Here is a 72089-nt window from a genome sequence, read left to right as displayed (position 1 = left end):
TAAGAAAAATCCGGGCCAGGGGGCTTTAGGAAAGAAAAGAAAGCAGATAGCTAAGGAGTAAGCTAGGGACGGTCCGTCCTCCAACAGGGAAGGTTCCAGAACAATCAGGAACCTTCTGGAGACAATTAAGACAGGCTGAGTAGAACACCTGCAGCCAATCAAGACCCTGCTAGAATCAATTAAGGAAGGCTAATCAGGGCACCTGGATTTTAAAAAGGAGCTCACTTCAGTTTGTGGTGTGCATGTGAGGAACTGGGGGCAAGAGGCACTAGGAGCTGAGAGTGAGAACGCAGACTGTTGGAGGAATGAGGTGTACAAGCATTATCAGACACCAGGAGGAAGGTTCTACGGTGAGGATAAAGAAGGTGTTGGGAGGAGTAGCCCAGGGAGTAGTAGCTGTCGCACAGCTGTTCCAGGAGGCTCTCGAGACAGCTGCATTCCACAGGGCCCTGGGCTGGAACCCGGAGTAGAGGTGGGCCCGGGTTCCCCCCAAATCCTCCCAGCTCCTGGTCAGACACAGGAGGAGTCGACCTGGACTGTGAATTCAGAAAAACGGTCAAGCTGAGGGCTGCCGTAAGCTCCAAGGTGAGCAAATCCGCCAATAAGCACAAGACCCACCAAGGCAGAGCAGAAACTTTGTCACAGTGGATAAATGTAAAGTAATGCACATTGGAAAAAATAACCCCAACTATACATACAATATGATGGGGGTTAATCTAGCTACAACTAATCAGGAGAAAGATCTTGGAGTCATCATGGATAGTTCTCTGAAGACGTTCATGCAGTGTGCAGTGGCAGTCAAAAAAGCAAACGGGATGTTAGGAATAATTTAAAAAGGGATAGAGAATAAGACAGAGAATATCTTATTGCCCTTATATAAATCTATGGTACACTTATATTTTGAATACTGCATACAGATGTGGTCCCCTCATCTCAAAAAAGATATACTGGCATTAGAAAAGGTTCAGAAAAGGGCAACTAAAATGATTAGGGGTTTGGAAAGGGTCCCATATGAGGAGAGATGAAAGAGGCTAGGACCTTTCAACTTGGAAAAGAGGAGACTAAGGGGGGATATGATAGAGGTATATAAAATCATGAGTGGTGTGGATAAAGTGAATAAGAAAAAGTTATTTACTTGTTCCCATAATATAAGAACTAGAGGCCACCAAATGAAATGAATGGGTAGCAGGTTTAAAACAAATAAAAGGAAGTTCTTCTTCACTCAGCGCACAGTCAACCTGTGGAACTCCATTCCTGAGGAGGTTGTGAAGGCTAGAACTATAACAGGGTTTAAAAGAGAACTGGGTAAATTCATGGAGGTTAAGTTCATTATTGGCTATTAGTCAGGATGGGTAAGGAATGGTGTCCCTAGCCTCTATATGTCAGAGGATGGAGATTGATGGCAGGAGAGAGATCACTTGATCATTACCTGTTAGGTTCACTCCCTCTGGGGCACCTGGCATTGGCCACTGTTGGTAGACAGGATACCGGGCTGGGTGGACCTTTGGTCTGACCCAGTATGGCCTTTCTTATGTTCAAGAGTATTGGTTTTTTGTTTGTTTGTTTGTCCATACATTTGTTTATATTGCGGTAGTGCTTATAGGCCCCAGTCAAAAATCAGGGCCCCATTGTGTTAGGCACTATACACATAAAAAACAGAGGGTCCCTGCCCCAAGGAGCTTACAATCCAAGTGTGAGACAAGAAGTGGATATAGACAGATAGGGGAAGGGTACAGGGTAACAGTATGTGCTTCACTTGTAAATAATATTAAAAATAGACATACACTCCTGCAGTATAAACTCTCCACTTTTTGTGCAGAAAGGGAAAATTTTTATTTTTAAACAGAAACTCAGTGCTACTGAATGGCATTCACAGACTAATAAATCTGATGCAGGGCATGGATCTATATAAAAGCTCCATTACTGTGTGTGTGCGCACACACATGTACCTCTCTTATTAAATATGACTTCATATCTAGTTTTCTCACTGATTTCATTCCTCCACTTTTGCCCTTTCCCCTTCATTTGTGTTTCCTGATCAATCTGGAATTTAATGAGTCTCTTCCACTTTTTAAATAGCTGTTTCTCCTTTTGCTGTAAAGTGTAAGACAGATGCTGTAGCAAAATGAATGATATTGTCCTGTGATATCACTATGCAATATGAATATAAGTGTGTGACTCTTCATTGCTAACATAAGCCAGCTTCTCGCAAATTCCTAACAAAAGTTTTAAATAGTTTTCAAATATCTAGTTATAGCATATTACTTCTAATTAAAAATTTTCCTGTGAATTTAGTATTCAGTGTAAAAATAAAAATGTCTTGCTTAGGCTTGTCTGCATTGCATCGTAATTTACTCTATGAAGATGTGATTTCTAAAGCCCACTAACATGTTACACATTGATTGGTCCATGTAGATCCTATTGGTGTGCTTTAATGTACTGCTCTTTGAAACACTACTACATTACAGCATACTAGGGAACCTTTAGTGAGCATCAGCAGTGTCTATGTGGACCAATTAATGTGCAACATGTTAATGTGCTTTAGGAATTATATCCCCATAGAGTGCATTACCACACCATGTACACAAGTGCTTAGTGCTTTATAGGCAACAGATCAGTGTGATTAGCAGGGGCCATATAGGTGAATTAGGTGGTCGCCTAGGTTGCCAAGTTAAATGGGGCGCCAAATTCGAGGGAAAAAAATCAAATTTAAAAAAAAATGAAAAAGATGAAAAAAAATTACAACTAAAATAACAAAGATGTCATCATTTCAATTCCCATGTGCTTACGGAGGGAATATGAATTATCATTCATTTCTCTACATTTCTGAGAATTTATTAATGTGTCAAATCTTTTATTTACTGCAAAAAAATAATACTTTAGTGATTTTTTTTTCAATTTGCGACGTAGAGTCAAGATGACCCACTCCGCAATTTTTATAAGCAATAACTCAGCCACAATGAAACACATCCGCTGCAATGCTAGTGACACCTAACTTGAATATACATCAAGGTCACATAGCCGTAAATTCATGTAGAGCAGAGATATCGCGAGTTGATACATGTCAAACAGTCTTTTTAACACAAGTCGCAGGTAGATGGTTAAGAATCAAGCAAATACTGTAGGAAATTGTGTTTCTTGCTGCTAAAGAATAAAGAATAATGTCTTTCAGCATTATAAATCCAAAATGTAAGTATCTTTAAGCGTTATTAAACCTTGGCGTTATTATCGGGCTGTATAATTATGAACTTTTCTTTGTTATAACTGGTTCAAATGTAATAAATAAGGTCAATAAAAGAAAAGTAACAGTGTTAATGGTTAATAGACTACTAAAATGATGATGTCACCCTCCAAGCGGGTAACTGTGAGGAAGGGGATTACTTTCCAAACAACTGGTGTCGGGTTATCATTTTGTTTCCATGTAAACACTGTAACTAACTGTTTTAATAGGTAAGTGAGTGTATGTTACTAATCATTGAACTTTTAAGCAGTGAAAAGATGTATTGGGATGGCTGCAATGTAGTTTAAATCACTAAGCACATGGTGGGTGTGTCAGCCATCCTTAACGCTATAATGCTTGCAGTCGGGAGCACAGTACATAACAATATTCAAATGCCCCATGGTAGAAAGAGGAAAAAGAAAACCCTCAGGAGCTGAGTATTGTAAATGAAAGGCTGAGAAGGAAAAGGACCAAGCAAAACAGCAGGGATCCTTCCTGAAATATCTTCTCTTTAATCCAAATAAAGATGGAAGCAGTTCACAGCATCCAGATGAAGGCATTTTACTTGGAGAGGAGGTGAGCTCACATCTGTATGGAAGCAGTTTGGAACATCAAGATGAAGGTATATTACTTCGAGATGAGGGTAGCTCACATCCACAAAAAAGCAGTTTGGAAACTCAGGATGATGGCAACTTACTTCTAGATGAAGGCAGCTCACAGCATCAGACTGATATGGAAGTGGAGAACATTTATTCACCTTCAGCGACACATGCATAAATTGAAGTAAATGAAGTAGAAAGAAGAAAGGATAAGGATGTTACAAACAAGTTACCGTATGGGGACCCAGCTTCATGGCCCAGATGTGATGACAGTGTGTGGCAAATTCTCATGGAACATGGACCCGAACAAGTTCATGAATTTCCCTTCCCTAAGGATGGAAATAATAGAAAATTATCTGCTCAGCATTCAAGAGGAAACTCATTAATGGGGAAGAAATTCATTGAAATTGGTTACAATATTCAGTGTCGAAGGACTCTGTGTTTTGCTTTTGCTGCAAGTTGTTTAGAAATCAAGCAATTGGTACATCACTTATTGAAAATGGTTCGAAGGACTGGAAAAACATTTTCTTCAATTCTCTCTTCACATGAAAGAAGTACAGAACATTTGGAATGTTTTCAAAATTCAAAAGAACTTGAATTATGATTGAAAAAAAGAAAAAGTATAGAAGAAAATTTACATGTGATCAAGGAAAAAGAAGACTATTGTCAACAAATATTAGCACATCTGACAGTTTTAGTGAGAGTTCTTGGTGGGCAAATATTAGTATTCCGTGGCTGCGGTAGAAATGAAAAATTATACACTCCAGGTAATGGAAACTTTTAATATTTGTTGAATACCTAGCTTTGTTTGATCCAGTCATGAAGGAGCATCCACGTAAAAGAACTGATACTGAAACACAGGTTCATTACTTAGGAGAAATATGCAGAATGAACTGATTCAAATCCTAGTAAACGCCATTAAAAAGAAAACTGTAGAAGCTGCCCATTCTACAAAATACTTTTCAATAATAGTGGACTGTACACCAGGTGTGAGTCATGTTGAACAAATGACGATAATCATTCGTTTTGTGGATATGGAAATGTCTGCAGATGAAGATAATGTTGAAGTGCTCATAAAGGAACATTTTTTGGGTTTTGTACCACTGAAGGAGATGACTGGAGCATTTATGACTGAAACTATTCTACAAGAGCTTGAAACAATGTCATTATCTGTTGAAAACTTATGTGGCCAAGGCTATGATAATGGGAGTAATATGAAGGGTAAAGACAATGGTGTGCAAAGGAAAATGGTGGAAATCAATCCTAGGTTCTTTCTTTGTTCCTTGCAGTGCGCAGTCTCTGAATTTGGTTGTCAATGATGCTGCTAGACATTGGCTGTCAATGTTTGTAGGCAAGCAGTTTCTTTGACCTGGTGCAACGTGTTTATGTGTTTTTCTCAGGCTCAACATGCCGTTGGGAGATTCTGACTCACCATATGAATTCCCTAACTGTGAAACCACTTAGACAAGATGGGAGAGTCGCATTGATGTTTTGAAGCCTCTATGAACTTGGAAACATTTACAATGCCCTAAGTGAAATTTCTGATGATACTACCTTTACTGGATCATCTGGCAATATGGCATGTTCAGATGCAAAAGCTCTTGCAAATGGCCTTTCCAAGTTCAAATTTGTGACTTCACTCATTTTGTGGTATAATATCCTTTTTGAGATTAACCTCACTAGTAAGCAGCTTCAGGAAAATAACTTGAACATACATTCTGCTATTCAAAAACTGCAGCAAACTAAAAATATTCTGGAGGAATTCAGAAGTGATGAAGGGTTCAAAAGAACACTGGTAGATTCTCTCGAGTTTGCTGAAGAAATAGACTTTCCGACAGAATTTGAACCAGATCCAGTTCGCATTCAGTGAAAGAAACAGCAGTTTTCGTACAAAGGAAGAGACACACCCACTGAGAACCCAAAGCAAAGGTTCAAAGTGAATTTCTACTTTGCAGTCATTGATACTGCTATTCACTTGATTGACAAAAGATTTCAACAGATGCAGCAGCTAGATTTCAACAGATGCAGCAGCTAGAATCAGTATTTGGCAAAAAACCCCAGCAAAACAGATAAGAGAATTTTGTATAAAACTGGAGTAGGCATTGACTCTGAAAATTCAAAAGATCTTCAGATTTTTTTCAAGATGACTTAAGAAGTTTGTGAAAATAAACTCACAGACATTTTCCAAACATTTTTATAGCTCTACACATTCTTTTAACTTTGCCAGGTTCCATAGGTAGTGGGGAACGTAGCTTCTCAAAATTAAAATCGCTAAAAACATATCTGTGTTCAACAATGGTGCTAGAGAAACTGGTTGGACTTGCCACAATGTCAACAGAGCATGAAATAGCTGGAAAACTGGATCTAAAAGAATTAGTGACTGAATTTTCAAAACTAAAGCCAGAAAAGTCATGTTTAAGAGCACAGAATGATTTTTATTTGGAGTGTTTTGTAAATACAGGTTAAAGTTCATTGAAGAGTTTTCTCATTTCTTTCTATATTGGATGTGGTGGTAATGACAGTTAAAGCAGAACTTCCCAGTGGTTTATTCATAATGCCATCAGATTGCACTGTACTTATCTTCAAGCTGAGTGCCAGGTTTCTGTGCCTGTTCATTCAAATTGGTGTTGGCTAGGATCAGATCAAAATATTACACCAAGACTGTCCACTGTTACTAAGGGAACAAGAGCATGAAAATGGTACCATAGAGCCTGACAAATCCATGTCTTTGAATTCCCAAGGCTGCCTGTGTAAACTTGGGTAGGGCAAATAACCAATGACTATCCTGATTCTGCCATTATGGTATAAAACAACATACTGAAACAGTAAGAAAAAATAGGACAGAGATTAAGTTCTTTGAGTAATTTAAGGCATTATTTTTCTTTAGAAGACATTCATTTGTCATTCTTTCATTCCTCTCTACAGTGGTTCTCAACCTTTTCTGCACTGTAAGGTCATGTTGCAACATAACAAACATTCAACTTATCTTTCCCAACTGGCCATAAGGAAAGCCCTCCTGAAGCTACATCTACACTATGAGCTAGGGATGTGCTTCCCTTGCTTGCATATAACTCTCATCTAGGTAGCATGAATATAAAAAGTAGTATGGTAGCATGGGTAGCAGTGGTGGAGGTACGTCTCAACTGTACCAAGTATGAACCCATGTTTTCAGGTGCATTTGTACTTAACATGGCTGAGCCGTGCCTCCGTTGCCGATGCCATGGCTATTTATACTCATGCTAGCTCAATCAGGGCTAGTGCGAGTATGTGTACATAAGCAGGGGAATCACACCCTAGCTTATAGTGTAGATATAGCCTAAAGGTCTGTTTGAGAATCCCTAATCTCTGAGACCCTTGTAGCAATTAGACACAAACGCACCACATGGGTGTTTAGAACTAACGGCAGTAAAGGGGGTTTTCTTTCAAGGATTTCTTAGGAGAAGGATTACTAAGGCTAGCTTTGCAGAATGTTTTTTTTTTCAAGTTTGTGAATTGGGAATGTGCTGAGGATTCCACTGGATGGAATAGGAAGGCGAGGATAAGCCAGCAGTGTTGCTGTGGTTGTGCGTCGCTTTTCTGGATGACTCCCAGAATTCCATGTATTATTAGGAGGGTGAGTTCAGATAAAAAAAAAACCAACCTGAGTTTCTGTCCATACCTCAAACACAACTGTATTTGAGATTTTAAAATGTTAGATTGTTTCCCCTGCATGCAACATCATCACACTGCCTGATAACTCTGATCAGGACCAGAAAAGGAAGTGCAATGGAAAAGATAATTGTATTAGGGCAGTTATGATCCGCTAGTCATAACACAGGCCATAGAATTTCCCCCTGTAAAATCTGCATCAAGCCCAAACACTTGTGGTTGAACTAGAGCATATCTAAAAAGTATGTCCTCATCACTACCCTAACCCTAACCAGAAAGTACCAGAAATGTACAGCCCAGCTATATAGGCTAATTAAAGTGATGCAGATAATTTGGATAACCATTCATACTTTTAGCTGCTTCTTTTAGCTTTCTGAGATGTGCCCAGTGCCCATTACTGGTCTACATAGTGCTCTCTGTTGTACAGGATCATTTAATTTCAATACATGAGATCCCAAACTAATTATGTGAATTTCTCAGAGCTCAATCTATTGATTAGGTTCGATTTTTCAGTTCTCTGGTTTGTTTCTTTTTATGTACATGAGTAAATGGGATCTGGGAGGTAGAAATAAGTGTTTGTGTATATAGACTTGCACATTTTCCAGGGCCCTTCTGGTTTACCCATAAACTCCACTGCCTTCTTCTCTATCACTTCAGCTCCACGTACTCTACCCATTCTAAGAGCCATGATGATTGACTGTCTTTACCAGTACACTGAAGCTAGTTCAGTGTTTATTTGCCAGTGATGCATTCTTTATTTAGGGAAGGTGATAACAGTTTGCATGGAAATGCAGCAAACTGTTCACACTGCCAGTGAGCACCAGGAAATAGGTCCTCCCAATTTTGCAAGTTTCTACTCTTTATCTGGTAGGCTTGCTCTTCCTGAAAAGCCTACATTGTCTATTCAGGCCACCAGCATGAGGCACAAACATGGAAATTTGAATATCGGAAGGATATTTACATTTCTGGAAGGAGAAGCTGAAGGCTGCATTCCTAATGAGATGACTATGTTTTAGAGTGAGTTACTCCAGAAACTATCAGGTTAATTCTTAGTATGTTCATAGGGAAAAGCCAGAATCCATAGGTAAATTTCTGGCAAAACCCTTACTGATGTCAGTGGAGCCATGATGTCAGCCCATGTGTCCCTCTTACTATTGGCTTGAGGGTCCTGAGAGAATTAGCTAGATGCACCTATTGTAGCTAATATTCTAGTTTGTACATGAGTTTAATCAATAAGTTTGGAGACAAATGTACAGAAGAACATCTTGGGAGCTGCTACTGCCAGAAAAATGCGTAGACTGATTCTCACACGTTGGAAGCATTTTCTTTGTTTAAGAGAAGATAGGCATTTTGTTAAGGAAATCCAAATGGATGGTCTGTGTTTCTTCAAAGCATGGCTGGGCTTCATTCATGATTTTGTTATTCCAGTTCTATAACACTGGAGCAAAAGCTAGAATAACATGGAGGTGAATCAGGCCCAACGTCTTTTAATATTTTCAAAAGGGAAAATTATTCTAATTTTTACTTCATTTTGAGACCCAAATATGAAAGTCAAAGGGGAAGTAAGCTGAAGAGGGGAAAACAGGAAAGTTGCATTGGGAACTAAAACAATGAACTCATCATTTTTAAGCATGTTTCTTACTAAGACTTGGAGAGGTACTAAGGTTAGAAGAATGGAGTGAGTGCAGAATGCAATGATAACTGAGCACATAAGACCACTGTTCAATAAATTAATCCCTGATCTAACTTCACTGACTTCAGCCCTTCTGACACTTTTCTTGCTTTCTCTACTTGAGAGGGTATTACTGGCAAATAAGACATACTGAAGTATCTTTAGCATGCCAGTGAAGGAGACCCAGCCATCAGACAGCCCTGGATTGCAAGGTGTGGACTGAGACCTGTGCACTAAACCTCTGTGGTGGCATCACAATGCCTTCTGATCAATGGTAGCCTTCCCTTGCTTGGAGGAGGGGACATGCCCATAAAAGGAAGCACAAGGTGGAAGTAGTCCTCGTCCTGGTCCTCACTCCCATCCCCTTTCGGTTGCTGCAAAATTTATTTCAATAGAGTGGGTTAAACTAGGGACATGTTGGGATGTTTTGAATTTGATCATCAAAACACTTGCTCTTCCTCTTTCACTGCTGCTAAGACAGATTGATGGAATGTTGCTGATTAACACCAGCTGAGAATCTGGTCCTTGATTTTGAGTTAAAGATCTAATAAGGTTGCAACCACTTAAAAAGTCCAATTTCATTCTCTGTCTTCACTGACCCCCTGTTACTTGCAGTATTTTTTTAAGGTAGTGTGGTATAAAGGTCCTTGTTAGCAATATTTGACAGGTCCTGTATAGCAGAAACAGTTAATGCTGCAGCACTCTCTATAATATTAACATAGTTTAGGGGCTGTGCACATAACCCCATGAATGGACACATTCAAAACGTATCCCAGTAAGTTGAACAATAAGGAAAATGAACAAACCATGTGCTACTTAATCTTGTGTATGATACCATCAAACCTATGAAAGCAAATGACCTGTTGACAGCACCAGTTAACCCAGCTACAAAATCATTTGAGGAAACTGTAACAAAATTGCAGCAATGCCTGTCTCCTAATGTAGTGGTTACAGCTGAAAAATATCATTTAAATAAACAATCTTGGGAAGTGGGTGAAACCGTCACACAGAATATTGCTGTCTTAAAGACTCTATCAAAATGCCTCAAGTGTGAGACAGATTTAAATAATGTAGTGCGTTACAGGTTAGCGTCTGGCTTCCAAAGTGAAACAAATCAGAAGAAGTTGCTCATGAAGGTTGACTTAACAGCTGAGTTAGCAGTTTTCATAAAAACTGTAGGAAATGGCTCCCTGGAGCTGAATGCTGATGCTAAGGCCACTAAGGAAGTGGTGAAACTGACATTAAAATATTGAATAAAAAATAAATTAGTGCAGAGAAAAAGCATTTGACAGGATGGAAAAATCCTGTCTGAGAAGCAATTTGTGCAAGTCATTCATCTATGCAGTGCTTTGTGCTTTTTCTTCAGGGGAAAGTACTTAGTAAGCTCATAGACAAGAGTGAATACAAGTACAGGTATGAAGCAGGCTATTCATAGAAGATAAAACTGCACGTCTTGAAATGTGGATGAAGATCTGAATATTAAAAAAACAACATCCTAAGGTCCAGATCCAGAGCTCTAGATTGGTGCCAATTTGCAAAATTTGAAGTTGAGTTCACATTCTGAATACCCTCAAAGTAAAATCATACGTGACTGTATCCAGGGGGTTGATTCAGCTCCATCTCTAAATAGAGCCCCCGACCTCAAGTGTTGCAGAGAGGCAAGGAGCTTGTTTATGGACTTGCATCACTTATAGCCCTTGTGCTGCAAATTCTCTTACCTTTCCCCCTGAAAATTTGGGGTAATTCAGATTAAGCCCTCTGGATCCGGACCTGTGAGCTGGAATCTAAAACTGTTGGGAGGAAGTCGAATTCCACTTTGGGGTCTTGGCTGTTCTGTTCTTGTGAGAATTCAGCCACCTTGTGCCTGAAATTTCAGGGGAATGAGGCTGTGGGCCTGTGAAAGGTCAATGCACCGTGTGGTAGGCAGCAACAGCAATCTGGAGGATAGGGGAAGCATGAATGGAGGATGCAGCCTGTTCATCACAATACTTTGGGACCTTGGCGGAGAGCCTTTGAAGCCCTTAAGAGGGCCCGTCTCCGGGTAAGTAGGGAACAGCAACTGACAGAGAGAGGAGTATTTTATAGTTCTCTGTCTGCACAAACCAGATTCTCCAAAATCCAGCAGGTTAATTGCTACACAGTGTCCAGACTGATAAAATCCTACAGAACACTCTGATTTGAAAGAGAAAATAGAAGGTCATATCTTGACTACCCCATCCCTGCCCTCTAAAGGCCATCAGAGTGACATCCAATCTCTACAGCATCCAGATGTATTCATGATAATAGCAAAGAGGGTGATTCCCAAAGAAGTCTACTTCTGAACAGCAAACAGGGCACTCTCCATAGAGGATCCCAATTTAGAATGTCAGACACTGATTCTGTCTCCACACGGATGGTGCATTACTGAATCCAACAGGAGCCTGCCACTGACTCAGTATTTCCAGCACAGAACCTGCATTCCACTGTACAACAGGGGCCTTCCATGAACACTGTGCCCATATTTGCAGATTGTGTTTCACGCTGGAAGTGGAATCTTTCCCTGCATTTTTTCTGAACTGGTTTTCTTCACTCTAAGAGAGATCATATAGAACTCAAAATTACATCGACAGCCAGCTACTGCCTAGATACTGGGTTCCAGACTATAATGTGGGCACAAGTAATAGGCTTTAGGTAATTATCAAGGCCTTTTACTGCACCATTGAAATACTGCATTCAAGAATATAATAGGAGCCTTTTACTGCACCATTTGCATGTATTAAAGATTGTAACTATGTACATAGTCATCTTACGACTGATGTGAGAAGCTCAGAGGAGCGTATTCATATCAGACACAAGGTAGGTGGACTCTGTTCCCCTCTGAGCAGCTTCAGTACTACCTCTGAGCCTGTGCCGGTCCCAGTCTGCCCTAATTCCCCTGCTTCAGGCTGTGGGGTGATTGGATCTCAACCTCCCCATGCTGTTCTGCTCTAATCTCTGGTTGCAGAAAAGCCACATCTTGACCTTATGTTCTTCCTTTTATTTCATTTCTATGTCTAGTCTTAGATGTCAACTACCCTTCCTTGTAAGGTACCCTAAGGAGAGTTTCCCTATGGGTTCTGAATTCAAAACCACAGGCCAGTGTCACAATCACAAAACAAGGGGCTGTTTGGGTTTTTTCCCTGGAAAGGAAAAACATGCCAGTTGAGGTCTTGCCATATACAGAGCCAAAACCTTGCTGTCTGAGCCTATTTCAGCACAAAATAAGGTGAGACTCAGCAGTTTGGACTGAACTTTCCTTCCCTTGCTGGTGTTTGTTATAACCCAGCAGTGTGGGTGAATTCAGGCACTAGTGGGCAGACCCAGGTGAGGGACTCTGAGGTGGGAAGTCTATCTCGAGGGGAAGATTGGAGCAGTAGCAAATAGCTAGGAAAGGATGTTGTTGTTTGAAAAGTCTGAAGAAAGAAAAGGAGTACTTGTGGCACCTTAGAGATGCACAAATTTATTTGAGCATAAGCTTTCATGAGCTACAGATCACTTCATCGGATGCATTCAGTGGAAAATACAGTGGGGAGATTTATATACATAGAGAACATGAAACAATGGGTGTTACCATACACACTGTAATGAGAGTGATCAGTTAAGATGAGAATACAGACTAACACGGCTGCTACTCTGAAACTTAAGATGAGCTATTACCAGCAGGAGAGCAAGGGGTGGGGGAAGAGACCTTTTGGAGTGATAATCAAGGTGGACCATTTCCAGCAGTTGACAAGAACGTCTGAGGAAGAGTGTGTTGCGGGGGTGGGGGGGGGGAAGGGAATAAGCGAGGGAAATAGTTTTACTTTGTGTAATGACCCATCCACAACCAGTCTTTATTCAAGCCTAATTTAATGGTGTCCAGTTTGCAAATTAATTCCAATTCAGCAGTCTCTCATTGGAGTCTGTTTTTTAAGTTTTTTTGTTAAAGAATTGCAACTTTTAGGTCTGTAATCGAGTGACCAAAGAGATTGAAGTGTTCTCCGACTGGTTTTTGAATGTTGTAATTCTTGACATCTGATTTGTGTCCATTTATTCTTTTACGTAGAGACTGTCCAGTTTGACCAATATACATGGCAGAGGGGCATTGCTGGCACATGATGGCATATATCACATTGGTAGATGTGCAGGTGAACGAGCCTCTGATAGTGTGGCTGATGTGATTAGGCCCTATGATGGTGTCCCCTGAATAGATATGTGGACACAGTTGGCAACAGGCTTTGTTGCAAGGACAGGTTCCTGGGTTAGTGGTTCTGTTGTGTGGTGTGTGGTTGCTGGTGAGTATTTGCTTCAGGTTGGGGGGCTGTCTGTAAGCAAGGACTGGCCTGTCTCCCAAGATCTGTGAGAGTGATGGGTCATCTTACAGGATAGGTTGTAGATCCTTGATGATGCGTTGGAGAGGTTTTAGTTGGGGGCTGAAGGTGATAGCTAGTGGCATTCTGTTATTTTCTTTGTTGGGCCTGTCCTGTAGTAGGTGACTTCTGGGTATTCCTCTGGCTCTGTCAATCTGTTTCTTCACTTCAGCAGGTGGCTACTGTATTTGTAAGAATGCTTGATAGAGATCTTGTTTGTCTCTGTCTGAGGGGTTGGAGCAAATGCGGTTGTATCGTAGAGTTTGGCTGTAGACAATGGATTGTGTGGTGTGGTCTGGGTGAAAGCTGGAGGCATGTAGGTAGGAATAGCGGTCAGTAGGTTTCTGGTACAGGGTGGTGTTTATGTGACCATCACACCTTAGTGTCCAGGAAGTGGATCTCCTGTGTGGACTGATCCAGGCTGAGGTTGATAGTGGGATGGAAATTGTTGAAATCATGATAGAATTCCTCAAGGGCTTCTTTTCCATGGGTCCAGATGATGAAGATGTCATCAATGTAGCGCAAGTAGAGTAGGGACATTAGGGGACGAGAGCTGAGGAAGTGTTGTTCTAAGTCAGCCATAAAAATGTTGGCTTACTGTGGGGCCATGCAGTTACCCATAGCAGTGCTGCTGATTTGAAGGTATACATTGTTCCCAAATGTGAAATAGTTATGGGTGAGGACAAAGTCACAAAGTTCAGCCACCAGGCTTTCCGTGACCTTATCGGGGATACTGTTCCTGATGGCTTGTAGTTCATCTTTGTGTGGAATGTTGGTGTAGAGGGCTTCTACATCCATGGTGGCCAGGATGGTGTTTTCAGGAAGATCACCGATGTATTGTAGTTTCCGCAGGAAGTCAGTGGTGTCTTAAAGACAGCTGGGAGCGCTGGGAGCGTAGGGCCTGAGGAGGGAGTCTACATAGCCAGACAATCCTGCTGTCAGGGTGCCAATGCCTGAGATGATGGGGCATCCAGGATTGCCAGTTTTATGGATTTTGGGTAGCAGATAGAATACCCCAGGTCGGGGTTCCAGGGATGTGTCTGTGTGGATTTGTTCTTGTGCTTTTTTCAGGGAGTTTTTTGACCAGATGGTGTAGTTTCTTTTGGTAACCCTCAGTGGGGTCAGAGGGTAATGGCTTGTAGAAAATGGTGTTGGAGAGCTGCCTAGCAGCCTCTTGTTCATATTTCGACCTATTCATGATGACGACAGCACCTCCTTTGTCAGCCTTTTTGATTATGATGTCAGAGTTGTTTCTGAGCCTGTGGATGGCATTCTGTTCTGCACAGCTGAGGTTATGGTGCAAGCGATGCCGCTGTTCCACAATTTCAGCCCGTGCACGTCGGTGGAAGCACTCTATGTAGAAGTCCAGTCTGTTGTTTCGACCTTCAGGAGGAGTCCACCCAGAATCTTTCTTTTTGTAGTCTTGGTAAGAAGGTCTCTGTGGTTTAGTATGTTGTTCAGAGGTGTGGTGGAAATATTCCTTGAGTCGGAGATGTCGAAAATAGGATTCTAGGTCACCACAGAACTGTATCATGTTCGTGGGAGTGGAGGGGCAGAAGGAGAGGCCCCGAGATGGGACAGATTCTTCTGCTGGGCTAAGAGTATAGTTGGATAGATTAACAGTATTGCTGGGTGGGTTAAGGGAACCACTGTTGTGGCCCCTTGTGGCATGTAGTAGTTTAGATAGTTTAGTGTCCTTTTTCTTTTATAGAGAAGCAAAGTGTGTGTTGTAAACATTCAAAAACCAGTCGGAGAACACTTCAATCTCTTTGGTCACTCGATTACAGACCTAAAAGTTGCAATTCTTTAACAAAAAAACTTCAAAAACAGACTCCAGCAAGAGACTGCTGAATTGGAATTAATTTGCAAACTGGATACAATTAACTTAGGCTTGAATAGAGACTGGGAGTGGATGTGTCATTACACAAAGTAAAACTATTTCCCCATGTATATTCCCTCCCCCCCACTGTTCCTCAGACATTCTTGTCAGCTGTTGGAAATGGCCCACGCTGATTGTTAGAGAGCTTATTCCTTCACTCTTCCACTTCCCTGGTCCTTCTCGCATGAACAGAGAGCAACAATACCCGAAGTCCGAAGGTGCAAACAATTCGATGTTTATTGGGGTGAACTTCCAGCAAGCTTAAATACAAGTTCCTTTTTCCTTATTTTCGAATCCCAACTTACTTCTTGTTTGCCCCTAATTTATATAGTAATATTCTTAGCTATACCTTAACCAATCATTCTACTGAAATTTAACTAACCAATCCTAGCATATTGTAACATGATTAGCTAACCAATTATATCCCACCACCTTAATTAGATTACACCCAGCAAAATTAATTATACAGCAGACAGAAGCAATGACAGAACCAGACAGAGATTATACAGACAAACAATAGCAAAGTGGGAACTATAATGACAAAACAATACAGAAGTGAGGATTTCACATCCCAGCTATAGATAAGTGAGTTCTTGCCAGACAGGATGCTATCAAACTAAGTTTCCTTTTACATTTTCTAGGCACTTCCCTTTCTCTGGAGGTGATAGGAATTATCAGGACAGGATTGTATTCAGGACAGGATTGTATTCCTAACAGCCCAATAGCACCTTCTTTCAATGTGACTAGTTTGGAATGTGAAGATGTGACTGGTCGCTTCCTGGCTTATGGCTGCCTCCGCTGCTTAGCCAAAGGCCTTAGCCTAAGCACAGGGCCTCAAACTGTCACAGTAAGAGAAGGCCCTTACACCAGCAGACAGTGATTTTGATTCTTTCTTTTATACCTCTAACTAGCCAAGTAATAAGAATACCCCTAAATTCTTAAAGTACAGGCCTTTACAGACAGGCCTGAATATCTATATCCTAACACTGATTATCACTACAAAAGGTTTCCCCCTCCCCCCACCCCTGCTCTCCTGCTGGTAATAGCTCATCTTAAGTTTCAGAGTAGCAGCCGTGTTAGTCTGTATTCGCATCTTAAGTGATCACTCTCCTTACAGTGTGTATAATAACACCCATTGTTTCATGTTCTCTATGTATATAAATCTCCCCACTGTATTTTCCACTGAATGCGTCCAATGAAGTGAGCTGTAGCTCACAAAAGCTTATGCTCAAATAAATTGGTTAGTCTCTAAGGTGCTGCAAGTACTCCTTTTCTTTTTGCAAATACAGGCTAACACGGCTGCTACTCTGAAACCTGAAAAGTCTGAGAGATTCAGTGTATCCACTTCATCAGCCTGTGTCCCAGCAAGTTTTTAAAGCTGCCCTTCCACAGCAAAAGAAATGGAGGGAGTACTGGCTGACCCAGGGGAAGCTGTAATTTACACCTCTCTGCTAGCTTAGTGAATCTGGTACTCTCATAGGTCAGGGCTTCCAAGCTGCTGAAAACAAAACTGAAGCAATAGCTCACACAAATGTCTCCAACCTGAAGCAGCAGGTTTTCTCACAACTCTAGATGTAGGAAATATAACAGCACTGTTGGCATCCAGCCTTTCCCTGACATGACAAAGTAAGGTAACAGAGTAACAGAGAAAACAAACAAGCTCATGGTGTTGGGGAGGGGAAGAGGGAGAAGGGAGTATGACTCATGGCAGGTGACATGATAGTTCAAATGACAATCCTGCATCAGTGTGTGTTGAAAGGAGACAGCAGTGGTGCAGGAACATTGTGGCAGGAAAACTCATGGGAGCTGTATACAATGCCAGTGATCCATGCTAGGAAATTCGCACAGATGTGCCAGTGTGTAATATATTGTTTGATTGGCTTGCTAATTAGTAGATGATTGACAAGGAGAGATGACTTGCAAAAGAAAAAAAAGTAGTATCCAGTCAGACATAAGACGTACATGCAGTCCATCACTCGGCATTAAGTAGCCACTGGACTGTATAGTACTTAGAGCTCTAGAAATATGTGAGTGGTAGGTAAGGTACAGATAAGTTATTATTGCTTTTAATTTATTTAGGAAATGGAGATCCTAACAGAGGCCTAGACTACCAGAAAGTGTCTCTGCTTGAAGGCTGACCGATGTTTCACCATTGCAGTAGAAGCAGCTCCCTAGACTGCTAGTGGTTCATAGACACTTGGTCTTATATGTTAAGGGTTTGATCCAAAACCTTTGAATCCAACCTCCTTACTATCTTCTTCCTCTTGTGTGTTTTTTTTTTTTTTTGCTATCAAACACTGACAACATCTTAATGTTTTGGTGTTGTTTTTTAAAGACATGCATTACGAATTTAGTGTTAGACAGAAATAAATTCCAAACCTTAACTTAGTCCCTATTCAGGAAGTGGCAGTCTCAGAAAAGGGATTCTTGGATTTGTGTCAGTTAAAGTTTCTGCTTGAAATATCTGAGCTGACATGATTTTGGAGATGGCTTTGCAAAGAATTTTACTTTATCATAAAGTCACATTTGCTAAGTTTCAGAGTGGTAGCTGTGTTAATCAGTGTCAGCAAAAAGAACGAGGAGTACTTTGAATTTATTTGAGCATAAGCTTTCATGGGCTAAAACCCACTTCATTGGATGCACGCAGAGGAAAATACAGTAGGAAGATATATATTTGCTTCAGGTTGGGGGGCTGTCCTTGCCTACAGATAGCCCCCCAATCTGAAGCAAATACTCTCCAGCAACCACACACCACATGACAAAAACACTAACCCAGGAACCTATCCTTGCAACTAAGTCCGTTGCCAACTCTGTCCACATATCTATTCAGGGGACACCATCATTGGACCTAATCTCATCAGCCACACCATCAGAGGTTCATTCACCTGCACATCTACCAATGTGATATATGCCATCATGTGCCAGCAATGCCCCTTTGCCATGTACATTGGCGAAACCGGACAGTCTCTACATAAAAGAACAAATGGACACAAATCAGACGTCAAGAATTATAACATTCAAAAACCAGTCAGAGAACACTTCAATCTCTTTGGTCACTCAATTACAGACCTAAAAGTCACAATATTACAACAAAAAAACCTTCAAAAACAGACTCCAATGAGAGACTGCTGAATTGGAATTAATTTGCAAACTGGACACCATTAAATTAGACTTGAATAAAGACTGGGAGTGGATGGGTCATTACACAAAGTAAAACTATTTCCCCTACCTTATTCTCCCCGCCCCTCTCCCCCGCCACTGTTACTCTCACCTTCTTGTCAGCTGTTGGAAATGGGCCATCCTGATTATCACTACAAAAGGTTTTTTCTCCTGCTGATAGTAGCTCATCTTAATTGATCACTATCTATATAGTGTGTATGGCAACACCCATTTTTTAATGTTCTGTGTGTATATATATATATATCTTCCTACTGTGTTTTCCACTGCATGCATCCGAAGAAGTGAGCTGTAGCTCACAAAAGCTTATGCTCAAATAAATTTGTTAGTCTCTAAGATGCCACAAGTACTCCTCGTTCTTTTCACATTTGCTAGTGGCAAATACAAATATCTATCTATCTATCTATCTATCTATCTATCTATCTATCTATCTATCTATGACAAGAACAAAAAAGTGGTGTGAGCTTAGGAAAAGGAAACAAATAATTGTCTATTGAACCAAAATAACGAAGCAAGAGAGGTGCAGAAGAAGTGAAAAATAGAAGATTAAAAGCATTTTATCTGAGCCAACTCAGTAGTTTGGAGGCTAGTGTGCAGCACTGCTGTACAGAGATGAGTTGCTCACACTTTGGGCATATTGTAATGGGTGGAAGTGCTGTGGAGACAATGGACAAAACTCAGACATGAGTCTGTAAGTGAATTCAAGCCACTGTAATTTACACATGGGCTTCAGTAGTCCTTGGGGCAGGCTCTTAGACTCTGTGGGCCAAATTCAGAGTTGGTTAGGAGGTATCAATTATCCAGAAATAAATGGTTGTGAGGCCAACGGCATTGAACTGGGTCACACTGAGGTTTTTTTAGTGAAACTCACATGTTGAAGGCACCAGAAGAAGGTGTAAGTTACCCCAGTTCAGACACACTTCTGAGTTTGGCAAACTGCACCCAATTTATCCCTGTCTGAAGGTAAAAACCAGTGCAAGGCGCAGAGGTGGGGAAGATGACCACGTGCCACCTTAGTTCCCGCCACGCTGAACTGAATTTTCCTTAGCATAGCCTGAGGAAAAGCCAGTGTGAAGGGATCACAGCCCAGGAATGACTTAGGCCTGCAGTTCTCAAACTTTAGCAACCCGAGAACCCCCATTTTGATTTAACATTTTTTGGAAACTGTGATGTTCCCCTCCAGTGTTATCTGGACTGGTGATCTGCTAGGTCACTCCAATCCTTGACTCTGGGAGCCAGCCTTACCCTGATCTGCTGTGAGAACCCCCACTCCTGGGCTGTTCACGCACAGCCTCTGGCATGTAAGCTGCTCCTTGGATTGTGCAACCGAATGACACTAGCCAATATCTCCGGTCCCAGACACAGCCCTAGGAATCTCTGTCTTGCAGTGTCAAGTTATGCCCGCTGGACACTGCAAGCTTATATGAGTTCACCAATTTAACAAAGAAATGAATATGCACCACACTTGTTATCCCCAGGGGAGTCTCTGACATTCTTCAAACCAAACATACTGCTTCAGGTAGAATAAACAAACAGATTTATTAACTACAAAGATAGATTATAAATGATTATAAGTCAAAGCATAACAAGTCGGATTTGGTCAAATGAAATAAAAGCAAAACACATTCTAAGCTGATCTTAACACTTCCAGTGCCCTTATAAACTTAGATATTTCTCACCACAAGCTGGCTGGTTGCCCTTCAGCCAGGCTCTCCCCTTTGATCTGTGCTTCAGTCACTTGGTGGTGATGTCTGTAGATGGAGGTGGAAGAGAGTGGAAGAGCATGGCCAACATCTCTCCCTTTTATCATGTCCTTTCTTCCCTCTTGGCTTTGTCCTCCCCCTTCAGAATCAGGTGAGCATTATCTCATCGCAGTCCCAAACTGACCAAAGGAAGGGGGGTGATTCACTCGAGAGTCCAATAGATCCTTTGTTCCTGTGAGGCTGGTCTGGGTTTGTCCCATACATGCCCTGATGAGTTGTGAACTGCCCCTCTGCTTCTGGAGAGTTTTTGCCTGGGCTTGCTTTAAGCCATGAGGATACATTTTCAGTCTCATAACTATATACATGAGATTACAACCTATAACATTGCTATAATGATTACTATAACATTACCATCAAACCTATGAAAGCAGTTCAGCAGCATGCAGGAGGTGCTGGGAGGGAAGGGGAGGAGTTGAGGGAGGGAGGGGCAGGAGTTGATCAGCAGGGCCCGTGGCCCCCCTGGAGTACTCTCGTGGACCCCAGGGGTCCGCGGACCCCAGTTTGAGAAAAGATGACTTAGGCCCAATGTCTTCAACTCCTGTGGAGAAGTAAGTCAATCCGGAGTCAGTGTGCTTTGATCAGAGTCCAGCACAGATTGACTGAAGTTGTGATGAAAAATAAGTGCTCAGTAGCTTTCTATTTCCAGTAGCACTAGTTGCCTAATTTGCTCTAATGAAAATATTTCCGTTTATGAACTCTGATGTACTTTACGGCCTGTTTAAAATGCATTCATTGAAAATATTGATCTAGAATGAAGAGAAATGAGTAAGAAATAGATCCTTTCTAAACCAGCAATTAAAATGCAGAGTTGCTGGATGATGAGTCTCAGTTCAATGAGCATGATGGAATTGCTAAAATGATGAGGTGTACTATAGAAACTATGCTTGTGACCAGACTCCGCTATGCGAACTACCTCCAGTTATCAGAGTAGCAGCCGTGTTAGTCTGTATTTGCAAAAAGAAAAGGAGTACTTGTGGCACCTTAGAGACTAACAAATTTATTTGAGCATAAGCTTTCATGAGCTTTCGTGAGCCTCCGATGAAGTCAGTTGTAGCTCACAAAAGCTTATGCTCAGATAAATTTGTTAGTCTCCAAGGTGCCACAAGTACTCCTTTTCTTTTTACCTCCAGCTAGGAGCACAGGGCAATATGAAATCTGGATCTCATCCTGTAAAATTTTATGCAAGTAGTTCTGTTGAAATCAATAAGATTATTCATGTTAATGAAGATTTGCAGGCTCTGTATTTAAGTCTTGGTCCATTTAAAGAAAAATCTGGCTGTGCCTTCATTTTGGACTCTAACTGCTTTCATTATATTCTGCATATCATATGTTAAGGGCTATATTTGCCATTCCCCAGCACCTTATATAGTCATTTACACCAACGCAAATTGGATATTATGTTGTTTCTTTTACTGTTTACAAAACAATAATAATATGAAGAAACCACACTGGTGCAGTTGGGTTCCAAATAACCATGTTTACTAACTATATACAAACATGCCAGAGCTATCTACATACATATATTTCCAGTGGCTTCTCAAACAGAGAACACAGGGAATACTGCTGCAGGGCTCACAGACAATTTAAAGGGACACTATAGTATTCCTATACACTACATAAACCTCACCCTTTAATGTAAAAGGACATTTAAAAATGTGATAAATGCATTACTATCACAAACTACTAAATATACAATGTGCTAAAAATAAAGTCTGAGAGATGGTTTACAACTGCTCCCTGTATAACATGTCATAGACATCACAACAGTTTCTGGCAGGGTCTACTTCCTGGTATAGCTATATTAACATCGTTGCAACATTTTCCTGCTCTGCACTGTTAGAGTTAGTTATAGCAGAAACACGAACATGAAGCTCACTGGTATTATCACAAGTCTCAAACTAATTTCATAGGTACAGTTGCATCGTACTGTGTGAAGATCCTTTCAGATGCTACAAGCTTCTTAGTGTCATCAAAAGGCTTGGTGTATTGCCTCCACTAACATTTATTTCTCTTGTGTAACAGTTCATTTAGGGGATGTCTGTCACTATGTTAGGCTAACACCTATGCCAATAACTGACAAGCCCCAGAAAGGAGCATAATTGTGACATATTTTGCGACTGAGGTGCCTTAAGGACCGCTTCACCCTTGACTTGTCATTTATACCAACCATCTTTGTCAATGGTAGGGACACAATATGTAACTGAATCTTTGAAAAAAAATCACGTTTTTCCTTGTTTGCTCTAGGCACAGACTTGCAAGCACCTTTTGGAGGTTCTCAAGTCGCGCTTCACTAACTATTACCACCAGTATATTGTTCAAGTAACAGTGAGAATAACCTTTGAAATAATCTATGATGAATTCCAAGATTTTGACATTTTGACCCAGTTTGGGACAAAACCAAATTTGAAATCTCTGTATTTTCTGTGGAACAGAAGTTCCATTTTTCATCTCAGAAAATAACCCCTTTAGTGTGTTAATCATGAGGTGCTTCTTGTCACTGTCTTCAGTCTCCATTTGTAGGCAGGTTTGGGCTAGGTCAGTCTTGGAAAAACTATTGTGTACTGATCTGTGTCAAACAAGTCAGTTTTCCCCAAACAGCCAGGCAAAACTCTTTTCTGTCTCAATGAACAATTTACTCACAGTCCAGTGGATGTATGCTGTAGGTTCCTTTTTATTTTTACTTTCACTAGGCTGAAACTGTCATTCTCTATTCCACTGTATTCCTGGATTAGGATCCCACCTCATTACCAATTATTCCTTCCTTTGCTTTTTACAAAGCAATAACAATATGAAGAAACAACATAAGACATATTTGGGGCCTTGATAAAAGTGTTCGCTAGCCATATACAAACATTCAAGGCCTAGCTACATATATACTGCTGATCTAACTGGTTTCTGGCCACTTCTAAACCAAAATGGAACCAGATTGATGGCATTTAAAATTAGAACGGTCATAGAGCGTTTTTTAAATGAAGGGCTGGGGAAAAGCTGACAGGTGCGGAGGAACATGTGGTTTGGACAGAGGCATCCCTTAGGGGAAGATGTATTAATGGAGATTTTCTATGTCTTAGTAAAGAGGAGAGAATGGAAGATGATAAAATACAGGTAGACTATGATGAGAAACAGTCAAATGAAAGAGTCCCATTCAATTAAATCATGTAGTGACAGACAGCTAAAAAAAAAGTGACAAGTTTTTAAAGTGCTTATATACAAATGCTTCAAGTCTAAATAATAAGATGGGTGAACTACAGCACCTCATATTAAATGAGGATATTTATATAATAGGCATCATAGAAACTTGGCGCCATGAGGATAATCAATGAGACACAGTAATACCTGGGTACAAAATATATCGGGAGGCAGAACAGGTCATGCTGGTGGGGAACTATACGTGAAAGAAAGCATAGAATCAAATGAAGTAAAAAATCTTAAATGAATCAAACTGTACCACAGAATCTCTATGGATAGTAATTCCATGCTCTAAGAATAAAAATATAGCAGTAGGGATATATTACTGATCACCTGACCAGGATGGTGATAGTGATTGTGAAATGCTCAGGTTGATTAGAGAGGCTATAAAAAAATTTTAAAAACATCAATAATAATGGAGGATTTCAACTATCCCCATATTGACTGGGTACATGTCACCTCAGGACGGGATGCAGAAATAAAATTTCTTGACACCTTAAATGACTGCTTCTTGGAGCAGCTAGTCCTGGAAACCACAAGAGGCGAGAGACAATTCTTGATTTGGTCCTAAGTGCGGCACAGGATCTGGTCCAAGAGGTGAATATAGCTGGACTACTTGGTAATAGTGACCATAATATAATTAAATTTAACATCCCTGTGGTGGGGAAAACACCATAGCAGCCCAACACTGTAGCATTTAATTTCAGAAAGGGAGACTACAAAAAGTGAGGATGTTAGTTAAACAGAAATTAAAAGGTACAGCGCCAAAAGTGAAATCCCTTCAAGCTGCATGAAAACTTTTTAAAGACACCATAATAGATACTCAAATGCATACCCCAAATTAAAAAACATAGTAAGAGGACCAAAAAAGTGCCATCGTGGCTAGACAACAAAGTAAAGGAAGCAGTGAGAGACAAAAAGGCATCCTTTAAAAAGTGGAAGTTAAATCCAAGTGAGAAAAATAGAAAGGAGCATAAACTCTGGCAAATGAAGTGTAAACTTATAATTAGGAAGGCAAAAAAAGAATTTGAAGAACAGTTAGCCAAAGACTCAAAAAGTAACAGCAATTTTTTTTAAATACATCAGAAGCAGGAAGCCTGATAAACAACCAGTGGGCACTGGACTATCAAGATGCTAAAGGAGCACTCAAGGATGGTAAGGCCATTGCGGAAAAACTAAATGAATTCTTTGCATCGGTCTTCACTGGTGAGGATGTGAGGGAAATTCCCAAACCTGAGCCGTTCTATTTAGGTGACAAATCTGAGGAACTGTTGCAGATTAAGTTGTCATTAGAGGAGGCTTTGGAACAAATTGATAAACTGAACAGTAATAAGTCACCAGGACCAGATGGTATTCACTCAAGAGCTCTGAAGGAACTGAAATGTGAAATTGCAGGACTACTAACTGTAGTCTGTAACCTATCATTTAAATCAGCTTCTGTACCGAATGACTGGAGTCCAATTTTTTTTAAAATAGCTCCAAAGGTGATCCCAGCAATTATAGGAAGCTTGACTTCAGTACCAAGGAAACTGGTTGAAACTATAGTAAAGAACAAAACTGTCAGCCACATAAATGAACATAATTAATTGGGGAAGAATCAACATGGTTTTTGTAAATGGAAATCATGCCTCACCAATCTACTAGAATTCTTTGTGGGGGTCAACAAGCATGTGGACAAGGGGGATCCAGTGGATATAGTGTACTTAGATTTTCAGAAAGCCTTTGACAAGGTCCCTCACCAAAGGCCCTTAAGCAAAGTAAGCTGTCATGGGATAAGAGGGAAGGTCCTCTCGTGGATTGGTAACTGATTAAAAGATAGGAAATGAAGGGTAGGAATAAATAGTCGGTTTTCAAAATGTAGAGAGGTAAATAGTGGTGTACCCCAGAAGTCTGCACTGGGACCAGTACTATTCACCATATTCATAAATGATCTGGAAAAAGGGGTAAACAATGAGGTGGCAAAATTTGCAGATCATAGAATCATAGAAGATTAGGGTTGGAAGAGACCTCAGGAGGTCATCTTGTCCAACCCCCTGCTCAAAACAGGACCAACACAAACTAAATCATCCCAGCCAGGGATTTGTCAAGCCAGGCCTTAAAACCTCTAAGGATGGAGATTCCACCACCTCCCTAGGGAACCCATTCCAGTTCTCACCACCCTCCTAGTGAAATAGTTTTTCCTCATATCCAACCTAGAGTTCCCCCACTGCAACTTGAGACCATTGCTCCTTGTTTTATCATATGCCAACCCTGAGAACAGCTGAGCTCCATCATCTTTGGAACTCCCTGTCAGGTAGTTGAAGGCTGCTATCAAATCCCCCCTCACTCTTCTTTTCTGCAGACTAAATAAACCCAGTTCCCTCAGCTTCTCCTCATAAGTCATGTGTCCCAGCCCCATAATCATTTTCATTGCACTCCGCTGGACTCTCTCCAATTTGTCACCATCCTTTCTGTAGTGGGGGGCCCAAAACTGGACACATTTCTCCAGATGTGGCCTCACCAGTGCTGAATAGAGAGGAATAATCACTTCCCTTGATCTGCTGGCAATGCAGTCCAATATGCCGTTAGCCTTCTTGGCAACAAGGGCACACTGTTGACTCCTATCCAGCTTCTCATCCACTGTAATCCCTATGTCCTTTTCTGAAGAACTGCTGCTTAGCCAGTTGGTTCCCAGTCTGTAGCGGTGCATGGGATTCTTCTGTCCTAAGTGCAGGACTCTGCACTTGTCCTTGTTGAAGCTCACAATATTTTTTGACCCAATCCTCCACTTTGTCTAGTTCACTCTGGACTTTATCCCTACCCTCCAGCATATCTATCTCTCCCCTCAGTTTAGTGTCATCTGCGAACTTGCTCAGGGTGCAATCCATCCCATCATCCAGATCATTAATAAAAAAGTTGAACAAAACCTGCTCCAGGACCAACCCCTGGGGTACTCCGCTTGATACTGACTGCCAGCTAGACATGGAGCCATTGATCACTACTTGTTGAGCCCAACAATCTAGCCAGCTTTCTATCCACCTTATAGTCCATTCATCAAGTCCATACTTTTTTAACTTGCTGGCAAGTATACTGTGCGAGACCACATCAAAACCTTTGCTAAAGTCAAGATATATCATATCCACTGCTTTCCCCATATCCACAGAGCCAGTTATCTCATTATAGAAGGCAATCAGGTTTGTCAGCCATGACTTGCCCTTGGTGAATCCATGTTGACTGTTCCTGGTCACCTTTGAAGGACATAAATCCACACTGCTTGGAGGTCAAGCATAGGAGTTTATTATGTACAGCGCTGACGGAGTGTCACCAATTTATCAGGCTCAGAGACACTGTCAATCAATTGATTAAAATGGAATATATGGATTTTCCATGGGCGGGGAAAGTGACTGGGTCAGCAGTTCCACACCCCCAGATAGGTTTAGCTGCAAGACACGATAGCACAGTAGCCAGTGGTCAAAAGGTTACATAATGTCTCCACTCCTGGTCTCAATGTTAACAAATTAACATTTAGCATTTAATTAGTACTTTAATAAATGTATTAGTATAGAATACATGTTGGATTCAATTTGGGGTCCATAGAAATGTAGTAGCTCCTTTGATTGTCCAACAGATACATATCTAGGGGTAAAAGCAAAGAAACAGTGAAAGTATATGGCAATAAAGATTGCCTTTCAAGTTGCTTTTTTGTGTTTTAAGTCAGGCATTGGTTCCTGAGAAAGGGAGGTGGGAGGCCAGTTGTGTTTTGGTCTTCCTGATTACACCCCTGCATGCTCAAGCAATGTTTTTATATTCCTCCCTAGTCATCTGTCCAAATTTCCACTTCTTTTAAGTTTACTTTTTGTGTGTAAGTTCACTGAAGATTTCACTGTTAAGCCAAGCTGGTCGCCTGCCATATTTGCTATTCTTTCTGCTCATCAGGATGGTGTGTTCCTGCACCCTCAGTAAGGCTTCTTTAAAATACATCCAGTTCTCCTGGACTCCTTTCCCACTCATATTAGCCTCCCAGGGGATCCTGCTCAACAGTTCCCTGAGGGAGTCAAAGTCTGCTTTTCTGAAGTCCATGGTCCGTATTTTGCTACTCCCCTTTCTTCCTTTTGTGAGGATCCTGAACTCAACCATCTCATGGTCACTGCTGCCCAGGTTGCCACCCACTTCCATTTCCCCTACCAATTCTTCCCTGTTTTAAGTAGCAAGACAAGAGGAGAATGGCCCCTGGTTGGTTCCTCCAGTAGTTGCACCAGAAAGTTGTCCAGATGATACAAAACTGCTCAAGATAGATAAGTCCCAAGCAGACTGTGAAAAGATACAAAAGGATCTCACAAAACTGAGTGACTGGGCAACAAAATGGCAGATAAAATTCAATGCTGATAAATGCAAAGTAATGCATATTGGAAACAAATCCCAACTGTACATATAAAACGATGGGGTCTAAATTAGCTGTTACCACTCAAGAAAGAGATCTTGGAGTCATTGGGGATAGTTCTCTGAAAACATCCACTCAATGTACAGTGGCAGTCAAAAAAGCAAACAGAATGTTGGGAATCATTAAGAAAGGGATAGATAATAAAACAGAAAATATCATATTGCCTCTATATAAATCCATGGTATACCTGCATTTAGAATACTGCATACAGATGTGGTTGCCCCATCTCAAAAAAGATATATTGGAATTGGAAAAGGTTCAGAAAAGGGTAACAAAAATTATTAGGGGTATGGAACGGCTTCCATATGAAGAACGAATAATAAGACTAGGACTTCTCAGCTTGGAAGAGAGATGACTGGGGGGATATGACAGAGGTCTATAAAATCATGACTTGTGTGTGGAAAGTAAATAAGGAAGTGTTATTTACTCCTTCTCATTACACAAGAACTAGGGGTCACCAAATGAAATTGAAAGGCAGCAGGTTTAAAACAAGCAAAAGGAAGTATTTTTTCATGAACGCACCCTCTTGGGAACTCTTTGCCAGAGGATGTTGTGAAGGCCAAGACTATAACAGCATTCAGAAAGAACTAGATAAGTTCATGGAGGATGGGTCCATTACTGGCTATTAGCCAGGATGGGGAGGAATGGTGTCCCCAGCCTCCGTTTGCCAGACCCTCGGAATGAGCATCAGGGGATGGATCACTTGACTATTACCTGTTCTGTTAATTCCCTCTGGGGCACCTGGCATTGGCCACTGTCGGAAGATGGGATAGATAAACCTTTGGTCTGACCCAATATGGTCATTCTTATATTCTTACAGAACACAGTGAGTGCCAACAGAGGGCTCACAAACTATTTAAAGGGATACTACCCTCTTCCTGTACATTACTGTATAGAATGCTAACATTTTAATTTGATACACCACCCACTCTGTACTCACTTTGCATTGGTGTAAATGATTACACAAGATTCAGGGCAATGATGAATCAGACCCTATGTTCAAAAATAGACTAAATAATACGGCTTCCAAGTGATTAAAAAATTAATGCACAATTAATCGCATTGTTAAACAATAATAGAATACCATTTATTTAAATATTTTTGGATGTTTTATACATTTTCAAATATATTGCTTTCAGTTACACCACAGAATATGAAGTGTGGTGTTCATTTTATATTTATTTTTATTACAAATATTTGTGCTGTAAAAAACAAAAGAAATAGTATTTTTCAATACACTTCATACAAGTACTGTAATGCAATCTCTTTAACATGAAAGTTGAACTTACAAATGTAGAATTATATACAAAAAATAACTGCATTCAAAAATAAAACAATGTAAAACTTTGGAGCCTACTCAGTCTTACTTCTTGTTCAGCCAGTCACCCATACAAAGAGTTGGTTTACATTTTCAGGAGACAATGCTGCCCGCTTCTTTTTTACAATGTCACCTGATAGTGAGAACAGGGATTTGCATGGCACTGTTGTATCCGGCGTTGCAAGATAATTACATGCCAGATGTGATAAAGATTCATATGTCCTTCATCTTCAACCACCATTCCAGAGGACATGCGTCAATGCTGATGATGGGTTCTGCTCAAGAACAATCCAAAGCAGTGCAGACCGACATGTTTACTTTCATCATCTGAGTCAGATGCCACCAGCCGAAGGTTGATTTTCTTTTTTTGGTGGTTCTGGTTCTGTAGTTTCTGCATCAGAGTGTTGCTCTTTTAAGACTTCCGAAAGCATGCTCCACACCTCGTCCCTCTCAGATTTTGGAAGGCACTTTATATTCTTAAACCTTGGGTCGAGTGATGTAGCTATCTTTAGAAATCTTACATTGGTACCTTCTTTGCATTTTGTCAAATCTACGTGAAAATGTTCTTAAAATGAACAACATGTGCTGGGTCATCATCTGAGATTGCCAGAATATGAAATACATAGCAGAATGTGGGTAAAACAGAGCAGGAGACATACTATTCTTCCCCAAGGAGTTCAATCAAAATTTAATTAACACTTTTTTTTTTTAACAAGGAGTCATCAGCATGGAAGCATGTCCTCTGGAATGGTGGCCAAAACATGAAGGGGTATATGAATGTTTAGCATATCTGGCACATAAATGCCTTGCAATACTGGCTACAAAAGTACCATGCAAACGGCTATTCTCACTTTCAGGTGACATTGTAAATAAGAAGCAGGCAGCATTATCTCCCCTATATGTAAACAAACTTCTTTCTCTTAGTGATTGGCTGAATTGGAAATAGGACTGAGTAGACTTGTAGTCTCCGAAGTTTTACATTGTTTTGTTTTTGAGTGCAGTTATGTGAAAAAAAAGTCTACATTTGTAAGTTGCACTTTCATGATAAAGAGAGTGCATTACAGTACTTCTGTGAGGTCAATATACTATTTCTTTTGTTTATCGTTTTTAAGGTGCAAATATTTGTAATAAATATAATAATATAAAGTGAGCACTGTACACTTTTTATTCTGTGTTGTAATTTAAATAAATATATTTGAAAATGTAGAAAGACATCCAAAATATTTAATAAATTTCAGTTGGTATTCTATTGTTTAACAGTACAATTAAAACTGTGATTAATTGTGATTCATTTTTTGAAAAACGATTAAATTTTTTTGAGTTAATTGCATGAGTTAACTGTGATTAATTGACAGCCCTATTAAATAGCTGTTTATTTACTTAACTCTTTGTAAAAAGTAACTATAGAAACGGATTAGGGGGACAGGCTAAGGGGGAGATGGCCAACAAGGTGCTCTGTTCTGCTCTGTGCTACCTTGTTTATGAGATGAGTGTTATGGCTAGAAATGTTGTCGCCTCCCAGAAATAATCAAGTTTGCAACTAGACTAAAATAAGGAGACATAAAATTGTGTGTTACTGGGAGTGTTGGCCATTTATGAAAAGGCCCATTCTGTACTTCTATTGTTGGGTTTTGGTCCTTTTAAAGACAGGCATTCTGGGGCTTGTTATTTCCAAAGGGAGGATAAGAATTGTATGACAGAAGCAATGCAGGGTCAGGAATATAAAACAGCTCCCTGCAATCAGTGTGGAGATCTGGGAGAGCAGCAGGAGCAGCCAACTCAAACTCTCTGTTGACGAGGTCTGGGACAGGTCTGGAGGGGGAACCAGAGAAAGAATGTGGGAAGGGCCATGCTAGAGTAATCTGTGGAAAGGTTAGGCAGAAGGTCTAAGAAAGTAAAAATGTAGGAAGTGGGTATGACGGTTGGGGGAGGTGAGACTGAAGCAAGGATGACTGAGGCTGGCATGGACAGGAGTTTCACTATTTAGGTTCCCAGAGCAGGAGCCTGTGGTAGAGGAGGAATCAAGGCAACACTAAGAAGTAGTGTGGTTATACACACTTTGCAACCAAGGGGAAGGGGTATTACAAGCAGTGCAACTAAGGGTATGTCCTCACTACCAGCCGAATCGGCGGGCAGTGATCGATCCACAGGGGATGGATTTATCATGTCTAGTCTAGATGCAATAAATCAATCCCCGAGTGCTCTCCCATTGACTCCTGTACTCCAGTGCCATAAGAGGCGCAGGCAGAGTTGACGGGGGAGCAGTAGCAGTCGACTCACCGCAGTGGAGACACCACGGTAAGTCAATCTAAGTATGTTGACTTCAGCTACGTTATTCACGTAGCTGAACTTGTGTAACTTAGATCGACCCCCGCACACCCCAGTGTAGACCAGGGCTAAGAGAAGAAGGAAGCACAGATCCTAGTGAGAGGGCTGTGCCCAAAGGTGAAGGACTTGTTCTTGTTTGCTCTGGCAATGGAGGATTTTTTGTTGGTTTGACCAGGGGGCTGAACTACATAGCTACTGAAGGCACATTAAGAGGGAAGCTAGAGGGGGAGCTGCACCTACTGCTGGAGAAGGTAAGCCACTGTTAGGATAAGCACTAAAAATTAATATAAATATTGAAAAATAAATTTGTTTTGTCTCCTGTGAAACTTTGCTAGCTTGAAAAAACAAACAAATAAATAAATAAATTGCATACTGCATTTTGCCAGCTGTATTTTGCAATAAGATTGTTTTCTGCCTTGGGGAAAATTGTGAATGCATCATCTGATTGATCTGCTTTGTTTTCACAAGAGAGACTGAAGTGTTAATAAAAATTACTGATGTGCAAGTTCAGCATATTGTATGATCTGGATAGGGTATTTGAGCTTTTCAGCGTTTGAATATCTGCATAAGCCCATAAGAATTTCAAATAGATCATATTGTGACACAGACAGACGGCAAGGTTTTATTCTTCTCTTTGATATCTGAATAGTAAATATTCTTGTAAAAGACAAAAAGGAAATTTACTTCTCTCTCTGTCATGAGCTCCTTTCACTAGTCCCTGTGCATAAAAATGTAAATACCAGTCATTTCTTTTTCTTTTTAATATGTTGGAGATGGAGTTTCACAGAACTCAGCTGCATAGATTAAAAAACCTGTTGTATTCTCAATGGGGCCAATGTCTGTAAGTCATAAAATGCCTTATTTTCATTTGGTTTTGTGAGGTATGTTTATTTCCTACTTCCTATTATGTTTCCTTTGAAAGGATAGTCTCTTCTCTTCTCTGCTCTGATCCTTTCTGTGAGACAACAGAAAAGTATTGTTTAAACTGTGGGTTAGAGACCCTAGCACTGCTGCAGCCCTTCTAAAAGTATTTATTTATTTATTTTTACTTTACTCATTCAAACACATGAGAAACTTTAAAAAAGACAAGTGAAATACTGCAGTCCAATGTAGACACATCTGTGTTGCCAGTTTACATCCATGTTACTAGGCCTGGCCCATAAATAGACAACTTCATGGACCAAAATAGCAGACTTCAATGGAGTTGCAACTGGAGATCATTTGTAAGACTGGCCTGAAAACAAGAAGTCCATTTCAGAACAAACATTGAGGTTTTGAAATCTGTTTCCATTCTGCATTGGAATGAAAATGAGACCTTTTGAAATGTTTTGTGGGGGAAAAAAAACTTGAGTGCGAGAGAGAGCAACATACCCCAAAATATCCTGGTAGATAGGGCACTCACTTGGGATGTGAGAGACACAGTTTACAGTCCCTGCTCTAAGTCAGGCAGAAGAGGGACTGTAATCTGAGCCTCCCACATCCTGGATGAGTATCCTAACCATTGGGCTATTGGCTATTCTGCAGGTTCTCTCTCCGCTTTTGATCAGAAATTCCATGTTGGACCTGAGATACCTTCTTAAAGAATCAGTATTTTCCAGTGAAAAACATTTCATTACAAAATTCCCAGTCAGTTCTAATAATTTGTACCTACACTTACGATTTTAACAGCCTAAACAAACAAACAGAAATACAGTCAAAAGGAGATGTGAGTCTTGTGTTACGTTTCTGAATATATCTGAGGTACTTTTGAGAATTTGTGGACACCACTGCTGTGCAGTCTGTACCGTTATTAGTACATATAATGACAAAGCTTCAGATGTTTTGGCTGGCCGGGGAAAGCCCTGAAAGGTTTGGCTAAGCTTCAGAAAAGATTCAAACCTTTTGCTTTTTCCCTCCTTCTTCTTCCTACCTTCCACATCAAGCAGATTCTCTCTCCCTTCAGCCTCTGTCCTTTCACTCCTCTCACCCACCAATTTCTTTTTTCCTCCCCATTAGTACATTGAGTTCTATGTAACCCTCTCCTTTGGTGATACTTCACTGGGACAGGAATGCTGGTGTGCTCTTTTCTGGGCATTGCCAAGCTACTGTATCTGTATCTGTGTGCATCCTCTAGGGCTTCACAGTAAATTCTGAGGGAGACCAGGCTTGTGATAGCTAACGACACAAGAACAGGAATTTTCAGGGAAAATGGGATATTCTTCAGGAGGTAAGGAAAAATGGAAGAGGTCACATATAAGGACCTACAAAAGTATGGAGTGATTAAAGTTATAGACCTAAGAATCAGTCTGAGCTGCTTTACATATTTCAGAGTAGATTTTCCCATTCTTAAGCTCATTGCATCCTGCACTACGTTTGGGAGCTAGGTAGTACAGTGGCTTGGAGTTGGTGCATAAGTCTTATTTCTATATTATTTTTGTTGGATAAAAGTGACACATTATCCACAGACCAAAAGTCTTCTTTTCAGCTACAGAACAGGTACTGGTAGGGCATTCATCTCACACAGGCTTGACCAACATGTTTCTATCCTGCTCTGGAGAGACCACGCATACATAAAGATAAGGGAGGAGTTAAATATCAATGCTCATTCATCAATTTAAAGAGCCCACAAGATAAGGGCTCTAGTGAAGCTTTGATGCCCCCAAAACCTTGCACAGTCCCTCTAAGTAGGGACAAATTTCATTTCTATGTGTTAGTATTGTCTAGGAGCACAGGATTGCCATGCCCAACCATACTGGTGTTACATTTAGTCAGGAGTCCTGTCTCTGACAGACAAGCACCAGATGCTTCAGAGGAAGATGCAGGAAACTCTGTAGTGCACCATAATGGACTGAACTGCTCCTAGAGGAAGTCGTGTCTAATTTCCATCAGCTAGTGGATGGTTTATGCCTTGAAGAATAAAGGCTTATATCTCTTTATAAAAATGTGTTTGCCTCATTTTATCTAACATAACTGTGAATGTTCTAATTATATGCAGAGATATGGAGCAAAATCTGTAGATCATGATGAAAAATGAGTTTCGAAGTACCTCATTTTTATTTCTACAGTACATCTGTTGACACTGCAAAATTGTCAAACTGGTGAGCACAATTGGCAATTTCTAAAACAGCAAGAATATCCTGCCTGCTACAAGACACCTGACCCCCACCCCCTATGTGTCTCATTTCATTGCCCCTGGCAGACAAACACTATCAGAATTTTGTTGAACACCAAGATTCATTCCCCCACTGTGGATGGCTGCTGTGAAATATTGTTTAGCATCATGGTTAATCAGCACTTGGTTGACCACCAGTGTTGTGTTGTTTAGGTACCAGCTGGTTCTGTCAGACACTATAGCTCATTTTTCCCCTCCTATTTGTTTACTTCATACTCCCCAAGAGAGCAAAAGACATTTGTAGCCTGCCATGTATTTGTTCTAGTATTTTTTAGTTTACTTTCCTCTTACTGAACTCTAACATGAGACACACACTAACTTCAGTTTCTTAGAAACATTACTGATTCTGGTATTAGTCTTTTGCTTGCTGACATGTTTTGTAGTTGTGTACATCTAGGGTGACCAGATGTCCCAATTGTATCAGGACTGTCCTGATATTAGGGATTTTGTGTTCTATAGGACCCTATTATCCCCCTCCCCCTGGTCCCAATTTTTCACCCTTGCTATCTGGTCATCCTATGTACTTCATGAACATAATTATGGTGGATCATCTAAATATATTGAAGAAGAAATATATAGCTCAAATATAGTTGAATGAATAGATTTTTAGAGACTACAGTCTAGGGTGATACATTTTAGGTTGCAGTGCCATCAACATACTGATAATTCTCAACCCTATGTCTCTTTATCACATACAGCAGGTGCAGTTGTCTTGCCTTCCCATTGTCTTATAAAGAGAGATCTGGAAGATGTGCTAGCTGCAGCTTAATATAGATACGAAAGAGGTGATGCTGCTTGTCAGAGGACAGCAACTGGATCTGTTGCTGTGATTGTCCCATTAGTGTGTTGTGTCACTTGCTAAAGAGGCTTTCAAGCACAGGACTTTTTACCATCTACCAAAGCTCTTGTATTTCATAGCCCCCTTTCCTATCAGCGCTTTCCAAAGAGATTGAAGAGTAAGGCAAACTTGGCCACATTTTTGTCACTTTTAGCGGGTACTACTGCCATCTGTTCTACTTCAGAAGACACTTCAAAACCACACAAATTTCATGAAATTGGAGTGGGTCAGTGCCATATGAGTACACTTCCCCTCTGCTTTGTACACTGTACTGCCTTTTCGTCTGTCTCTGAGTGCAAGCCAAGAAAAGATGTTTTCCACAGCATTTTCACAGGCTTCCTAACAACAATGAAGTTCTTTATGCAGTTTCATTAAAAAAACATTTGGAAAATGGAAAACAAGTGGGTATGTAATCCTGAAAATCCAAGTGATGAACTCTAGAGCCATCTGACTATTAATCCTGAACCTTTGACTTCCTCACCTCCACTGACCACTGACCCATCTTAACTGAGCATGCTTCTAACAATCTAAGTCCCAGAGACATTTCAAACCACCACCATGCATAATAGAACAATTTGCAAAAAGTGATATTCTTCCTTTCCCCACCACCTAAGAAGTAATTTTCAGTAGGAAAGAAGGCTAATCCTGGGGTTCTACAAAACTTCATAGTAGGACAGGTATGTATCTATCTTTGATCTGTGAAAGAAAGAAAAGAGGGAAGTGCAAAATACATTGATGAAACATTAATTTAATTTAGTCATAACTAGAGGGGATATTGGGGGGCTGAAAGAAGACCTAACAAAGCTAGGCATAGAGAAGGTTGTTCAGCTGCTCATACTATACTCACCTTCCATTAAGCACAAAAAACGAGGACACCCAGATAAATGAAAAGTAACAAATTTCAGATTGATAAAAGGAAATTATTTCATTTACACAATAAATGCTTAACCTATGGTACTCACTGCCAAATATTTTACTGTGATGAAGAATTTATTCCTGGATAACTATATTTATTCATTGTGAATTGAAGTAAATGGCAGTTCTCCCATTTGACTTCATCAGCTTAGGATCAAAGCTGTATTGTGGTGATGGGCACCACATAAAAACCCTGAAAGTGGAGGAGGAACATAGCAAATAATGCCCACTGAACATTTTTTAAATGAAAGAATTTCTGAAACAAGAGTTCTTTGGTTTTCTCTTTTCTGTAAAGTTTGACGTGACCAACAATCATGATGAGTTTGTGTGATACAAAGGTTTTATTGCCATGTATCTGGGATGTCCTGCATCACTCATTCATGTTTTTTTTCACCCAGAAGTAGAGCTGGGTGAATGATGGATTTTTCACTTCATTGGCTATTTGAGGGGCAAAATCATTCTGGGTAAGACAAAATGTTTCATTTTAACACAACTGAAACATTTCAGTGCTGACACTTTCTTAACATTCTTGAATTTTTAAAAATAAAATTACAGGACATTTGAAATAATTTCAACTTGAAAAGTCTAAACATTTCATTTTGAAGATGTGAGAATGATATGCTTTTATATGTATTCATTAATTATATTTGGAAGTAAAAAAAAACAGTTTGGCAAAACTGAAGTGAATTTATGAAATTTTGATTTTGCTCAACCTGCACATTTTGCCAAGAAAAGTTGCAGACAAAAAATTTCACTCAACTACATTCATGAGTTGTACAGTACTCATACTGGTGAAAATTTCATATCACACCATCATATATTTTCTCTTTGTCTCATATATATTCACTATTCAACAATTTTGTTAATGCAGTGTTAAGGTTGGCTGGTTACTCTTCCAGAAAGTCAGATGCACCTTTACTTTAACCCCTGAAAACCAGGAAATACTGGTATACTTTTTCATAATAATAATAATAATAATAATGGTAATGTCTCCCCACACCTTAACAATAGTGGTGTTACCTCCGATTTTCACTGTAGCACACCTTATTGGTTATTGGTGAAAATATTGTTTAAAACTAAAGGCAGTTAAAAGAGTGATTAACTGGTCTTTGAGAAGTCACGTGCAATTGGTATTATTCAAAATGTGATAATATGATTTAGAGTTTCTAACATTTTAAACCAAAAAAATGTATTCAATGCCCTTTTTAGACTTGGGTTAGGGGAAAGGCTATACTGATTTGATTAAAAGAATTCTTCCCCTCCCCTAAGACTAGCTTCTTAAACACTTCTTACAGAATGATTCATAATATATAGAATTGCAAATGTGGCCTGGGACTTCTTGGCAGTTGTTAAATGTGCGTGTTCTTGTTTAAGCAAAGAAACAAAAGATAGAAATTTTATAGTGGAAGACATTACACTGCACTCCTCTTCACACAATATTGTGATGTTTTGGAAATGAAATTCTGTTTTCTTTCTCTCTCTGTGTGTATATACTGCTTACCCATTACAGTAAAAGCTAAGACAGGAACCATTTTGGTTCATGAAACACACAAAAGTAGCTGTCTACATCTCTAATACTTGGAACTCTGTTGCACAAGATACTTAGTTTGCTTAAGTAATCAACTTAAAGCAGCAGTGCAGTAATGTCAGTCACCAGTCATGCAGGCTGAACTTAATTATACAGTAATTGCACATTTGATACACTAAAAGCAAAGGGAAGCAGTGTTTCATTGTACTTACCATGAAATAAACATGTATTACTCATTCACTTAGTTAATACACTGTAGCATTATTATAGACATTGCCATTTTGCTTTAAGGTGCAATTAATTATTTATTAGGTTGTGACATGCAGATGTTTATTAAAACTGTTAGAATAAACTTCTTCTGACATGAACTATTGCATACTTTACAGGAAGCTGTCTTTCTCACATTCTTAGTTTTAAATGTTTTTAAAGCTGTGTTATACTACTTTCAGGAAACTTTTAAACCTTTCAGTGTTACAGAGGAGAGTTCATACTGTGGTCACCTACAGTATCGAAAAGAGCAGTATCTGAAAAATCCCATTCATGGCCATTCCAACTGGGCAACTGGATCTGTTAGCACACCTGTGGCCTCCCCCTGTCATTCCTCCATCATGGCATACTATACAGTCTTGGAAGCAGATAAAAGTGTGCTACCACCTTTACACTGCTGCTTCATCTGCTTCAGCTGGTACAGCCTCTGTGAGTATGTCTACAAGGCAGCTGTGAAAAAAGCTTCCGAGTTCAGGTAGACAGCGGGGCTAGCGGGGCTGAACCTAGCATACAAAACTAGCAGTCTGGATGTTGTGTCTCGGGCAGCAGCTCAGACTCTCAAGCCTCACCCCCCTCCCTGGGGACTGAGCTAAGGCTTGTCTCTGCCAGAGCCACAGCATCCACACTGCTATTTTTTGTGTGCTAATTTGAGCTCTGATAGTCCAAGACTGTCTGCTCAAGCTGGGAGAGTCTCTCCTCGGGCCAATGTAGACATACCCTCTGTGGTATAGAAGTCATTGTGCTTGCCTCCATCCCCTGTCACAACCCAATGGCCCCCTCCCTTGGGGGTCCCCTGGGGAGGCAGATCAGCATTGTATGCTGCTAATGCTGTTGCAGGCATCACAAAGCATTTGGGAAGGGTCAAAGGTGTGAGTGTGTAGTGGACGAGTCCTTTTCAGGTTGCGGGAGGCCGAAGGGGGAGGAAGGAAGAGAGCAGAGAACGGGTTAACTCGACACCTCAGCTAGCTCCATCTGAAGATAAGACACTGGCCCCAGTCCAAGATCATGGGCTCGATGAGAAGTCAGCAGCTGCATTCACATCTTACCCAACCCCCCCTGCCCTCCGCCAGCCGTGAGAAGAGGAGAACTAAGCGGAGCAGGACTGCAGAGATAAGAGTGAGAACCAATGAGATGGTGAAGACCAACGGGGCGGGGGTGAGGAACAAAGTCTCTGGAGCTTTGGACTGGTACAAAGAGTACGGGGAACAGAGGTCGCTGAACAAAATGCCCCCAAAAGAACCCAGGACTTAAAAACCCTTCTAAGAACTGAAGCAAGTTGGAGATCAACAGCAGACCCTGGACGACCCGTGCACAGGACAAGAACTCCCATCCACCCGTCCTCCTCTTCTTCTTACATTACACCCAGGCTTGGCCAGCCTTGGGTAGTGCAAGTGTGAGTATGAAAGTGGGTTAATGCTTGGGGAACTAATACTTTCTTCCTTCCTCTGAGTGACGTGGGGAATGGAATCCCCAATACTCTCTGCTGTTATTTTATTATTTTATCAATAAAGCTTTAAAACTTAGACCCATGGTGTGCTTCTTCATCCCCTCCCCAAATAATCCTGCAGCCTCAGCCTAATCACCTGATGCCTCAGGCAGATTGGTAACTGAAATTTGTCACAGTTTTGGTGAAGAACTGCAGAGTGGGGGGCCCTGCAGAGCACACCAACTGTTCTGCCCTTGGCATTTCATGTTTGCTCTGTCTTGCACTGTTGGTATTACATGTTGAGGATTTTATGATTAGAGGTGTGCCCACTCTCAGCTGTAGTATGCCTGAGAATTGGAGAGAGGTTTAGCAGTCCTCTCTCCACCCCAGTTGCTGGGGAAGGGTGCAGGTGGGTATACCCCTGGTTGTAGAAGTCCCAGGTAATTAGAGGAGGATTTAGAGATCCTCGCTCCAGGCAAACAATCCTCGGTGCATTTGCCCTCAGCCGTAGCATGCCTGAGTGGAAGAGGAGAATCTAGGGTGTCTCGCTCTGCCTGGGAAGGATTTTATTTTGTGTATGGACACTTGGTGGTATTAGACCAAGTAATACGGAGGGAGGTTTAGCGTCTCTCCCTCCGGCCCAGGGAGGTGAACATTGTATGCCTCGGTGCAGTCATAGACAGCATGAAAAATCAAGTGATTCAAAAAGACCTTAAGAGTGGTATTAATGATTTGTGGTAACATGTTCAGGAAACAGAAGGGTACAGCTGCGGACTCGGGAGTCCCACAGTCATGGGCATCAATGGTGGGGTCCTGGGAGGCTGGGTGCCCCTGCCACAGGGGAGGCAGCAAAAAGGGATGGGACCCTCTTGCCTCTTTCAATGGGGTCAAGGACCTCCACTTGCTGGAGAGGGCTCTCGCCAAAGTGGGATACAATCCCTGGGATTCTGTGGCAGAGCTTCAGATAAGCGTGCGTACTTGGCAGGATTTGATAGACCTGTATGCCCAATATGAGAAGCAAAAGGGTAAAAACCTAGGGGCAGCTGTTGGATTAGTATGGACTGCGGCAGCCATGTGGTATCAAATGTTGTTGGGACAGAAAGAGGAGGTGGGGAAAAGGGAAGACGTGTGTACCTGTCAGCTAGTGGAAATTTAGCAACTGAAAGCACAAATCACTAATCAGGCAGCAACCCAAGCCCATGCCCAGGACAAGTTGCAGGCCTTGAGACAGGACTTCCAGGCAAAAAAAACGAAACGCACCTGCCTGGAAGCACTGGCTAAGCAAGTACCGGTCCTTCAGGGGCTTGTCAAAGATTTGACCATTCATTCTTAGCATACGCTGCAACAGCTATGTGCCTGCCATGAAAAGGAAATTGAACAGTTAAAACATCAGTTGGCCGTATGTTCAGTCCAGGTGGCGAGCCTCACGGGGGATAAATCTGGTGACCCTGGTGAGGATCCTCAATTTTGGGTGGAACCTTGTTGCACCCCTATAGCGGCCCTCATTAAGACTAAGGAGAGGTTCAGTGGGTGAAGGGGGAGGTCATATGTATGGCACCCCCAACTACAAGGAGAGCACCCGGTGGGGTGATTTTGAAGAAGAAAGGGACCAGGAGGGGTGGGGGCTAATTATGGAGCCCACCTTCCTTTCTAAAGGGGTAGTGGAACAAAGCCTGTGCCCATGGAAAGGTACAGTGCAGAAGAAAAAAGGATTGGGCCCAGACAAGCAGGCAGGCAACAGATAAAGAAATTGGAAAAGAAGTTGGAAGCCCTGAGGGCATAGTTGGCAGGAGTAAGGAAAGGAATAAATGCAGACATGGGAAATTAAGACCCTTGAAATAGTATTTGGAATAGAAAAATCTGAGTTGATTAAGGTGTCATTTGGAAGGATAAGCAAGTGATTTAGGGAAAGAGTGAGAAGTTAACTCTGCAGAGGCTGGAGGGAATTAAGCAGTTAAATGTTGTAACAGTTTTAAAAAGTAAAAGTGTTATAGAAAGAAAATTCTTGGTTTCTTTGCAGCCATTCTGAAGGAAAAATGGGCCCTTTTCCAAAGGAATGTCTGTAAATAATCCAGGCAAAGAGACTATCTAATTGAAATCATTTGACTATGGACAATTTACTCAAATTTGCTAAAAGAATATAAAGAACTTAACTGCCCCAAATCTATTGGAACTTAACTGCCCCAAATGTATAAAGGGAAGGTAATTTATATACAGCTGTGTAAAAACAGAGCAGTGTATATTGTGGAAGGGGTAAAAGAAATGCAAACATACCACGCTACTTAATTAAAATCCTATTAGGGCTCCAAAGGGAGCCACAATAGTTGTGTTTTCTTTTTCAGATTTTTGTATGTTTTAAAAGCAGGAGTTGAAAGTGAAAAATAATCAAAACACCAGTGAAAGTTGATTGTGTCCCTTTTAAGACAGAGTCTCTAAGCTGCTAATGGCTTTGAATCCAAAAGCAAGCCAGAAAGTGTCTGTGCTAATGCAAATTACCTAACTGATAAAGGTAGAAGCCATTGAAACCTGGCCTGCCTATAGAACAAACACAGGGAAATATGGGGGTAATTCCTCTGTTTTGCCTGCAATCAGCAAGGGTATTTGTAAAAAAAAGGAATATTTTAAGCAATAATTTGCCACCCCCAAAGGGGTAGAAATATGGGGGTGGAGGGTTGTCTTTCAAAACAACAGTAAAAGCTGTACCAAATGCTGCAGGGAAACCTCCTTAGGTAGCAGACATCATATTAGGAGAAATTGTTTTTGGAGCAGGGATTATAAATACTGTAGACCTGGAGGTGATTAAGAATAAGAGTGCTAAAGGAGTTGGCGGATGTGATTGCAGAGCCATTGGCCATTATCTTTGAAAACTCATGGCAATCCGGGGAAATCCCGGAAGACTGGAAAAAGGCTAATGTAGTGCCCATCTTTAAAAAAGGGAAGAAGGAGGATCCTGGGAACTACAGGCCAGTCAGCCTCACCTCAGTCCCTGGAAAAATCAAGGAGCAGGTCCTCAAGGAATCAATTCTGAAGCACTTAGAGGAGAGGAAAGTGATCAGGAACAGGTAGCATGGATTCACCAACGGAAAGTCATGCCTGACTAATCTAATTGCCTTCTATGACGAGATAACTGGCTCTGTGGATGAGGGGAAAGCGGTGGACGGGTTGTTCCTTGACTTTAGCAAAGCTTTTGACACGGTCTCCCACAGTATTCTTGCCAGCAAGTTAAAGAAGTATGGGGTGGATGAATAGACTATAAGGTGGATAGAAAGTTGGCTAGATTGTCAGGCTCAACGGGTAGTGATCAATGGCTCCATGTCTAGTTGGCAGCTGGTATCAAGTGGAGTGCCCCAAGGGTTGATCCTCGGGCCGGTTTTGTTCAGTATCTTCATTAATGATCTGGAGGATGGTGTGGATTGCACCCTCAGCAAGTTTGCAGATGACACTAAACTGGGAGGAGAGGTAGATATGCTGGAGGGTAGGGATAGGATACAAAAGGCCCTAGACAAATTAGAGGATTGGGCCAAAAGAAATCTGATGAGGTTCAACAAGGACAAGTTCAGAGTCCTGCACTTAGGACAGAAGAATCCAATGCACCGCTCCAGACTAGGGACTGAATGGCTCAGCAGCAGTTCTGCAGAAAAGGACCTAGGGGTGACAGTGGACGAGAAGCTGGATATGAGTCAGCAGTGTGCCCTTGTTGCCGAGAAGGCCAATGGCATTTTGGGATGTATAAGTAGGGGCATAGCCAGCAGATCGAGGGACGTGATCGTTCCCCTCTATTCGACATTGGTGAGTCTGGAGTACTGTGTCCAGTTTTGGGCTCCACACTACAAGAAGGATGTGGATAAATTGGAGAGAGTCCAGCGAAGGGCAACAAAAATGATTAGGGGACTGGAACACATGACTTATGAGGAGAGGCTGAGGGAACTGGGGATGTTTAGTCTACGGAAGAGAAGAATGAGGGGGGATTTGATAGCTGCTTTCAACTACCTGAGAGGTGGTTCCAGAGAGGATGGTTCTAGACTATTCTCAGTGGTAGAAGAGGACAGGACAAGGAGTAATGGTCTCAAGTTGCAGTGGGGGAGGTTTAGGTTGGATATTAGGAAAAACTTTTTCACTAGGAGGGTGGTGAAACACTGGAATGCGTTACCTAGGGAGGTGGTAGAATCTCCTTCCTTAGAAGTTTTTAAGGTCAGGCTTGACAAAGCCCTGGCTGGGATGATTTGATTGGGGATTGGTCCTGCTTTGAGCAGGGGGTTGGACTAGATGACCTCCTGAGGTCCCTTCCAACCCTGATATTCTATGATTCTATGATTCTGTGAAACACTAAGGTTTTGATACACTTGCTAAAGCAAAGCAAAAGATCACTATTTGATACTTATCAATACGAATGGATGCAGTGTGTTTCTGGCATAGTAAGGCCAGACCTTTTAAGTGGGGAAATTGTTGTTAAAAACACACACCAACAAGCTCTGGGAACAAGGATATGAAAAGTTAGCCCACTCCTCATATGGTACATGCAATCCTTCTGGCTACCCCAGACCTCGGGCCAGTGGGCTGGGGAGTGAGGGAAGCTATTGGATACCAGAGGTTGTACCAAGTGGACTTCTCAAAAGAGGATGTGCTTGTCCTTGCCTGTTGCTCCAGAGCCCTGAAGTAAAGACTTTTCACTAGGATCCTGTATGTGGGATGAATTGGATAATGAGACCAAAGTTCTGTATAATGGGGAATGTGTATGTGTTAATTCCTGGAAAGAAGTGTTTTGGGAGGATGGAAGTGTTAGCAACCCACTAGCAGACAAATGTGAATGTAATGTAAGTACTGTGTTTACCAATAATTACATTTACTATTTGCCACAACCCAAAAAGTCTCAGCTTTGCCCAGTTGAGGGAGGAACTATGTGAAACCCGCAAAGCCATAGAGACCGCTTTAGATTCAGAAAAGGCCAAGTGTAAGGAATCATTATAAAAGACATCCAGGGGTGGCAAATTGAAGATATGGTAATGTTGCAAAAGCTGGGGAAGGCGGCCCACACTCTGGATGCCAAGTGGGTAGGTCCGTACCCCATTGTGAATCACATCTCCCCGGTAGTGTACCAAACTAGGGATATGCAACCTAGCTGGAGCTACTATAAAGTGGATCCAAAACTTGCTGGAAAACCATTCCCAGAGAGTCATCATCAGTGGTTCAGAGTCATGCTGGAAGGGCATAACGAGTGGGGTCTTGCAGGGATCCGTTATGGGTCCGGTTCTGTTCTATATCATAGAATCATAGAATCATAGAATATCAGGGTTGGAAGGGACCCCAGAAGGTCATCTAGTCCAACCCCCTGCTCAAAGCAGGACCAATTCCCAGTTAAATCATCCCAGCCAGGGCTTTGTCAAGCCTGACCTTAAAAACCTCTAAGGAAGGAGATTCTACCACCTCCCTAGGTAACGCATTCCAGTGTTTCACCACCCTCTTAGTGAAAAAGTTTTTCCTAATATCCAATCTAAACCTCCCCCATTGCAACTTGAGACCATTACTCCTCGTTCTGTCATCTGCTACCATTGAGAACAGTCTAGAGCCATCCTCTTTGGAACCCCCTTTCAGGTAGTTGAAAGCAGCTATCAAATCCCCCCTCATTCTTCTCTTCTGCAGACTAAACAATCCCAGCTCCCTCAGCCTCTCTTCATAAGTCATGTGCTCTAGACCCCTAATCATTTTTGTTGCCCTTTGCTGGACTCTCTCCAATTTATCCACATCCTTCTTGTAGTGGGGGGCCCAAAACTGGACACAGTACTCCAGATGAGGCCTCACCAGTGTCGAATAGAGGGGAACGATCACATCCCTCGATCTGCTCGCTATGCCCCTACTTATACATCCCAAAATGCCATTGGCCTTCTTGGCAACAAGGGCACACTGTTGACTCATATCCAGCTTCTCGTCCACTGTCACCCCTAGGTCCTTTTCTGCAGAACTGCTGCCTAGCCATTCGGTCCCTAGTCTGTAGCGGTGCATTGGATTCTTCCATCCTAAGTGCAGGACCCTGCACTTATCCTTATTGAACCTCATCAGATTTCTTTTGGCCCAATCCTCCAATTTGTCTAGGTCCTTCTGTATCCTATCCCTCCCCTCCAGCGTATCTACCACTCCTCCCAGTTTAGTATCATCTGCAAATTTGCTGAGAGTGCAATCCACACCATCCTCCAGATCATTTATGAAGATATTGAACAAAACCGGCCCCAGGACCGACCCCTGGGGCACTCCACTTGACACCGGCTGCCAACTAGACATGGAGCCATTGATCACTACCCGTTGAGCCCGACAATCTAGCCAGCTTTCTACCCACCTTATAGTGCATTCATCTAGCCCATACTTCCTTAACTTGCTGACAAGAATACTGTGGGAGACCGTGTCAAAAGCTTTGCTAAAGTCAAGAAACAATACATCCACTGCTTTCCCTTCATCCACAGAACCAGTAATCTCATCATAAAAGGCGATTAGATTAGTCAGGCATGACCTTCCCTTGGTGAATCCATGCTGACTGTTCCTGATCACTTTCCTCTCATGTAAGTGCTTCAGGATTGATTCTTTGAGGACCTACTCCATGATTTTTCCAGGGACTGAGGTGAGGCTGACTGGCCTGTAGTTCCCAGGATCCTCCTTCTTCCCTTTTTTAAAGATTGGCACTACATTAGCCTTTTTCCAGTCATCCGGGACTTCCCCCGTTCGCCACGAGTTTTCAAAGATAATGGCCAAGGGCTCTGCAATCACAGCCGCCAATTCCTTCAGCACTCTCGGATGTAACTCGTCCGGCCCCATGGACTTGTGCACGTCCAGCTTTTCTAAATAGTCCCTAACCACCTCTATCTCCACAGAGGGCTGGCCATCTCTTCCCCATTCTGTGATGCCCAGCGCACCAGTCTGGGAGCTGACCTTGTTAGTGAAAACAGAGGCAAAAAAAGCATTGAGTACATTAGCTTTTTCCACATCCTCTGTCACTAGGTTGCCTCCCTCATTCAGTAAGGGGCCCACACTTTCCTTGGCTTTCTTCTTGTTGCCAACATACCTGAAGAAACCCTTCTTGTTACTCTTGACATCTCTTGCTAGCTGCAGCTCCAGGTGCGATTTGGCCCTCCTGATATCTTTCCTACATGCCCGAGCAATATTTTTATACTCTTCCCTGGTCATATGTCCAACCTTCCACTTCTTGTAAGCTTCTTTTTTATGTTTAAGATCCGCTAGGATTTCACCATTAAGCCAAGCTGGTCGCTTGCCATGTTTACTATTCTTTTGACTCATCGGGATGGTTTGTCCCTGTAACCTCAACAGGGATTCCTTGAAATACAGCCAGCTCTCCTGGACTCCCTTCCCCTTCATGTTAGTCCCCCAGGGGATCCTGGCCATCTGTTCCCTGAGGGAGTCGAAGTCTGCTTTCCTGAAGTCCAGGGTCCGTATCCTGCTGCTTACCTTTCTTCCCTGCGTCAGGATCCTGAACTCAACCAACTCATGGTCACTGCCTCCCAGATTCCCATCCACTTTTGCTTCCCCCACTAATTCTACCCGGTTTGTGAGCAGCAGGTCAAGAAAAGCGCCCCCCCTAGTTGGCTCCCCTAGCACTTGCGCCAGGAAATTGTCCCCTACGCTTTCCAAAAACTTCCTGGATTGTCTATGCACCGCTGTATTGCTCTCCCAGCAGATATCAGGAAAATTAAAGTCACCCATGAGAATCAGGGCATGCGATCTAGTAGCTTCCGTGAGTTGCCGGAAGAAAGCCTCATCCACCTCATCCCCCTGGTCCGGTGGTCTATAGCAGACTCCCACCACTACATCACTCTTGTTGCACACACTTCTAAACTTAATCCAGAGACACTCAGGTTTTACCACAGTTTCGTACCGGAGCTCTGAGCAGTCATACTGCTCCCTTACATACAGTGCTACTCCCCCACCTTTTCTGCCCTGCCTGTCCTTCCTGAACAGTTTATAACCATCCATGACTGTACTCCAGTCATGTGAGTTATCCCACCAAGTCTCTGTTATTCCAATCACGTCATAGTTCCTTGACATCACCAGGACCTCCAGTTCTCCCTGCTTGTTTCCAAGGCTTTGTGCATTTGTATATAAGCACTTGAGATAACCTGTTGATCGCCCCTCATTCCCAGTATGAGGCAGGAGCCCTCCCCTCACAGACATTCCTGCCTGTGCTTCCTCCCGGTATCCCGCTTTCCCACTTACCTCAGGGCTTTGGTCTCCTTCCCCCGGTGAACCTAGTTTAACGATCAACGATTTAGATAATGGCATAGAGAGCACACTTATAAAGTTTGCAGACAATGCCAAGCTGGGAGGGGTTGCAAGTGCTTTGGAGGATAGGATTAAAATTCAAAATGATCTGGACAAACTGGAGAAATGGTCTAAAGTAATCAGGATGAAATTCAATAAGGACAAATGCAAAGTACTCCATTTAGCAAGGAATAATCAGTTGCACACATACAAAATGGGAAATGACTGCCTAGGAAAGAGTACTGCAGAAAGGGATCTGGGGGTTATAGTGGACCATAAGCTAAATATGAGTCAACAGTGTAACACTATTGCAAAAAAAGCAAACAGCATTCTGGGATGTATTAACAGGAGTGTTATCAGCAAGACACAAGAAGTAATTCTTCTGCTCTACTCCGTGCTGATTAGGCCTCAACTGGAGTATTGTGTCCACTTCTGGGTGCCACATTTTAGAAAAGATGTGAACAAACTGGAGAAATTCCAGAGAAGAGCAATAAAAATTATTAAAGGTCTAGAAAACATGACCTATGAGGGAAGATTGAAAAAATTGGGTTTGTTTAGTCTGGAAAAAGAGAAGACTGAGAACGGGCATGATAACAATTTTCAAGTACATAAAAGGTTGTTACAAGTAGGAGGAAGAAAAATTGTTCTTCTTAACCTCTGAGAATAGGACAAGAAGCAATGGGCTTACATTTCAGCAAGGGAAGTTTAGGTTGGACATTAGGAAAAACTTCTTAACTTTCAGGGTGGTTAAGCACTGGAATAAATTGCCTAGGGAGGTTGTGGAATCTCCATCTTTGGAGATTTTTAAGAACAAGTTAGACAAACCCCTGTCAGGGATGGTCTACATAATAATTAGTCCTGCCATGAATGCAGGGGACTGGTTAAATGACCTCTCGAGGTCCCTTCCAGTCCTATGATTCTATGAAACTATCTGAATTTGCCATCCTCTTGGCTCAAACTCCACTCTCAGAATAAATAACTCTGATTTTATTTGTCTTCATTGTTTTTAGATTTCTACACTCAAAGATAAGAACACTTGTCAATGGCTTTAAGGTAAGAACACATGTTTTTACCAAAATATATGTTTGGGTGTGTCTATTATATATTAGAAACACATTTATAATGCACAACTTCCTGTGTTTAAACCCAAACTCCCCACAACAAACAACTACAAGACAGAAAATAGAAATTTAAGACAAAGGTAATAATGAAACACAAAGTCAAATCATGACCTATATTAAAAAAATATCTCCCATGAGCTGCTCTTTTCCTTCCAAAATATTTGTCTAATATACTTTCTTCCTGGTTACAGGATTTTTTCTGCCTAGTCTGTTTTCAGAAGAGATGAGAAGAAGCATTTTTTATTTTACATTTCACAGTGAACTAGGTTATCAGATTATTCTCAGTTCAAAGTAGAGATGAAAGCCACTACAAAAATATATGGCTGCTCTTTTTCTAAGAAAAAAATCTTTGTAGAGATGATATGGTATCTGGTGTTGTACGCAACCATTCTATATTGAGCAGTTTGTTTTTAGGAAGGGAAATAAGAGAATAACATTGGCTGAAGCTACAAGGGACTGTAGAGATGGAATGGGCCAGATGTTGAGTAGTGCAGAAGCCCAGTGGTTTCAGACCTGCAGGAACTCTGCAGGGGCCTGGACAGTTGTCAGGATGGCATGGCAGCCACTTTATTCTTGGGACTTGAAGAAGCCTAGAAGGGGTAGGTAGCTCATAAAAATGAGCTACCTACCTTCTCCCTCCCTTTCTGTCTGTCTGTCTTTCCCTTGCGGGGATCATGGAGCTTACTTTGCCCTAGCCAATGCAGGGGGGAGCAGAAAAAGGTGTACCTCTGTGCCACTCAAAAAACAAACAAACCACTTTTCCTATACAGTACTGAGAGGAGGATCGTGTGCCATTTCTCTGACCTGACTGCCCTGGCATTGAGCTATCCACTGTATTTCTATCCTGAAATCTCCATTTTGGAGCTGTCAATTGGCTCCTCTGGTCTCAAATCTAGCTATGTTTTGCTGGTGAGAGACCCATTTCAGTCCAGACTGGCAAGTAGCTTACTGCAGGACCGAAAGGGGACTGTCAAAACCAAATTAGGGTTCAACCAAGATTGTGGATCCATGAGGCAGAAGAAATGGCAAATAGAGAAAGTCTGTAATTTTTGAACAGCTTAATGGAAAATAACATCCTTGTTAAAGGGGAAAATATGAATAGCACTGTCAGCTTGCCAACCTGACCCTTGCAATTAAATAAACTTCAGTTCCACTTATTTTTTGCCAGTCTTTTGAGAGGGGGGAAATATTCTTTTGATTGGGAAAAAAGTGTAAAACTTTATTTTTAATATCGTTCAACTAAAGGCTAACTAAAGGAATGCTCAAAAAGAACAATGAGCAAGAGGTAACAACGGATACATAAAAAAAGATTGATTATTATAGAATTAAATAATTTTTGGTGAGTACTTAAATTAACTCACAATTTGCTGAACTCACCCTTCAGACATGTGAATGTACCGATACACTTAACTGAAAGGAGCAGAAGTGGCTCCTTTTGAAGTCAATGGCAATACACCCTTTGGCTTCAATAGTGGACGATCAAGCCTTTAGGTCCTGTTATAGGGCACATCCCTCACACAGGACCTGAAGGGTTTAATGGGGGCCTGAGAGACCAATGAACATACCTGGCAGCACTTTGGAGAGATAAAAAAACAGACTTAACTTATAATGAAGGCCTGATGGGTAGGGGCTGGGTGATTATAAAGCCAGGAAGTTAGCAGCAGAAGGGGTCAATAGTGAGATAGACTCTGCTGTTACTCTCTGGGGGCTGAAGCAGCAAGAAATGGTCCAGGAAGGCAGCAAAGAATCTGAGGGAGTAGACCTTGGCTTCTAGCTATGGGATCCCTGGGCTGGAATCCAGAATAGAGGTAGGACTGGGTTCCCCTACCAGCCACAAAGGAAGGTGGGCTGAAACCTCGGAGGTAAGCAGTGTAAGGGATCAGACAGAAGATCTGCTATAAGATTATTGGACTATAGCTTGAGTGGACTCTCTGTTATCCTGGAAGGGGGGACTAAAGTGTGACATGGACAGAGGGCCAACTTGTGGGAAAGAGAGATCACTGCAGTGATGGAGTGACTGTTGACAGGGGTTGCTGTATGAAGCGAGAGCCACTATGCCATGCCAGGCCACACAGAAGTGCTCGTATGTTGAGTGAATCCCTTCACAGGTCCTGATCCTGCAAAGCAGTGTTACTTACAAGCCATCTCATTGACTTCAGTGGGACAACTCATATGTTTAGGTGCTTTACTGGCTGGGGGCTGGGCCCTCCAGCCAACTTTAGATGAGAGAAAACCTGGAGAAGCAGAACTAATGACATATGGGGAATAGATAAAAATGTAGCAGCACTATCCCATGGTAACTAAAACTCCATTTATAATGCTCAAGCACCTCCTCCAATAGAAATACTCTTGAGAGGGCCAGAAAACCTCAGACATCCCTAGGGTCACTACATCAGAGAACATGGAGTTTTTCATAGAATCATAGAAGATTAGGCTTGGAAGAGACCTCAGGAGCTCATATAGTCCAACCCCCTGCTCAAAGCAGGACCAACTCCAACTAAATCATCCCAGCCAGGGCTTTGTGAAGCCGGGCCTTAAAACCTCTAAGGATGGAGATTCCACCATCTCCCTAGGTAACCCATTTCAGTGCTTCAGCACTCTCCTAGTGAAATAGTTTTCCCTAATATCCAACCTAGACCTCCCCCACTGCAACTTGAGACCATTGTTTCTTGTTCTGTCATCTGCCACCACTGAGGACAGCCTAGTTAATCCTCTTTGGAACTCCCTTTCAGGTAGTTGAATGCTGCTGTCAAATCCCCCCTCACTCTTCTCTTCTGCAGACTAAATAACCCCAGTTCCTTCAGCCTCTCCTCATAAGTCATCCGGATCTAATGCATCCAAGGGTGCTGAGGGAGTTGGCTGATGTGATTGCAGAGCCATTAGCCATTATCTTTGAAAACTCGTGGTGATCAGGAGGGGAGGGAGGAGGTCCCACGCAATTGGAAAAAGCCATATATAGTGCCCATCTTTTAAAAAGGGAAGAAGGAGACTCTGGGGAACTATAGACCAGTCAGCCTGACCTCAGTCCTGGAAAGATCATGGAGCAGTTCCTCAAGGAATCCATTTTGAACCACCTTGGGGAGAGGAAGCATATCCGGAACAGTCAACATGGATTCACCAAGGGCAAGTCATGCCTAACCATAGGTGCTAGAACTAGGGGTGCTGCAGCACCCCCTGGTTTGAAGTGATTTCCATCATATGCAGGGTTTACAGTTTGGTTCAATGGCTCTCAGCACTGCCACTATAAAAATGGTTCCAGCATCCCTGTGTCTGACCAACCTGATTGGCTTTCCATGATGAGCTAACTGGTGCTGTGGATATGGCAAAAGCAGTGGACGTGATATATTTTGACTTTAGCAAAGCTTTCAATACGGTCTCTCACAGTATTATTGTCAGCAAGTTAAAAAAGTATGGTTTGGATGAATGGACTATAAGGTGGATAGAAAGCTGGCTAGATTGTCGGGGGTAAATGGGTAGTGATCAATGGCTTAATGTCTAGTTGCCAGCTGGTATCAAGCAGAGTGCCCAAGTGGTCAGTCCTGGGGCTGATTTTGTTCAACTTTTTCATGAATTATCTGGATGATGGGATGGATTGCACCCTCAGCTAGTTCACAGATGGCACTATGCTGGGGGAGAGGTAGATCCTCTGGAGGGTAGGGATAGGGTCTAGCTTGAACTGGACAAAGTGGAGGATTGGACCAAAATAAATCTTATGAGATTCAACAAGGATAAGTGCAGATTCCTGCACTTAGGACAGAAGAATCCCATGCACTGCTACAGGCTGGTAACCAACTGCCTAAGCAGCAGTTCTTCAGAAAAGGACCTGGGGATTACAGTGGATGAGAAGCTGGATATGAGTCAACATTGTGCCCTCATTGCCAAGAAGGCTAACGTCATATTGGGCTGCATTAGTAGGAGTATTGCCAGCATATCGAGGGAGGTGATTATTCGGCACTGGTGAGGCCACATCTGGAGTACTGCATCCAGTTTTGGGCCCCCCCAGTACGAAAAGGATGCGGACAAATTGGAGAGAGTCCAGCAGAGTGCAATGAAAATGATTAGGGGGCTGGAGCACAAACCATGGGGTGCTGCAGCACCACTAGTTCTAGCACCTATGGTCAGGCATGACTTGCCCTTGGTGAATCCATGTTGACTGTTCCGGATATGCTTCCTCTCCCCCAGGTGGTTCAAAATGGATTCCTTGAGGAACTGCTCCATGATCTTTCCAGGACTGAGGTCAGGCTGACCGATCTATAGTTCCCCAGAGCCTCCTTCTTCCCTTTTTTAAAGATGGGCAATATATATGGCTTTTTCCAATTGCCTGGGACCCCTTCCCTTCTCCCCCGATCACCATGAGTTTTCAAAGATGATGGCTAACGGCTCTGCAATCACATCAGCCAACTCCCTCAGCACCTTGGATGCATTAGATCCGGGCCCAGGGACTTATGCACGTCCAGCTTTTCTAAGAAGTTTGTAACCTGTTCTTTCACCACTGAGGGCTGCTCATTTCCTCCTCATACTGTGCTGCCTAGTGCAGCAGTCTGGAAGCTGACCTTGTCTGTGACAACCAAGGCAAAAAAGCATCGAGTGCTTCAGCTTTTTCCACCTCATCTATCACTCAGTTGCCTCCCCCATTCATTGAGGGTCCCACACCTTCCCTGACCTTTTTCTTGTTGCTAACATACCTGTAGAAACCCTTCTTGTTACCCTTCACATCCCTTGCTAGCTCCACTCCCATTGTGCTTTGGCCTTCCTGATTACACCCCTGCATGCTCAAGCAATATTTTTATACTCCTCCCTAGTCATCTGTCAAAGTTTCCACTTCTTGTAAGCTTCCTTTTTGTGTTTAAGCTCACAGATGATTTCTCTGTTAAGCCAAGCTGGTCACCTGCCATGTTTGCTATTCTCTCTGCACATTGGGATGGTTTGTTCCTGTGCTCTCAATAAGGCTTCTTTAAAATACAGCCAGCTTTCCTGGACTCCTTTCTCCCTCATATTAGCGTCCTAGGGGAACCTGCACATCAGTTCCCTGAGGGAGTCAAAGTCTGCTTTTCTGAAGTCCAGGGTCTGTATTCTGCTGCTCTCCTTTCTTCCTTTTGTCAGTATCCTGAACTTGACCATCTGATGGTCACTGCTGCCCAGGTTGCCACCCACTTCTACTTCCCCTACCAATTCTTCCCTGTTTGTGAGCAGCAGGTCAAGAGGAGCATAACCTCTGGTTGGTTCCTCCAGCACTTGCACCAGGAAGTTGTCCCCAACAGTCTCCAAAAACTTTCTGGATTGTCTGTGCACTGCTGTATTGCTCTCCCAGCAGATGTCAGGGTGATTGAAGTCTCCCATGAGAACCACGGCCTTGATCTGGAAACTTCTGTTAGTTGTCTGAAGAAAGCCTGGTCTACCTCATCGTCTTGTCTGGTGGTCTATAGCAGATGCCCACCACAACATCATCCTTGTTGCTCTCACCTCTAAACTTAACCCAAAGATGCTCAACAGGCTTTTCTCCAGTTTCATAATGGAGCTCTGAGCAATCATACTGCTCCCTTTCATACAGTGCAACTCCACCACCTTTTCTCCCCCACCTGTCCTTCCTGAACAGTTTATACCCATCCATGGCAGTGCTCCAGTCATGTGAGTTACCCCACCAAGTCTCTGTTATGCCAATCACATCATAGTTCCTTGACTGTGCCAGGACTTCCAGTTCTTCCTGTTTGTTTCCCAGGCTTCTTGCATTCACGTACAGGCACCTAAGATAACTAGCCAATTGACCTACTTTCTCAGTATGAATCAGGAAGCCTCCCCCATTGCACCCTCCTTGTTGTGTTTGCTCCCAGTATCCCACTTCCCCACTTCCCTTTGGGCTTAGGTCATCGTTCCCTGGCAAACCTAGTTTAAAGCTCTCCTCGCTAGGTTAGCAAGCCTGACTTCAAAGATGCTCTTCTCTCTCTTTGTTAGGTGGATCCCATCTCTTCCTAGCAAACCTTCTTCCTGGAACAACATCCCATGGTTGAAGAATCCAAAGCCCTCTCTTTGACACCACTTGCATAACCATGCATTTACCTCCACAATGAGTTGGTTCCTACTTGGGCCTTTTCCTTCAACAGGGAGGATGAATGAGAACATGACTTGCACCTCATACTCCTTTATCCTTCTTCCCAGGGCTATGTAGTCTGCAGTGACCTGCTCAAGGTCATTCTTGGCAGTATCACTGATGCCCATGTGGAGAAGTAGGAAGGGGAAGCGGTCCTAGGGCTTGATCCGTCTCGGCAGACACTCCATCACATCCTGAATTCTAGCTCCAGGCAAGTAGCATGCTTCTTGAGTCTCCCGGTCTGGGCAGCAGACGGATGATTCCATCTTCCTTAGGAGGGAGTCCCCGACCACCACCACCCGTCTCCTCCTCTTGGGAGTGGTGGTTGTGGAACCCCCATCCCTAGGACAATGCATCCCATGTCTTCCAGTCAATGGGGGTCTCCTTCTGATCCCTTCCCGCAGAGAACTCTTCCAATCCATTTTCTGCCATAGAACCTGTGCAGAGAGCCTGAAAATGGATTCTTACCTCTATCTGTATTGGGGGTACATGGGTTCTCCTCTTTCTTCTTCTGGAGGTTACATGCCAATTTTCTTCCCTGTTCTGCACTGCCCTCTCTGATTCTTCAGCATGCTGTGTCTGCAGTTCCAAACACTGACTTCTATCCAGAAAATCTTCATTTTCTCTGATGCAGCGCAGGGTTAATACTTGGTTCTCTAGTCCTTTAACCTTATCTTCCAATATGGAGATCAGCTTGCACATCGTACAAACGAAGTCACTTCTATCCTCTGGGAGAAAGACCAACATCCTGTGCAGGTCACAACAGCCGATTGCTTGCTATCCATAATGTCTTCCTTCTAAGAGCCTCTTCAAATGTTGCATTTACTGCTCACAGAAGCCTGAAAGGCAAAAACTCTGTGGGAACTCCCCCAGGTGAGGTTCGGTTTTTGTCTCCATGGAAATGCTAGTTTTTCTTACCCAAACTTGGAGATCCCAGGGGATGCACAGGTAGCCAGGATCTTCTGCCAGGAAACCCTGTGTTGCTTTATTATCAATGTTATGACTTGAGTCCCATTAAGTACAGCTATTCAGAACACTTTCCTTTTATCCAAGTCTCGTAACTTGGAGATTTTCTTTCTCCATGGAAAGTAAATGAAGCATACACTTGGCTCAATTTAAAAACAAACTGAAAGAAAGAAAGTTCTATATGATGTGACTGATTAGAGAGACTGTATTTGCACTTCAGATATATATATTCACCCCATCCGACTACGAATGGTGATGTTTCTCCTCAGCTAACTATGACTAGTTTCAGCATCTCTCAGTGAATAACATACTGTAGGGGGAACAAATTTCTTGGGCCTATCAATAGCAGAAAAATAAGTCAAGCAAGATTTTACAAGTATCAGAGGGGTAGCCGTGTTAGTCTGGATATGTAAAACTGTCAAAGAGTCCTGTGGCATCTCATAGACTAACAGACATATTGGAACATAAGCTTTCGTGGGTGAATACCCGCTTCGTCGTATGCATGTAGTGGAAATTTCCAGAGGCAGGTATAAATATGCAAGCAGGAATCAGGCTAGGGATAACGAGGTTAGTTCAGTCAGGGAGGATGAGGCCCTCTTCTAGCAGTTGAGGTGTGAACACCAAGGGAGGAGAAACTGCTTTTGTAGTTGGCTAGCCATTCACAGTCTGTGTTTAATCCTGAGCTGATGGTGTCCAATTTGCAATTGAACTGAAGCTCAGCAGTTTCTCTTTGAAGTCTGGTCCTGAATTTTTTTTTGCTGCAGGATGGCTCCCTTTAAATCTGCTATTGTGTGTCCAGGGAGGTTGAAGTGTTTTCCTACAGGTTTTTGTATATTGCCATTCCTAATATCTGATTTGTGTCCATTTATCCTTTGTGGCAGAGCTCCAACCTTGTCCCCTTGGGTCCCACGCTTCCAGGCAGTTTATGCTAGCTTCAGAAGCTCACTGCAACCCTCCACGTAGCCCTTCTCTCTCTAGAGCCAGGGATACAGTCTACTGAGCCCTTTTCATCATAAGCCAGCAATGGAGGTTGGTGAGATAATTCCCACAGTCTCTGTTGCTCCTACTGCCTCATGCCAAAACAGTTTAGCCTCCTGTCCTCATTTTTTCCAGATAAGTTATTGCAATTAGGACTGCAAGCACTATGAATCAGGGACTATACTTGTTAGTTTTTTGTACTGCACCTAGCACAATAGGGTATCTGCACTTAGCAAAAAAGCAAGGAGCTAGACCAAAGCTACAACTAATAATTACCAAGCATATAGAACTCATACAGTATTTCTAACACCATGACAGATTTTCAAGTTTAAAAAGAATCCTGCCTACAGAGATTGTATGAGTCATACTGTTTGCATCTTCAAAATTTGCTGTCATATCTAGAGGAAATAATTAATTCAGCTACAAGAATAAAGCTTTATTACAGCCTTTATAAAGGATTTGAGGATTACATTAAGTAGTGCAGCAATCGAGCCGATTTTTTTTTCAATAGCACCTTACTGATGAAAGGTTTTCCAGTGCTCTGCACAAAGAGTGCAGCTGCACCAGAAGCATATAAAGCAGTTTTAGGGATTTGGCAACAACTCCCCCAGAGACCTAGATTTTTAAACTTATTGTATTATAGGGAAAGCTGGGGGGGGGTACGTTGTCCCAACACTGTTTTAGATGAGGGAGAGACAAGACAACCTGGCTATCTTCTTGGCTTTCTGAAAGCGCTAATGGATCTTTAACACCCAACTTTGAAGTAGGAGTAGACCTTATCTTTGTATCTCCTTTAAAGGAATGAACCTCTAATCCTTTCTCAGCACTTCACAGGTCCCTTGCACAAGACAACCTGCATGGGTGTAAAGAAGAACACTGAATTTTTGCTTTATCAAATGTGATAGGAGTGGGCCAGATGGCTATAGGAGAGTAATAGAAGGCAGATATATTAGCCCCAGGCTAAGTAGGTCCCTTTTCCCTTGGTAAGGTAAAAGGGAAGGTTCCAAAACACCCAGGATCCTTCTGGAGACAATTAAGACAGGCTGATTAGAACACCTGCAGCCAATCAAGAAGCTGCTAGAATCAATTAAGGCAGGCTAATCTGGGCACCTGGGTTTTAAAAAGGAGCTCACTTCAGTTGTGGTGTGCATGTGAGGAGCTGGGAGCAAGAGGCACTAGGAGCTGAGAGTGAGAACGCGGACTGTTGGAGGACTGAGGTGTACAAGCATTATCAGACACCAGGAGGAAGGTCCTACGGTGAGGATAAAGAAAGTTCTGGGAGGAGGCCATGGGGAAGTAACCCAGGGAATTGTAGCTGTCGCACAGCTGTTCCAGGAGGCACTCTAGACAGCTGCATTCCACAGGGCCCTGGGCTGGAACCCGGAGTAGAGGGCAGGCCTGGGTTCCCTCCAAATCCTCCCAACTCCTGGTCAGACACAGGAGGATTCGACCTGGACTGTGAATTCAGAAAAATGGCCAAGCTGAGGGCTGCCGTGAAGCTCCAAGGTGAGCAAATCCTCCAATAAGCGCAAGACCCACCAAGGTAGAGCAAGAACTTTGTCACACAAAATTTACAATTGTATGTTTTCTGCATACCTTCTTACAATCTCTGAGTTGTCATAGCTGATGCTTCCTCTTATGGTGTGACTCTAGTGAACCACAATTACCAGCAGCCACCTGTGATGCCAACAATCTCAATAAACATTCAGACAACACTTGCTTAAACAAAACTTATGAAGACTAAAGCCAATGTTGGTGGGCAGCTGGGAATTAAAGTATGTTGCGAAGTATTGCCTACTTATGACTTTTTCCTTAAAGTCCTATCTGCCAGAATCATGTGATTACAATGAGAATCTCAGCTTTCATTAATAATAAAACATTTCTAGGTCTAATGATTGTAAAGAAAAGCTTGAACATACGGCACAAGTTCAGCATAAAGGTTCAAGTCAGCTGACAAATAAGTCTCACTTTTTAAGCCCATATTATAATTGGGAGGGGAGCGGGGCTGACACGATTTTTTTGAATGCTTGCAGTTGGCAATACTGACATGGTCACTGGGGATAAAGCTTCTAAACGAGTGCTATTCAAAGTGGTGGTCCGCGGACCGGTGCCATCAGCTGCCGATCTGCGCACACATTGGAAAAAAAAATTGCTGGTCCCCCACATCAGATAGCTTGAGAAGCACTGTTCTAATCCTGTCTTGGGCAGGTGTTTGATATACTTTCCTTTGTCTCTTCTGCACATTGAGAATACTTGTAAAGCTTGTCATGCCACTAAAATATTGTAGGAAGTAAATTGTGTTCTGACAAACACAAAAGGATTTATCCAGAAACATTTGGTGAGAGACCTCATTTAATCAAGAATTGTTACAATATTCCTGCACCTCCTTCCCAAAATGTGAATTCAAAGAAAACAATATACATTTGTCTAGTCTACAGCAACCCTGGCTCAAAGTCTGTTAGCATATAAGCCTGTTTGTTAGCCTGAGATAGAATTTTGGGGTTTGACTTTTAATACTCTTACATCCTTACTAATATGTGTGAAGAACAAAGGACAAAGATGCTCTGTGTTGCATTTCCCACAACCAGATGGGGCTTTTATTACAGTGCGACAGATAAAGGATGGAGCTAAAATAGTTACAGGGTATGGTAGGAGTGTAATATATGAACGCACACTTGACAACTGCCTCAACTCCTTATCCCAAAGCAAGGTCAGGCAACCAGTCAGGAGGGGCAATGGGGGATTGAGGGGGGAAGTAAAACACTAAAAGACCAGAGAAATGCCTGCCCCTGTCTGGAGCACAACCTCACTCCTTACCCCTCCCATGGGGTAAAAAAGGGGTGGGATGAAGACCCCGACTCACGACCCTCCAGAAAGAACATGACCATAAATTATAAGGGGTGTGAAAAGGGTCATGCATTGCAGCTATGTATGGGCCTGCTAAGAAGGAGTTGGAGTGGGAATGGGGAAAGGGGAATGATAATGGATGAATGGGAGACTGGGAACAGGGGAATGAGGAACAGAGACACAGACAAGGCTCAGCAGCGTCAGAGCTGGAAACAGAACACTGGGAAGAGGAGGCTCCCTCGGTGTATTGAGCTAGGGGTTAGAAGAAAAAGGGGTTCTACCGGCATGTAGAACTGTAGTAGGGGGAGGGGAAGGGGAAAACTCTATTGGCATCTAGAGATAAGCCTGACTGCTGTGAAGGGCTTCAGACTTCTGGTCTTCTGCTTTCAGTCTGCGTGACAATAACCAGGGAAGGGGGTGAAGGGAAAGCCCTCTATCAAAGTCATTCACAAAAATCTTCATGAGGGTTCTTGGCCAACAGAGAGGGCCTTGTCTGTTTGTGTCTCTTTCACTGTTTCTCAATCCAGGATGGAGTTGTGTCATTAATGTATATTCCTGATTCTTTTGCAGGTTGCTACACATGGAATTTCATCTGCACAATCTCTTTGTCTTCTTTCAGGTTTACGAACACTTTGTCTCATGGCTTCTTAAATGGAAAGTGTTGTTTCTGCTACTATGAGAAAATTATTATAATCCAGCATATTTTTAGCCACTGAGTAGAAAATGTCTCTCCACTTTTGTCTCCTTTATTGCAGAGTTTATATCATCTTCCATTCTGTAGTGTATTATTTGATCTTTCACCTCTAGTTTAAAACCATTGGTTCTATAGAGTTTCTTAGTTTTATACATGTCATTGTGGAGAGGTAGCAGTTGAATTTGTTGTTTATCTGGTGCGAGTGACTCATGCAGTATTGGTTGATCCAGGGACTTGGACATCCTTGGGTAAATCTGCTGGCTCCCCTGGTAAGATTACTGTGTTTGGAGAGGTAGTGATGTTATGTAAGAGTACATTCTGCCTTCATTTCACTATAGGTTTAGATCCTCCAGTGTGGTGGTATGCAAAGATTGTATGCAGGTTTGGCATCCTGCCCAGATTTTACTTGGGATGGGGAAGATGATGTGCACTGCTAGACGTGCTAGTCTTGTATGAGATATAAACCAAGGCCTTTGTTTCCTCTCTCTCCTCATCTTCACTGGCTGTCAATGTGGAAGTTAAAAAATCTACTGGCTCTTTGAGATAGTCCTAGTCTTGTGACTATCAGTCCATTCACTAATAAAAAGAAGATGTCAGGGTCTAAGGCATTCAGCAAGAGTTCACACAAGGCATCCTGGCTTTTTTATTTATTTACTGTAAATGCAGTTACTGTCCTTGAAAAGTATTTGAAGATATGACATCTAAAGTAAACAAAGTGCTTTAAAAAGCCAAAATTGAATTTTATTCTGTTCCACTTCTTGAAACCATACCGTTTCAAATCCTGTATGATTTAGGAAGAAATGCGGTACTTCACCTGCTGAAGGGGCTGTCGCATTTAAGTGATTAATGTTTGTACAGCACTTGAATGCATTGATGTGTAAATGTGGTCACACTCTTACTTTCAGATGGTACTATCTTTTGACTTGACCTGCTCTAATGGTGTTTCCAATTATATGTCTATGATGAAATATTCCTCATCCCCATAAAATGTTCAAATCACTATTTATTTACAGTTATGCTATTAAAATTTAGCTCTTTTCCTCCTTAGCATGTTACAAAGGAGATCAGTATCACTTTGCCTCTGTGCCTCAGTTTATCTTTCTGTTAAGTGTCTTGTCCCAGCCCACACATCAGGCCAGTGGCTGAGTCAAAAATAGAACTGACGTTTGAGTCCCAGTCCAGTGCTCGATCCACTAGGTCACACTGCTCTTTCCTCATTTTATTGTTTAAAGCCTACAAAGCACTGCACCTGTAAAATAAATTTCATAGAATCTTTAAATATCACCCCATTTTCCAATGATCTGCTTCTCCAAATCAATTGAACAATATCCAGCATGTTCTAAAATGCCTGATTTTAATAAGATACAAAACAGTTTCATAAGGAATAAGTGCAGATTTACTTCCTGTCCACAAACAAATTGTTCTATCACCGGTATGCTCTAGCAATTTTTGACATTTGCCACCTAGATTAGCTGAATTTACCAGGGCATTTGCAGTCTCTTCCATTCACAGTATGGAACATTCCTGCAAGTACTATGGTATGGTAAACATCTAGTTTTGAGTGGCACCCACTCTATAATGCACTGAAAAATACAGGGTTCTTTACTGAAATCATTTCAAAGCCATGGCAAGTGCCATAAAGTTAAACAAAAAGTTATTTTTAAGGCTTGTTATAATTCTTCATTTTCCTTTAATATTCAGCACTTTGTTCCCCTAAGAAGCTGCATATATACTAACAATGCTAGCCTCTTTGAATCTGGTTACATTTAGAATAATAGCTGGAAATATATGAAATTGTTTAATGGTCCTCTATTCTAATGTCTTTTAATGTTAATAGTTAGGGCCTCTGAAATATCAGAAGTTATCTAATCACAAAGATGAATTTCTGAGAGTCAAGCTAGGCTCCAGCATTCACCAGGTGAGTAGTAAAAGATACTTGTTTCTCAAGGCCACTTTCATATTAGCTAGTTAGAACTAGCTAAGAACCATTGCCCTTATTTTGATATGTAATCTCTCCAAATAAATGCCTCCTCTTCCTCCAGTCTCCTTATTTGAAGAAGCTACAAAGAAAATGACAAATGTTGTAGGACTTTCTTGTCTTCTGGCCTGTTAATTATGTTAAATATTTGGCATGGCTGGGACTGATCTGCTATTTACTGAAGTCAAAGTTAACTGAAAACTCCCATTGAAGCCCACGGCAGCAGCCTCATTGCGTGTAATAGATAATCATTCATCCATGGTTGGAGGCAACTGTGCTTCCCAATTTCATTTCAAAAGCTAATGAAGTTGGCTTCACGTCCACTTAATATACCTACCAATGCTAGATTTGGATCAAAATGTCAGCTCTGTTTCCCAGGTCTGCTTAGGAGTATTATAGCAGGCAAAATGAGACTCTGTTTAGATAATAACCGTAACATAACTGAGACAAGACACAAGCTTCTCAAAAAATATTTATGGAGAGATAAAAATGCTAATACTCTAGTAACCACAGAGTAGTGACTGACACCAATAGTTAGAAATAGCAAAACTGATATATGTCACTTTACACTGATTTTTTTTCAAAGAAAGCTAATTTAAATGCAATTATATCCCCAAAAGATGTGAAAATATTTGGGGTGCTAATCCTGATTATGCTGAAGTCAATGGGAATCTTGTTGTTGGCAACATGGTTGAGCAACTGATGTTAAACAGTTTTCCTGTTGAAACTTTCATGGATTCTATTACTACTAACCATGCCCTGTGTGACACACAGCCAGAAAGGGTTAAGCAACTTGCAGGCTAATTGACCCAGATTCAACCTTTAGGGACATATTGGTAGATAAAGGTTGTAGGTTTTTTGTGTTTACATATATATTGTTAGAGGGTGATAACCAAACAGTTCCTGTCTATCACTGTATTCTGTTAATTCAGAGATCAAAGGAGATGTTAACATTTAAATGAACTGTGAATGGAGTAATATCATTGTTCTTATTTCTCTTTGAAGTATATAGTAAACTACCTGTAAATGGTAGGAGATAGGCAATTGCCTTATGTTAATCCACATAGCTAATTACCAGTGATACTTTTAGGAAATAGGAGGTTACTTCAAAGAAACTATTCTTCACCTTCTGTCAAGAGGCTGACAATAGCCTGCCAGGGATCTACAGAAACTCTTGGGCCCTGATCCTTTCATCTCAGATCAGCATAAGCTTCATTAGGGGAAGTTTGAGTTGCAAGACTGAGATGCCCAATCCCACCTGGATCATCCTGATATTGGACATTGGATTGCAACCTATGGACTAATTCTGAAAGGACTCTTTGTAACTCTAAAGTTCACCATCTCTACTATGAAACTGTCCTAAATACTCGATTCATGTCTGTATGTATAATGATCTTTTAACCAATACTCTCTCTTTTCTTTTTTTAATACATTTTAGTTTAGTTTATAAAGATTGGCAATAAGCATGTATTTAGGTAAGATCTGAAATATTCATTAACCCGGTGGATAATGTTTCCGATCCTTTGGGATTGGTAGAACTTTTTATATGATGAACAAGATTTTCAGTAATACTCATCATATTTGACTTGGTGTCTGGGTAGGAGCCCAAGGCTGGGTTGTTTTAAGGGAACTACGTTTTGGCTTCTGGGTAACCAGTAAGGTATTGTAGAAGTTGTGTTGTTGATGGCTTGGTGAATCACCAAGATTATTAGAATCGCCACCAGTTTTGGGGGTTGTCTGCCCCATTCTTTGCAGTTTGCCCTAATTGAGCAATCTCAGCGCAGCTTCCCTGGTACTCTGGTCACACCCCGTCTTATATTTTTGTGGGCATCTCTCATTATTCACAAAAAGAAAAGGAGTACTTGTGGCACCTTAGAGACAAACAAATTTATTTGATCATAAGCTTCCGTGAGCTACGGCTCACTTCATCGGATGCATTCAGTGGAAAATACAGTGGGGAGATTTATATACACAGAGAACATGAAACAATGGGTGTTACCATACATACTGTAAAGAGAGTGATCACTTAAGGTGAGCTATTACTAGTAGGAGAGCGGGGGAGAGGGCTTTTGGTAGTGATAATCAAGGTGGGCCATTTCCAGCAGTTGACAAGAACGTCCGAGGAAGAGTGGGGGGTGGGAGGGTGGGGGATAAACATGGGGAAATAGTTTTACTCTGTGTAATGACACATCCACTCCCAGTCTCTATTCAAGCCTAAGTTAATTGTATCCAGTTTGCAAATTAATTCCAATTCAGCAGTCTCTCATTGGAGTCTGTTTTTGAAGTCTTTTTGTTGAAGTATTGCCTTCAACACTTTTAGGTCTGTAATCAAGTGACCAGAGAGAGTGAAGTGTTCTCCAACTGGTTTTTGCAGTTATAATTCTTGACGTCTGATTTGTGTCCATTTATTCTTTTACGTAGAGACTGTCCAATTTGACCAATGTACATGGCAGAAGGGCATTGCTGGCACATGATGGCATATATCACATTGGTAGATGTGTAGGTGAACGAGCCTCTGATATTGTGGCTGATGTGATTAGGCCCTATGATGATGTCCCCTGAATAGATATGTGGACACAGTTGGCAGCGGGCTTTATTGCAAGGATAGTTCCTGGGTTAGTGGTTCTGTTGTGTGGTGTGTGGTTGCTGGTGAGTATTTGCTTCAGGTTGGGAGGCTGTCTGTAAGCAAGGACTTGCCTGTCTCCCAAGATCTGTGAGAGTGATGGGTTGTCCTTCAGGATAGGTTGTAGATCCTTGATGATATGTTGGAGAGGTTTTAGTTGGGGGCTGAAGGTGATGGCTAGTGGCATTCTTTTATTTTCTTTGTTGGGCCTATCCTGTAGTAGGTACTGGGTACTCTGGGTACTCTCCTGGCTCTGTCAATCTGTTTCTTCACTTCAGCAGGTGGGTATTGTAGTTGTAAGAATGCTTGATAGAGATCTCGTAGGTGTTTGTCTCTGTCTGAGGGGTTGGAACAAATGTGGTTGTATCATAGAGCTTGGATGTAGACAATGGATCGTGTGGTGTGGTCTGGGTGAAAGCTGGAGGAATGTAGGTAGGCATAGTGGTCAGTAGGTTTCCGGTATAGGGTGGTGTTTATGTGACCATCGCTTATTAGCACTATAGTGTCCAGGAAGTGGATCTCTTGTGTGGACTGTTCCAGGCTGAGGTTGATGGTGGGATGGAAATTGTTGAAATCATGGTGGAATTCCTCAAGGGCTTCTTTTTCATGGGTCCAGATGATGAAGATGTCATCAATGTAGCGCAAGTAGAGTAGGGGCATTAGGGGACGAGAGCTGAGGAAGTGTTGTTCTAAGTCAGCCATAAAAGTGTTGGCATACTGTGGGGCCATGCGGGTACCCATAGCAGTGCCGCTGATTTGAAGGTATACGTTGTCCCCAAATGTGAAGTAGTTATGGGTGAGGACAAAGTTACAAAGTTCAGCCACCTGGTTTGCCGTGACATTATCGGGGATACTGTTCCTGATGGCTTGTAGTCCATCTTTGTGTGGAATGTTGGTGTAGAGGGCTTCTACATCCATAGTGGCTAGGATGGTGTTTTCAGGAAGATCACCGATGGATTGTTGTTTCCTCAGGAAGTCAGTGGTGTCTCGAAGATATGCATCCGATGAAGTGAGCTGTAGCTCATGAAAGCTTATGCTCAAATAAATTTGTTAGTCTCTAAGGTGCCACAAGTACTTCTTTTCTTTTTCCGAATACAGACTAACATGGCTGCTACTCTGAAACCTCTGATTATTCAGGTGCTCCCTCCTGCCGCTTTTCACTGTCCTCTTACTACCTATGTGTCTTCTATGCAGACATATGACTCTGTTGCCCAAAGCACCAGTAGAAACCTTAGCCCCAACTGAGAGTTACTCCGTTCCTCCCCTTAGCTTTACACTACTAGTATTCCAGGACCATTCAAGGGCCCAGCGTCAGTTACAAGTTTTGACAACTCAAGGGTTGCTTTAGCTTACGTGCTGTTCACCATTGCCCCCTTCGACTGCAGGGAGCAAACAGTAGCTGGAATTCAGTATGGTCCAGCCACAGCCACATTCTGCTTCAAATGCCTCTTGCCCTGGCATTCCTCCCAGAAGTCCTGGGTTTCATGGGACTGTTCTCCTTTGACCTCCAAATCCCCCCGTTCTGGTTGAAGTTAACACTTCCTGCATTTGTGGTGTCCTATGGGAGAAAGGAGCTGATTGTCCCAGGCCTCCCAATTAAGAGTGCCCCCAAACCAAATGGTGTTGCAAACTGGTACACAGGGTTGCAGTGCGACTCAACCTTGGCCCAGCTGCCCCTCCATCTCCAGCTACAAAGGGGCAGATGGGCTAAACTTGAGTGGCTCTGCATCCAGTTTAGCCAATTGAAATGTTGAGAGATATGCACTGGCATACACCATAAGTCAGGGATGGGGCAGCAGGGGAGAAATGTTCTTGGGGCACTCTGGAGACACCCCTTATTCAAAGTGTACTCCCTGGAGGCAATTCTAACCCTTACTGTACAAATGAATCCTATGGCTCCCCATTCAAAAGGCTTTAAAGAGAATGAATTTAATAAAACAACAGTTACTGACCACTTCATCAGCATTGCACCAGTTAGTAAACATGGCAATAACACTGAAAGGTAGGTAGTTATGGTAAGGAAGCAAACCAATGCTAACAGCAATAAAAAATTAGCTATATAATATGAATTTTGAGAAAATCAAGAAAAAGATGGTTGCTAAAAGTTTGTCATTTGAAAAGATACAGAAGTCTGGATTTGTCTGCTAATGCTAGTCTGAAAAGTATCAACAGGTTTCTAATTAGAGAGCAAAGCACACACCTCTCACTTCTATGGCCATATGTCACCCTCACATGTGCCCTGAGAACATCAGATGTCTGTCTAATATAAACAACCTTAAGCACTTATATAATGCTTCATATTTCAAAGGTTTGTAACATTCTTGGCTGGCTGGTTCAGGGGAAAGGCAGGACTATATCTCTCCATTTCCCTGACAGCACCAGTAAGGGGACAAGCAGGGAGCAAGGACTGAACTTCCTGCAAGCTTATGGCCAATCCCTGCACAGGAACACACAAGGTAGGCAGAGCCCAGAGCAGAAGCTCCTGTTCCAGATTCTGCACCTACGTGCAGGTGGGCTAGAATCTAGCACTAGTTGAGCATTTGGAGTTTTTTCTTATCTGATTTTGAGTTTTGATGTACAACGTCATACACATTCATTCAGGAGTTCCAACGGACTACACGAAATGTAATTTACACACACATCATATCCACCTAATTATCCTGCCAATCAAGAATAAACAGTATTATACTGTTTCATAAACATGTAGGCTACACATTTCACTGCAATACTATTACACTTACAGTGTCTGTTCACTTAGGCACAATCAGCAATAGCTACTATATTGTTGAAATCTGTATTTCTGGAAAGGAAACTTGTTAAATTGTCCAGAAAACATGCTAACTAAGTAAATATAATACTCTAAATAATAATAAATAAGTAATCTCTTACTTTCCTAATAAAGAAAGTATTTGAATATCATTTTTGACTGCCATCTATGTTTAAATAGTACATCATCTTTTTTTCTATTCTATCTATAACTCTAAGGCTTTGTCTACACTATAAAGTTTTGTTGGCAAAAGTTATGCTGCTTTAATTAAAGCACTTTATTAAAATCGCTGTTGCATGTCCACACTAGCTCCTTGTGTCAGCGGAGCACATTCACACTAGAAGCTCTTGCATTGACACAGAGAGCAGTGCACTCTGGTAGCTATCCCAGTGTGCAACTGGCCGCAGGATGCTTTGGGATGACTCAAGGGGAAGGTACAGCGTCACATGATGCAGGTTTCTCAATCTCATCATTCCATGGGCGTCCTAGTAGATTGTCAGCCACTTTTCAAGTGAAGCGTGTAGGGGGAGGGAGAGGAGAGTAGTGTGCCTGGGATGGGGGAGACAGCAGGCTGACCGACCTATTCTGAGGCAGAGGGAGGGGGATGCTGCTCCCACATCAGCCCCGGGCTGTCCTTGGCACAGCATTCTCTCCTGAAGCAGCCCTCTTTGCCTGCCTATGCTTCTGTGATTCCCTCCGAGTTCTCCCACAGCCTCCTCAGCTGCCCAGAGGGACATCCCAACCAGCTCTGTGAGCTCAGCACAGCAATCCCCCCTGCCCCCGCCCCACTCCCTGCAGCAGTAGTTCCCTCCCCCCCATTCCTAGTGTAGGGAGAACAGGAGCATTCCATGTTAATGATTTGCTCTTTGTTCCCAGAGCAGAGCAGCAAGCTCAGTTGTCAGATACTTCCTGAAGCTTTGAAACAGGAGGGGCACATGCCTGCAGGGCAGCGGAGATTGAAACAGTTGGCAGAGTGGTCATGGCAGGCATTGTGAAATACTGGTAGAAGCCAGTTATGTTGACAAACGAAACAGCAGCGTCTACACTAACGCTTTGTTGCATTAACTTTTCCACAAAAAGCTTTATGCCTCTCATCTACTTGGTTTTGTTTTGCTGCCAAAAGTGGTTTTGTAGTGTAGACACCTCCACTGTTTTGTTTGTAAACAGAAGCTTTTTCTGACAAAACCTTGTATTGTAGACAAGGCCTAAGTCTGTGTTCTACCATCTGGCATAGTTTTAAAAATATTTTTAATAATTGCCTAAAATAGTTGAGACTACAGTAAAATTGAAAAAAAAAAAACCCTCATTGCGTGCTTTGCTCACAATGGCTCAGGACAAGATCAGACCCAGGAGAATCAGACAAAAACAATGCACCGTGTAACAGAGTACTTGCTAACAGCAATCTCACAGTATAGAATCATAGAATCATAGAATATCAGGGTTGGAAGGGACCTCAGGAGGTCATCTAGTCCAACCCCCTTCTCAAAGCAGGACCAATCCCCAATCAAATCATCCCAGCCAGGGCTTTGTCAAGCCTGACCTTAAAAACTTCTAAGGAAGGAGATTCTACCATCTCCCTAGGTAACGCATTCCAGTGTTTCACCACCCTCCTAGTGAAAAAGTTTTTCCTAATATCCAACCTAAACCTTCCCCACTGCAACTTGAGACCATAGATCTCTTACTTCTCTTTTCATCCCCACGTGGTTCTGATTTTTGAGGCACTGATGAAGGAAAATGCTCTCAGGTGCTGCAGGGTCAAGAGGAATCTGATTTCCCTTGTAAAGACGCTCAATTTACTCAGTGTACCTTGCTGGAAGGTTTGTGGGAAGCTGGACGTCTCCTTTTCTTACATCTAAGCCCTTGTCTACACTATGGGGTTAGGTCAAATTTAGCCGCGTAAGGTCGATTTTAAAATGAATGCATCCACACGACCAACCCCGTTCCGTTGACTTAAAGGGCTCTTAAAATCAACTTCTGTACTGCTCCCCAGTGAGGGGAGTAGCACTAAAATCAACCTTGCTGGGTCAAATTTGGGGTAGTGTGCATGCAGATCAATGGTATTGGCCTCCAGGAGCTATCCCACAGTGCTCCAATGTGACCGCCCTAGACAGCACTTTGAACTCCGATGCACTAGCCAGGTACACAGGAAACACCCTGGGAACTCTTGAATTTCATTTCCTGTTTGGTCAGCGTGGCAAACTCAGCAGCACAGGTGACCATCCAGTCCCCACAGAATCACAAACGAGCTGCAGCATGGAGCGAAAGGGAAACACTGCATCTGATTGCTGTATGGGGAGAAGAATCTGTGCAGGCTGAACTCCGATCAAAAAGAAGAAATGCTAATATACATGCCAAAATCACACAGGGCATGATGGACAGAGGCTACAACAGGGACACACAGCAGTGCCGCGTGAAAGTCAAGGAGCTCAGGCAAGCTACAAAAAGACAAAGGAGGCAAACGGTCGCTCTAGGTCAGATCCCCATACATGCCGCTTCTATGATCAGCTGCATGGCATTCTAGGGTGGGACCCTACCATTACCCCAGCACACCTGCAAGGGGGGAGTCTCATGCAACACGGAGGGGGATTTTGTGGAGGAGGAAAAGGAGGAGGAGGAGAATGCGCAGCAGGCAGGCGGTGAATCCATTCTCCCTGGCAGCCAGGACCTTTTCATCACCCTGGAGCCAATACCCTCCCCAGGTGTGATTCCCAACCCTGAAGGAGGAGAAGACACCTCTGGTGAGTGCACATTTGTAACTACAGTACAGGGTTTAAAAGCAATAGTGTTTAATGTTGGATTTGCCCTGAAGGCTTGGGATGCATTTGCGGCCAATTCAGCTACTGGAAAAGTCTGTTAATGTGTCTGGGGATGGAGTGGGCATCCTCCAGGGACATCTCCATGAAGCTCTCCTGGAGGTACTCTGAAAGCCTTTGCAGAAGGTATCTGGGGAGAGCTGCCTTATTTTGTCCTCCAGGGTAGGACACTTTACCATGCCAAGCCAGTAGCAAGTAGTCTGGAATCATTGCAGCACAAAGTATGGCAGCGAATGGTTCTGGGTTTTGGTCACATTCAAGCAACATTCACTCTATATCTTTCTGTGTTAGCCTCAGGAGAGTGATATAATTCATGGTCACCTGGTTGAAATAGGGGACTTTTTGTAAGGGAACAGTAAAAGGACCCCGTTCATGCTGGGCTGTTTGCACTTGGCTAAAAGGGATCATCCCAGAGAATAGCCATGTGGTGGGGGTGGGGTGAAGGGATCATCCCAAATAGCCACACGGTGGGGTGGGGAGAGGTGTGTGCTGCACATCCACCTGAGAACCACAGCCCCTCCTTTTAAATGGCAAACCCAACCAGCATTGCTTGCTATGGGAAAGGAGGACACTGCAGTTTGAAAACATTCCCACATGTTATGAAGGCATTAGAAGCCAAACCCACGTACCAAAAGGCTTACCATGGCTGCCTGGAAACCGAATACTGTTGCCCAGCCTTGTGTGATGTGTCACCATACCAGTAGGCACTCAATATAAAAGGCAAAATGCGACCTTGTACCTAAAGCACATGTGCTGTCTGCTGTGAATTGCTTGATTCACTGTGAAAGAGTCTCTCCCTTTAATTCTCAGAAATGTATCATCTTAAATTTTACTCTCCCTTTTTATGCTCCTGCAGGTGCAAATGTTTCTATGCTCCCCCTATTATCTCCGTCCCTGAGGTTATCAAAGATTAGAGGGCGAAAAAAACGCACTCGCGATGACATGTTTTCGAGCTCATGCAGTCCTCCTGCACTGACAGGGCACAGCTGAATGCATGGAGGCATTCAGTGGCAGAGGCCAGGAAAGAATTAAGTGAACACGATGAGAAGAGGCAGGATGCAACGCTGAGGCTAATGGGGGAGCAAACTGACATGTTCAGGCACCTGGTGGAGCTGCAGGAAAGCCAAAAAGAGCACAGACCGCTGCTACATCCACTGTACAACTGCCTGCCCTCCTCCTCAAGTTCCATATCCTCCTCACCCAGATGCCCAAGAATGTGGCGGCGAGGCTCGGGGCACCCAGCCACT

The sequence above is a fragment of the Natator depressus genome, chromosome 3 (assembly GCF_965152275.1).
Source record: "Natator depressus isolate rNatDep1 chromosome 3, rNatDep2.hap1, whole genome shotgun sequence".
Taxonomy (NCBI): Eukaryota; Metazoa; Chordata; order Testudines; family Cheloniidae; genus Natator; species Natator depressus.
This window is presented reverse-complemented; position numbering follows the sequence as displayed.